The 72,089-nt window shown below is 34.6% G+C and overlaps 6 protein-coding genes and 1 pseudogene across 7 annotated transcripts; 5 read left to right on the forward strand and 2 right to left on the reverse strand.

Moving 5' to 3' along the window:
- Positions 1-16,902: 16,902 nt before the first annotated feature.
- LOC124819942 (uncharacterized) lies at positions 16,903-18,039 on the forward strand. The gene has a single exon (XM_047291553.2). It carries the CDS (start codon positions 16,934-16,936, stop codon positions 17,816-17,818), a length of 885 nt encoding a protein of 294 aa, XP_047147509.2. The 5' UTR covers positions 16,903-16,933; the 3' UTR covers positions 17,819-18,039.
- Positions 18,040-21,760: 3,721 nt separating this feature from the next.
- LOC124819943 (cytochrome P450 82A3-like) lies at positions 21,761-27,025 on the forward strand. 2 transcript variants are annotated; one of them, XM_088114155.1, is made up of 3 exons: positions 21,761-22,400; positions 22,555-22,886; positions 26,396-27,025. In XM_088114155.1, exons 1-3 carry the CDS (start codon positions 21,770-21,772, stop codon positions 27,023-27,025), a joined length of 1,593 nt encoding a protein of 530 aa, XP_087970281.1. In that variant the 5' UTR covers positions 21,761-21,769. The 2 variants fall into 2 exon arrangements, with proteins under 2 accessions (XP_087970281.1, XP_087970280.1); XM_088114154.1 differs by having other exon boundaries at positions 21,770-22,400; positions 22,567-22,886.
- A 1,552-nt stretch (positions 27,026-28,577) lies between these two features.
- On the forward strand, positions 28,578-30,590 carry LOC148200007 (cytochrome P450 82A3-like). The gene is made up of 2 exons (XM_088111499.1): positions 28,578-29,561; positions 29,709-30,590. Exons 1-2 carry the CDS (start codon positions 28,584-28,586, stop codon positions 30,336-30,338), a joined length of 1,608 nt encoding a protein of 535 aa, XP_087967625.1. The 5' UTR covers positions 28,578-28,583; the 3' UTR covers positions 30,339-30,590.
- A 13,759-nt stretch (positions 30,591-44,349) lies between these two features.
- Positions 44,350-45,446, forward strand: LOC124822693 (metalloendoproteinase 1-like). The gene has a single exon (XM_088114043.1). The coding sequence runs from the start codon at positions 44,416-44,418 to the stop codon at positions 45,298-45,300; it is 885 nt and encodes a 294-aa protein (XP_087970169.1). The 5' UTR covers positions 44,350-44,415; the 3' UTR covers positions 45,301-45,446.
- A 10,852-nt stretch (positions 45,447-56,298) lies between these two features.
- LOC124821920 (cytochrome P450 82A3-like) lies at positions 56,299-58,501 on the forward strand. Its single transcript, XM_088114651.1, has 2 exons — positions 56,299-57,308; positions 57,456-58,501. The coding sequence occupies exons 1-2, from the start codon at positions 56,331-56,333 to the stop codon at positions 58,083-58,085; spliced, it is 1,608 nt and encodes a 535-aa protein (XP_087970777.1). The 5' UTR covers positions 56,299-56,330; the 3' UTR covers positions 58,086-58,501.
- Positions 58,502-60,304: 1,803 nt separating this feature from the next.
- LOC148200008 (uncharacterized) lies at positions 60,305-64,998 on the reverse strand. The gene is made up of 5 exons (XM_088112103.1): positions 64,167-64,998; positions 61,853-63,837; positions 61,541-61,764; positions 61,188-61,445; positions 60,305-61,098 (listed from the first exon to the last, which is right to left on the reverse strand). The coding sequence occupies exons 2-5, from the start codon at positions 62,483-62,485 to the stop codon at positions 60,519-60,521; spliced, it is 1,695 nt and encodes a 564-aa protein (XP_087968229.1). The 5' UTR covers positions 62,486-63,837; positions 64,167-64,998; the 3' UTR covers positions 60,305-60,518.
- On the reverse strand, positions 64,866-66,176 carry LOC148200009 (transcription factor bHLH117-like; annotated as a pseudogene).
- Positions 66,177-72,089: the final 5,913 nt, after the last annotated feature.

Consider the following 72,089-nt stretch of genomic DNA (forward strand, 5'->3'; position numbering starts at 1 on the left):
TTGGTTAGAAAGCTGTGAGGGAACGAGCGAAAACCCTAGCAATTGGAAGTGCACTACTGAACCAGGTAAGGGAAGCTTTAGTAATTTAATTTAATACTTGTTTGATGAGTATGAAAACAATGAAGTGTACTGGATGTCTGAACTGCATGAAATATTGGATGTTAAGTATGCATGAACGAGAAATTTGTTGTACTGGATGTATATGAGTGATGTTGTTGGATCTGTATGTTGATGATGAAATGTTTGAATTGGAAAATGGATAATTTCAGTATGGTTTGGGATGATAATATGAATTCTGTAATGTATGAGATTTATGGGGAAGATGAATTATAAGCTATGAATCGTATGAAAAATGTGAAGTGATTGTGTATGGAAAAATCTGGAAAAATCTCAAAGTCTTTGCTTGGTAATACACGCTCGTCATCGAACGGTATTATACCGTTCGGTTTCCCTGGAAAATAACTTAGAATAAGAATTCTTTCATTTGGAAAGGATCCTGATTAAGAACGAGCGTCCTTTGTGTGAAATGTTAGGTTTGAGCGTTCGGCTCAGCCTAGCGTGTCCAACGATTGAAATAATGGAAGTGTATTAGTAACGCTCGGTTTTTCATTCCAGCGTTCGTCATAGGTAGCGCTTAGTCTTATACTGAGCGTTCGCCCAAATGAGCTCTCGGTATTAGATTGAGCGTTCGTCCTAAATAGCGTTCGGTTTGATACCGAACGTTCGTTTTAAATGAGCGTCCGTTCTATTTTAGCGCTCGGTCAACTACCTAGCGTCCGTCCTGAATAGCGTTCGGTCTGATGCCGAACGTTCGTTCTAAATTAGCGTTCGTTCTGAGTAAGTGTTCGGTTTTGTAACTGAACGCTCGTCCTTATTATTAATTTCTGAGCGAACGTAAATAGCGTTCGTCCCAAATTATAAATTGACGTTCGGTCATTGATTGGCAGTGTTGTCTTCTAAATTAAATCATACTCTCTTGTTCATCTAAATAAATTTGTAATGTCTTTATCCTTTTGATTCAACCTAGTGTCTTTATACTTAGAATTTTTCTAAGTATTATTCAGATCTTTTAGAATCAAATTCATTCAACTTATTTAAAAACTCATAACGTCCGTTAGAGGACAAGGGTTCGTTTCTTTTGTTCAGAAACGTGTAGTCAATGTACTGGAATACGTTCGTCCTTATTTATTAAAGGATGAACGCTCGTTAATTTATGAGAGTGGAACACAGAATGAAAATGTGAAAAAAATAGATATGGTTAATGTGTGCGAACGTTATTTGGAGTGAATTACTGAAAGTGGAATTTGAATGAGTGTTCCAAGGAGGAACGTCTCTATGATCTGAATGTGATAAGTTGTGTAGTATGACCATGGTAAAATCGTTGATGGCTGTTCATCCTGATATTCCGTGAGTGCTCGTCCTCATGTAGAGGGGAGTAGGTCATGCGTGGGAATGGCAGGAGACTCTAGTCCTATTGAGTACTTTGGACTGATAGGGTTAACCTCGGGTGGCAGCTGATGGATAGTTCCAGTTACTACATCACCCGGGTGCACGAACGCCTGCGGTTACATGGATTCATACAGTCAGGACGGTCATTATTTATGAGAGTTGGATAATTTATTCTATGCTGATTCATTGATGTATGCCTTGTATGTTAATTTCTTTTGTTAAATTGTATGTAAGCTGTATGAATTAAATTACCTAAGCTTACCCTTGCAATTTTTCCTTGTGTTGTCTATTGTTGATGTACGTCCGTCTTGTCAATGCAATGATCATCCGTGTGGATGTGAGCAGATGGAGAGGCGCCACTTGAAGAGATGCTAGAAGAAGAAAATTTGGAGGACGCCAACCTGGTCGAGGTAGAGGTTAAAGCCGAGCAGTAGAGCGCTCGCTTCTTGGCAGTAGTTAGTTTTTTGGATTGTACTTTTGGGACGTTCGGTTACTTGGTTTTGAAAAACCGTTCGTCCAGAACTTGACATTGTGTAGTTAGATTCCGAACCCTGTATATATCTTGTACGTTCGGCGTTTTTGAGTTGTTATAAAGTTAAGACTGCACTGCTAATTCTGTAAATGTGATTTGTTCTAATTAATGGTAATTACTATTTATTGGGATGTTACATTTAGTAAATTATGAAATATATTAAAAAATAAAATAAAATAATGAAAATCACTTCCAACTTGAAATAAATTAATGAATCTTCAAAATCGTTAGATGCTAAGTTAATACTACTCCCACAATTTGCTAATTTTTAAAATATAAAACCAAAATGAAGCAACTAAAACTTTGAAAATATAATTATTCAATGGGTTAAATATGTTTTTAGTCCCTAAACTATTGGCCGTTTCTGGTTTTCGTCCCTCTTCCAAAGTAAGGTACAATTTGGTCCTCATTCTTTAGAAAAACGTTCGTTTTAGTCCTCAAAATTTTGTTTTTAGTCCTCGTTTTAGTCCTCAAAACGTTTGTTTTTTCGACTAAAACGAACGTTTTTTAAAGATTGAGGACCAAATTGTACCTTACTTTGGAAGAGGGACGAAAACCAAAAACGGTCAATAGTTTAGGGGCTAAAAACATATTTAACCCTTATTCAATATTTAAATAAATAAAATAAAGTCGAACAATTAAAACTTCAAATATTGCTTGCACACTAAGCGAGTGAAATAAAAATTACAAAAGTAATTAATTTCATCAATTTCTTAAACTATGTCTTATTTTTAGATTTACAAAAAGTCATTCCTCCTCCAATTGTATACTTTCTTTTCCTTAAATTTAAACACTTCAAATGGACAGTTCTTTTTCCAGTTTTAAATTTTAAATAGAAATGAGAAAACCTGAAAAACTAAAGATACTAATTTCCATGAAAATATATTGGCAGTTTCTTCTGACACCTCTACAACTTTTCCTGCACTCCCAAAAATGTCTTTCCCATTTTACCCTTTTGGAATATCTGAAAGTCAAAAACAACTTCTGAATTGTGTAAATATGAAAGTGTAACATCCTATAAAATACAGTAATAAATCATATAAAATAGAATATTCACATATATTAATATATCAATTCAGTCTTACATTTAAAGAGGCAAAGTACCCTCTTAGTCGAAAGGCCTTACATAAGCAAATACAATTAAAGGTGTTCAATCTAAGACTTCCTGTCCAAACGGTTTACAAAATATAAATATCGAACGGCAAAAAATAAGCAGAAAGGGAAGGGGGTCGTCCTAATACAGCAAACTAATATAACTAAATTAATCAACCAACCGAACGCATTACTGTTCGGCCTTCACTTCCACATCCACGAGGTTTGCTTCCTCCAAAATTTCTTCTTCCAGCGTTTCCTCAAGCAGCGCCTCTCCATCTGCTCACATCCACACGGATGATCATTGGAAAGACAGGACGGACGTACAAAGTGTAACATCCCATAATCTCACACTAGAAAATGCATAATTTATATATTGTAGCATTACATTTACGGTAGCATTCCGTAATCTCACACTTGAAAATTTATAGTTAATACATATTTATACATATGTTTTAAACTCAGATTTCAACTACAAATTCATAAATAAAACTCAAATTCTTCTAATTTATTCTTCTATTTCTTTCTTCATCGGCACTGGATCAGACGACATTCCTTCATCTGCTCCCGTATAACGAATTATATGATCATCGGACATACCCAAACACAAAAAAAACACAAACAAGTAGGGTGAGCTAACATGCAACAAATCATTTATAACATGCATAATTACTTTGATATAAACATCCTATAATAATTATGTCTGACACCCTTATACCACAATTCCTATTAGACACTCGTCCCACGATACCCAATAAACACCACAATACCCAATAGACACTCATCTCACATTATCCAATAGACACTCATCCGGATGATACGTTGATGAGCGGTCACGGGAGGTTATGCACTTGGAATGACTTCTACTTCTTCTTACAAATACACTTCCAAAATACTTCATACCATTCACAAGGTTAGTCCCCTCACTATGTCCAAAACCGGCACATAGACCAGGACCTCCTGCTCCTCTCACCACATAATTCATCCCTCTCTACTTGAGACTAGATGATTATTAGAGTATCAGGATAACCTCCAACTACGGGACCCTCAACATCAACATATACACAAATATCATAATATTATTGAATCTCTCCATGAGACTCATACCATACTCATATTCCTCAACTCACATTATACCCTTATAAAATCTCCCCATAATACTCATATCATGTTCAGATGCATAAATTCAAATGCAATATAATAAAATACAATTATTACAATTATAATTCATAGTTCCATATCTACCATAATAACATGAATTCATCAAACATTTCCATTCCAACAAGATATATTGCACAATAATTTAACAATACAAAATCTGTTCAATAGGATTTAAGTTAAAAACTTGTCGAGTAGACTTCCAGGAAAGAGAGGTGCGTCACAATGGACAACTTAAGTACCAAATCTTTCCTTAGCCAAAGTGTTCCTCAACTAGTTTTTAACAAATTTCTTATTTACAGATTCAAAACAACAACATATAATATTAACACCGAATTTCAATATAGATAAACATACAGTAAGCATTAACAGTATTCATACAGAATTTCAAGATATGAATAGTAATAAAACAATACTAAGTCATAATATAAAAACATAGAAATACTAAATCATAATATAAAAACATAGAAAAGTTAGCTCTCCTACCTCTATTCCAGACTTCTCTTGCTCTGAATTTATTTCTCCGAAACCCTTCAGAACCTCTACTCTTCTTGCAACTAAAATTTTCTCCCTAACTCTTTCTTCTCTATTTCTCAAGCTCTCACTTGATTCCTCTTTTCTTGGTGCAAAATACCCTTCCCTCCTATGGCTATTTATAGGTAAAAAAATTTACTATTCATTAATTTTTTTAATATTATTTATTATATTAATATTATTTAAAAATAATATTTTAATCATCCACTTGATTAAATCTGATCCTAATTTCTTCCATGCTAAGGAATTCTTATTCTAATTCCTTCCATGCTAAGAATTTTTTTTTTACTATTCACTATTCACTTTTTACTATTCACTATTCACTTTTTACTATTCAATTTTCTTAAAAATCCTAAATAAGTTATCAAAAATTTGAACCTCTCCTTCTAGAATTACTATAATTTTATATTCAAAATTTACATTTTTTTCTATCCATTAAAATTATTATTATTAATAAAATGCTAAAATTTACTATTACAAATATTTTTCATGGATCTTACACAAAGACGAGAGACAACACAATGAAAAACGAAGGGTAAGCTTATTGAATTTAATTCAAGTAATAACATGCATTTCATAACACATCAAACATATCAAATATTTCACAACACATGATTCAATCAATTCTTTAACTCAATCAATTCCTGATACTAGACTGACTGTCCGGACTGTATGAATTCTGTGTAGCTACGACGTTCGTGCACCCAGGTGGTGTAGTAACTGGCATTATCATCAGCTACCACCCGAGGTCAGTCCCTTCCATCCAAAGTACCTGACTAGGACCTCCTGTCGTTCCCACACATGACATACTCCCCTCTACGTGAGGACGAGCACTCACGGAACATCAGGATGAATCGTCAGCTAAGCTTTGTCCACATTCATACCTTACAATTCCAACTTCCATCAAAGAGTCGTTCCTCCTTGGAACGCTCGTTCAAAATCCACAATCGTCAATTCATCTTACATACTGTTCATTCTTTACAATTTTCCACTTAATTATCATTTTCATCTACCGTTCCAATTACGTAAAAGGACGAGCGTTCAGCCCTCTTCATAACGAGGACGAACGTTAAAACACGAGACCAAGAAGTCCTCGTTTCAAACAGAATAAAACCGACACATATTTTTATGACGAACGTCATTACCACTTGAATCAGTTGAATGAACTGACTCTAGGAAGATCCGATCAATAATAAGAATAAGTTAAGTATAAAGGCTCTAAGCCGAATCCAAATGGATATAAACACCACATTACGAATAAAGAGCTATACCGAGATCAATTCAATTAGAGAGAACGTCTGTCAGTCAATGACCGAACGCGGTAATACGTATTTACTGAAATTTTGGACGAACGCTATTTCTACCTGTTTGGTAATTAAAGACAAAGACGAGCGTTCGGTATAAGACCGAACGCCACTCATAACGTACGCTTTGGGTCGAGACCCATCGCTGATTTCAATTAATAATAGAAATTGGAATTTATATAAGACGAGATGGTAAAGTTACGTTTCTGAGACTGACTAAGTGTCCGAATGTATATTTTCAAGCTTCTCAATTCCTCGCACAACACTCAGGATATCTACGTTTGGCCGAATGCTCAAACGTAGCACTAATACAAGAGGGCGTTCGTCCTCAGCCAGAATTCTTTCCAAATGAAAGAATTCACTTTCAAAGAAATTCACTAACAACACCGAACGGTCAAGGACCATTCAATGACGAACGTACGATATCATAGGAAAGTTCATATTAAAGATTCAATTCCATTTACTCATTTTACATCATATACATTTCATACTTCCAAATAATCATATCATAGTATATCTCATATTCAATACACTTCAGTTCATACTCATGATCATATATCAAAAATCCAATAACATAAATCATACTTCATGCAACACCAAAAACGTCCATACAGCACAAATAAAACATACGAATTAAATTGAATAAGCTTCCCTTACCTGGATTAGTGGTGAACGTTCTAAGAGTGTAAATTTTGGGTGTCTGTCTACAGTTTCCTACCCAACGATTTCTTAATTCCTCCAACTAAGTCTAACCAAAAATATACAGAAGAATTTAGATGATATCCCTGCATGCACCCAAAACTGGGTTTTGCATGTAACCCAAGAACGAACGACCAGAAACGAGAACTTACCGGTATCAGAATATGGATCTGTTCGGTCCAAATTGAAGCTTATGACGCCGGGAGTATTTCTATGGTTTCTGAATGATGAACGGAGAAGAGAAAGGATGAATTTCAGTAGAGAGAAGGAAGAGATTTCTAGAGAGAAGGAGGAGAAAAATGGAGGTCTGAGTTTAGGAAGGAGAAGGTGCGTGCAGGAGAGTGAGCAGCGTTTTCAGAAAATCATTTTTTGTTTATCCTACTTCTAAACGGTTGTGCACTCTCCTGTTGACACCTGCACTCCACTAACTGACTTCCAAAGTTTCTACTGTGACACTTGGCGTTAATGCATGGAATGTTGAATACATTTTTAATGCATCTGAGCAAGTGACGTGGGTGCATTTATGAGAGTAAACAGGTGACTTTGGGGTGCATTTATGAGACATGACAGAAAGTAAAAAACAACTAAACATTAACATATTTTAGGTTTAAACACCTTTTTCATTTCTGCAAAGGTTTTTTCTTTTAATCCGTAAACTTGTTTAAGATCTTTATAATATCCAGATCTTCCATTTTTGGTCCTTTTGTTCTAAGAACACTAGGATAGGGGTTAGATAAGCATTTTGTAGAAGAGACCAATGATAGAGACAAAGAAAAAGATCTGAACATTTTAAGGATTCATAAAAAAAAATTACACGAACTAAGAAATAAAGTTTGCATGTGTCAGTTGTGAGGGCACCAGACAAGCGGGTGTTGGATAAACCGTGCGCCATTCACGATTTGTTTTGGATGTGATTTGAATTGGATCACAAACTCTATAATGTTTTTTTCAACTTTTGAAATTAAATTTTATCTGCATAAATATACAATATAATAAATTATTAATTTTTTTTGTTTAAACTCTAATAGTGATAACTAGACCTAAACAAAGATAAATAAATTTAATAAAATACATAATAACGGTTAGATTTGAGAAATGAATGGTAATTTTGTTGGAATTAAGATCCAATTTAATAATGAAATTTAATATTTATTGGCATATTTTAAATTCAAATTTTATTTTTCATATAGGATCTTTTTTTATTAAAATTTAATAATTAATTATTATAAAAGTAATTGATTTTAATTTTTTAAAGGTTTGATATATTTATTTCATTTATTTAAACTAAAATAAAAATTTAAAAGAAATATTGACTAACCCGAAAAATCTGTCTAAATTAACTCATTATTCAAATAACTTTTTTTTAAAGTTTTTTTTAAGCTTTCCAATTTTCATGTTTATTTAACTACAATTAAATAATTAAGGTGGTTTTTAAATTCATTTTTATGGTTTCTCTAAAAATTCAAAACCATTACTCAACACGTCTTGAAAATGTCCTCTAATGAATTGGTTGAAAGAGATAATTTCGACGGCAACGAACAATTAAAAAACATTGATGGCTGATGCAGCTCCTCATCCTATTTTAAACAAATATAATTAAAATATTAATATATTGGAGTATTATTTTTAATCGACATCATATTTTAAACAAATACTATTAAAATATTAATATATTGAAGTATTATTTTTTAATTTGCATAAAAATATTTCATTACACTACCAAATATTATTTTCCTTTTAAATCCTCCACATATATTTAAAACTCAGTGACTATATTATAATTACTATAGGTTATCTTTTTCATTTTTATAAAACCTCCAACTTAAACTAAAAACTCATGTTCTAACATGTAATTTTCCTGAATGATTTTTTTTTCTAAACAAAAATCTATTAAGATAACATGGTACAAGTGGTACTCAATTTATAAACAAAGTCTTACAAATATCAATTTAAAAGTATTAAATTTGAAAAATTAGAGAATCAATACTCTAATTAGATTTTTTTTCCAGAAAAATATCCTAACAAATAATTAAAAATTAAATTGGAATACCAACAAAAAATCACTTAAATTAATTTCTTTAAAAAATTAATTCATTGTAAGAAATTAAATAACAAATAATTTAGAAATAAATATAATTAATTATTATATTGACTAGTTTAAACACTATTTTAGAAAATAAAATTTATCAATATCTAACATAATCTCTATTATTAATAAAATTTATAATTGATTTATAAATTATAGTGTTAATTAATCTCTAATATCATTACCAAAATTTTAGCTACTTATATTTTAATATAAATAGAAACAAATTTACAAGTAGAATTTTTGTTTTCCTAGCATTTCTCTTAATTATAGAACTTGCACTTGATTTGCAGGCATTATCTTGGATGCCACTTATACAAGCACAACCACTCTTACATGAGTAATATGTTTCTTATTGGAAAATCCTCTTATATTAGAAAAGGTAAAAGAAGATATCAACACTCAAACTGGGAAAGAGAGATTCATAAATGAGTCAGATGTGAACAAATTAGTGTACCTTCAAGCAGTAGTGAAAGAGACACTGAGATTGTATCTACAAAGACCTCTCTCAACACCTCATGAATTCACAAAAAGATTACATGTTAGGTGGCTATTATATAAAAAAGAGAACTCGATTAATCACAAATTTGTCGAAGATCCAAATTGATCCTAATATTTGATTGGATCCATTGAAGTTCAAACCAAAAATGTTCATTTACTCAGAGATATGTTGATGTTAAGGGTCAAAATTTTGAGTTATTACTGTTTGAAAGTGGCAAAAGAATATATCCAGGAATATCCTTTGGCCTTAACATGATTTATTTAACTATAGCTAATTTTTTGCACTCTTTTGAAATATTTAATAAACCTAATGAAGCTATTGATATGAGAGAAGCCCTTGGAATGACCAACAAAAAAACTATTCTAGTTGATATTCTTGTTAAACCATGTTTGTCTTCAGAGGATTATTGAAAGTATTGCATTTTTAACAATGGTTCTTTTTATAATTATTATCATTTCCACTTTTAAAGACGATTATTTAAGTAACCGTTGTTTAAAAGTTTACTAAAATTGCAAATTTGTCACCATGAGTTTTTTTTTTTACTACAGGGACTTGTTAAACATCACTAATTGATCACCTGTGTTGATAGAGGAACATTAGACTCCACTCATATTAGTTTTTGATAATGAGTGGTTAATAATGAATAGAAAATGTTTTAATTATTCTTGCACAACATAATTGGTGATAAATGTTTAAAACATTAAACATGTTTATGCTAGATGTATAGATCATGTATAGATGAGTGAAATAGGCTTAAACAAGTCATGAATATACAATTCTGGTAGTATTAATCGATTACATAAGTAATCTAATCCATTAAAAGAAGCAAGAACACATACGAAGCAAAAACAGGACAAAATTGTATGTTATAATTGATTACATAAGTAGCATAATCGATTAAAACAAAAAGTTAGGCATAATCTATTATACAGATAATCTAATATGTTAGACTATGTGAAATGACGTGAAACAAGGCATAATGATACTTTAATCGATTACATAAATGACATAGTCGATTAAAACAGAAACATTAGTCTAATCCATTATGCCAATAACCTAATCTGTTAGTTTAGTTGATAGAAGCAGTATAAGGCATAACTGTCAAATTAATCAATTATATAAGTGATCTAATAGATTAAAACAGAAAAAGAATCATAATCGATCACGTTATTAATCTAATCGATTAAACTGAGACATAATCTGATTTTCTATATAAATCAGATTGGAGTCGTGACTCTTTAACGTTTTGATTGACATATACTAACATTCTCTTTGAGTTGAGTACAAGCATTCTTAAGAAGAGTTCTTGAGGTTTTGAAGTTACATGGGTGAAGAAGGAATCAAGAAACCCATCAAGACTCACTCGAGCTTTACTTGTTCTGATATTTCTGCACTACTTGATTGTAATCTCATTAGGTTCTTATACTTTGTGTATGATTTAATACCTGTGTTGGGTAGGCCAGGTGTGTGAGTGAGTTTATCCTCTATTGTATTGATTGTGTTAAGATTTGAGTGTGGTAAGGATAACATTGAGTGTATCATTGTATTCTTGGACTCAAATCTTGATTAGTGGATTCTCCCCCTCCCCTCAATTAAGGTTGTTGAGGAAAGATTGGATGTAGGCTTGTGAGAGTTGAACAAGTATAAATCTTTGTGTTTTTAGTCTTTCTTTATATTTCTTTACTTGATTGATTCAAACACCTTTTATCACTCATTTCAAGATTCAAGATTCTTTAAAGATTTAAAAAAATTTTGAAATTCAATTCACCCCTTCTTGGCTTGAGATATAGGGACTACTTTTCTAACAAGGTGGAAAACTCTTTTTTTGCATTATTGGGCCGACCTAAAAGGTCAATTTAAATCAAGTATGACACGATTGGTTGTCATTCATTGGTCAGTTAAAATAAAACCAATAAGTTCTTAATTTTACAAAGAAAAATAAATATAGTTATAAATTATTACATAGCTAGAGACGAATACTAAAGGAGAAACGTACCAAAAGAAGACGCTAGAGAAAGTGAAGCACTAGATAGAAAACTAAAGCGATTGTGCGAGGAGATGACACCAAATTTAAAATTGATAAAACAAGATAAGTAATTAAAACAAAATAAGTGAAAAAGTTTGATAAGAAAGTATTCAAAATAGACTTAACGAACTTTTTCAGTCTTTACGTTTCATACACTCTAGCTCAAGACTGGGATCTATGTACCATCTGGATTGTTTGGGATTTGACCCAACACTCCAAGATAGATGATCGACGAAAGCCTAATCAAATTATATGAGTTTAATTGGACTTAACTCTTATAATTTTTTTTATTTAATTAACAGATCTTAAATGAAAGAAATATTTTAGCAAAAGATAACTGAATTTACTTTTTTATTATATATATTTGTATTTTGTAATTGAAATATTCATTATTAATAATTACTTTATTTATAAATAGAGAGATACCCAAAGCTAAAAGGAGAGAAATTTTCTGACTTGAAGTATTATTAATTATGTGTGTCACTTACACTCTTTAAGTTTCTCTACGGTATAGATTAACACTTATTCAAAATTTTCCCATTACACATTCTCGTTTTGGTTATAATTAGCGTAAGAAAAGTTAAGAATAGCATCTAAAGCCTCAGTGCTAGAGGAGAGATATAATAATACACATTTTAATTTGGTCCCTAAAATGCACAAAATGAAAATCAACTTTTTTATTCTTTGCTATATAATAATATTATCTTTTTATATTTATTACTTACTTTTTATGAAATATTTTATATATTATTAATATTGTTCTTGTTGTATTAAATTGATAGTTTGATAATTATAGTTGTCCTTTTGAAGGACTTGATTTTTATTCTGATAATTTCTTTAGTCCCCGAGAACACAAGTAACTTGAGGATGACAGGACTTGCTTTTATATGTGGTAATAAAATTTAAAATATTTATTTTGTAGTTTTATATTATATATTTGATAATTAATCTTATAAGAAATATGCAGCTACCAACATTCTATAAATATATTAAGATTAATTTATTCTATTATATTAGGTATATATATACATGGTGGTAGAGTGGACCAGACATGTGAAGTGACCAATTTCATGGGGTAAATTGATGTTTTTAATTTCTTAGACTATTTTGATTTTGATTTTTTTTCTTGTTTTAATCCATCAATTTCACATGTTAAACGAGTAATGAGTCAAAGTAATACATCGGTTTCTTTTTTTTAATTAAAAACTAATTTAAAAGATTTAATTTTATATTATATTATTTAAAAGATACAAATGTATAATAATATTATAATAATTATTAAGAAAATTTTAACATAGAAATATAGTCATAATAATTTTAATTTATTTTTAATAGATATTAATTAACGAAGTAAAGACTTATGAACTATTTATATAATTAATATATTTTTTAAATAAAACAAACCTGATTACAAGCCAATGATATAATTTTTATGATTATAAAAATAATAAAATTACAAAGTTATATATTTTAATGTAATAAAACTGTAAATACAAGTACGTGTGTTTTTTCTATAGTTACAATAAACAAGAACTTTTCTAATATATATATATATATATATATATATATATATATATATATATATATATATATATATATATATATATATATATATTGTGTGTGTGTGTGTGAAGTGATGAGTAAGAAAGGTCTTCATTTTCCTCTTTCTCGTATTAAAATAATCATTAAATATATATTAATGAAGGAAAAAGAAAAGAAAATTTTTGTCAAAAGGATATTAATTATTTCCTAAAATAATTAAGTGTACTTAAGTAAATAATTTGAAAATTTTATTTAAAGTACAAGGAAATTTAATATTAAAAATAAATTGACTTCTAAGATCTTATTAAATATTACTATCAATTTTGATATGTTAAGTATGTTGACATTTCAAAATTCATCAGTAATATGTGATCGTATAAAAATTTATTAAAAGAAAATAAAATGAAGTAATACAAAATATATACTGCAGAAATCTCATGATAAAGATTAGACTAAATTACTTAATTGTTAAAAATATTTAAAAAAAAATAACGAATACCATATATATATATATATATATATATATATATATATATATATTGAATATTATAATACCTATATTCACGTCATTTACAAATAAATAATTAAATATTTTTACTGGTTATTGTTGATTCTATTTAATATTTATTATGAATTTGACTTAAAATTTTTTTGATGTTGCGGATTATTGAGATGTCGCTTCTCTCTCTATATATATATATATATCATAATATTAAAAAAGAATTTGTTAGAACTTTGTTATAATATTCACTCAATTTTACCGTCTAAATTGAAACAATACTTAATTTTGTTTCTTGATATATAGAAATTTTTGCTCAACTCTCTTGATTGATAAAGGTGATAAATTATTTTATATACACAATTTTTTTGTAATTGTAGTGATGTTAATTCAATCAAAATTGCCAATTTCAAATTAAACAACAAGCATTTATATATATATATAGGAAAATGTTTGTTCGACAACAATATTTTGCCAACTTTTTGACAACGCCACGTGACATTGTTTCATTGATTGGTTTTAAAAGGCTTTTTTAAAAGGTGGAATTTGTTCAGAAGGGCAATTTTGGAATGAATTTGGATAGAAACTCCTTTTAGCAGTTTATTTTTTCAGATTCACTTGCAGTTTGGTTTTCTCAACTCTCTCTCCACCATTGAAGCTTCCATCTCTCTCCACCATTGAAGCATCCATCTCTCTCCACCGTTTGGGTTCTCTTCGTTCCTCGCTTTTCTTCACCACCATTGAAATGTTGTTTCTCTCTCCCTTTTGAGTTTGAGTTCGACTTTTCTTACTTCGTTTCTTGGGTCATTTGGTCACTGTCGAGGATTTTGTCTCTCTCTCAATTTCCCCATTTTTTGATGCTGTGACTGTGGGCTCGTTGGCGGTATATATCCCTCATTTTGGAATTTTGTTGATTTTGGCGTGCATTGTCGTTGGCGACATTTTCGTGGTTATGTAAGTCTTTGGCTTTTGTCTCCCATTGTGGTTGGCGGTATTTCTCCCAAGGTTTGGGTTTTCTCACACACACCGTAGAGGTTGGTATCACCAAGGTTTGGGCTTTTTCGCACACACCATTGATTCATTACCAAACTTCACATTAGAAGTTGTAGAAACCATCAACCATGACCAACAAGGGTCCTTCATTCATAAAATCTTAAAAACACTCATAACAAACAAAAAACAATCATGGGGAGCGCGGTTGTCACACCTGGGTAGCACAGATCAGCTTTCAGTACAAAACTGCAAATTTAACCTGGTAATCGATTACAACCTTTCTTTAAGCGATTACAAGTGCATGTCTCCAGTGTGTATGGTGCAGGACCTAACCTGCGTTGCTAAGACCACCCAGGATGGGTCTTCCCTACACAGAAGACTTACTAAACTTCACACTACAAGTTGTGAAAACCATCAACCATGACCAACAAGGGTCCTCCATTGCCAATATCTTAAAAAGACACTCACAACAAACAAAAAACAATCATGGGGAGCGCAATTGTCACATTTGGGTAGCGCAGATCAACTTTCAGTACAAAATTACAATTTTAACCTGGTAATCGATTACAACTTCTCTGTAAGCGATTATAAGTGCATATGTCCAGTGTGTATGGTGTAGGAACATGTTAGCTCATTGAATTGTTGAGAAAAAAGGAAAAATTCAACAAAAATAGAGAATGGGGAGCAGTGTTCATATAGCTGGGGAGTACAGTTGAAGTTTCTGTACAAATTACCCTTTTTCCTCTGGTAATCGATTATAGGGGTCTTGTAATCGATTACCAGAGGAAAAAGGGTAATGTGTACAAAAACTTCAACTGTACTCCCCAGCTAGATGAACACTGCTCCCCAACTCTGTTTTTTTGAACTTTGCTACTTGTTTTGTTCTTAACTTTCTCCACCGAACTCCAAATGACTTGATTCTTGTTTTGTTGGAATCTAGACTCAAAGAGCTTTCCAACAAAACAAGAATCAACTCATTTGGAGTTCGATGGAGAATGTTATGAGGAAAACAACCAGCAAAGGTCAGAGGTGGTAGAAATATATAAAACGTTAACTTTAAGGAATTAACTGCACCTACTCAGATGTCCAAAAATTATAAATTAGTAGTCATTGGAAAGATATTTGAGTCTACTTTCTAATAAAAAAAGAATCACATCATTTGGAGGTCTGTGGAAAAAGTTATGAGCAAAACAACCAGCAAAGGTCAGAGGTGGTAGAAATATATAAAACGTTAACTTTAAGGAATTAACTGCACCTATTCAGGTGTCCAAAAATTATAAATTAGTAGTCATTGGAAAGATATTTGAGTCTACTTTCTAATAAAAAAAGAATCACATCATTTGGAGGTCTGTGGAAAAAGTTATGATTAAAATAGTCAGCAAAGGTCAAAGTTGACAGCATGGGTTATGCACCTCACCTCAATTGGAGAAAACCACGAATCAAGGTAGTTTAAGTTCATGACAGTTTTTGCACAACTCGTAGAGGAAGAAGTTATTAACTTCTGCAATCAATTTGATCGACAACCATCTTCTTAAATTACATTTCATTGTATACTGTTATGTATCTTTTCATTTCAAAACTTGTTGTTTCGTGAAATGTCATTACGTTTTTTTATTAATGTATGTGCTTTTTAATATTGTTATAATTTTTCATTACTCAATACCCTTCATTATTTCGTTTATATTTGTTTAATATTGAAGTATTCCAACTTGAAGTGTTCCATTAATGATCCATCCATAAAACCTTCAAAAGACAGTCATAACGAATCCAAAATATTACTGGGGAGTGCTTAAGCCACGTCTGGGTAGCACTCTTCAACTTTCGGTACAAAAGGAGATTTTTCTACTGGTAAGCGATTACCAGCTCCCTGTAATCGATTACAACAACATCAGTTCTTTGTCAATGGTGCAGGAACTCACCTCTCAACCCAGAAACACCTTAACTTGGTCTTTCAATGATGACGAACAAACAACTGCAAAAATGGAGGAAGGAGAACACTGCTATGAAGAGAGAAGTTGAAATGAAATTCAAATCCCTAAAATGGAGAGAGAAGACAGTGAAAAGGAGAGAAGATAGAGTTCGAAAACGAAGAGGGCAGTTTCGGAATCCAAACTTCAACCCATTCTAAATCAGATTTTAAATTAAAAAAAACATTCAAATTCGACCAATTAAAACTTGACACGTGGCGTTGTCAAATCTTTGTCAAATTGGCGTTGTTGGAATATCGCGATCCATATATATATATATATAATTGTCTTAAATCAACCCTCTAGATGTAGCCAATAAATTTTTAGGTGTTACCCAAGGTAATAAAAGATTACAAGACTTTTGAATTTACAGAGTAGTTAAAGTACATTGAATTTTACATAAAAAAAGTCTTCTCTAATATGCATCTGACCACACGAATTAGAATATCCCAACTCCCCTTCCTTCTATAAATTTCCATGCATCCATGCACCAAAATACACATCAAACATTTACAAAACCAGAAACCCTAGTTCCTTTTTTTATCCAACCATGTCTCTTGCTCTAAAACCTTTACTCTTGTTCCTCGTACTCTGTGCGTTGAATCCTTTTCCCTCTGTCGAGTCTGCAATTCCATTTATAACAACTCTCCAAAACCTGAGGGGCATTAGTAGGGGACAAAACGCGGATGGCGTAGGTGCACTAAGAATCTACCTCAAAGATTTAGGCTACCAAGTAAACGAAAAATCTCCTTCCGACAACAACTTCGACGCAAACGATGAATCTGCTCTGAAACAGTACCAAGCTTTCCATGGCTTGCACACCAGTGGTGTGGTGGATGATCAAACCATCGAAACCATGAGCCTCCCACGTTGTGGATTGCCTGATATCACAGCCACTCCTAACCCTAACCCTAATGGTTTGTCGTCGTCGTCGCCCCCCCAAAACTACACTTACTTCCCGGGAAGTCCAAAATGGAGCAAGTTTACCTTAACCTATCGAGTGACTCAAATGCCTTCATTTGTTTCCGTCAGCCTGAATGACTTTAAACAAGCATTGGGTAATGCCTGTAACACCTGGGGACAGAACAACAGTTTCACGTTCACTGAAACCACTGGTCAATCTGACATAGTCGCTGGCTTCCACCGTGGCATCCACTTTGATTTGTACCCATTTGATGGGCGAGGTGGGGTTCTGGCACACGCTTTTGCTCCCCAAGATGGAAGAATGCACTTGGATGCAGATGAAAGGTGGAGCACTACAGGGATATCACCAACCATTGATGTTGAAACTGTTTGTTTGCATGAACTTGGTCACAATCTGGGGCTTGGACACAGTAACGATCCTAACGCGGTTATGGCACCCACATATGCAGGGGTACGACGGACTCTAAGACAAGATGATAAGGATGGTTTAAACAATCTATATGGGTTTTAAGAACTAGAACTTGAGAAATAATCTTCAGGTGTAGCATGTGTTTGGCCTAGGTGTGTCAGTAATTAATTTCATATATGCTGAAACCAGTTGCATGTACTCCTATTAAGCAACAATTAAATAAGCCACCAACTACGCTTGTGATCAAAATTTCCTTGTTATAATAATATTTACCAAGTATTATGTAATTGGTTAAATCATAATATAACGGTTGAAATTTTAAATATGAGGCTGATTCTTATATTTAACGTAAATTAAAGAATAAAATTCATGGTTTTACGATTTTGAATTAAAAAGGAATATCTTGGATGGATGGTGTTTGATAAAACATATATAAAAGTAACTTTGTTTAACTGTATAACACAAATTCTATGTAAAGAGGAAATAGGAAATGAAAATCTCAAACCTAACTGTCTTCCTTGATTTGCTTGCAAAAGCTCAATGCAGTAATTAATTTTCCTTTTTTAATATCACTCTGGACCAAATAAAATTTCATGTCAAAATTTAAAACTTTTAACTAAATAATTAGGTCAAACTTGTTGGAATCTATAACTACTGTACTTGGAATCTATAACTAGCTACACCAAATATAACAAAATTGACGCGCTGAATATACGTCCATAACAAGAAGAAATTAGCTTTCTGATGAAGAAGTAAGTTGAATTCCAATCTTATTAAAATTTTTAATAAGTTTACCAAAATATCAAATTAACTTTTACGTATATTATTATAGATGAAATTGTGGTGTTATTTGAATAAATTTAGCCAACTCTAATATAATTTAAAAAGTTAAAAAATTAAAATTATTTTTAAATTGTTTAGATATTTTTAAAGTAAGTTTAGTATAAGTAATAAATGGATATTTATGTTAGTATCAAATTATTTAATTAACGATAACAGAATCTATTTAATAATAAATATTAATTTTCCTTTCTTTAATATCGATCCCTGGACAAAATAAAGTTTGCTGGCAAAATTTTAAATCTTTTAATTAAGTAATTAGTTCAATCCTGTACTTGGAATCTATGACTAGCTATACCAAACATAACGGTTTTTTTATGGGATGGGGCAGATGTTTGAAAATATTAAACAAATGTGCAGTATTGTAACCATTTCATTTAAAGTTGTCTACCATCAAAACGAAGATGACGTGCTATTTGAACACGACTTTGTTTTTTTTCTTTTTAAATAGAATAGAAGTCATAGGTAAATTCTCCAGGTTTAACTTGTGTTTTTGGATTTTTCCTTCCATCTTGTCCTTCTTTATTGTCTGTGTTCATGCATTTTATTCTCAGCCGACTTAACTATTTTCGTATATCTGACCTTAAAATAAGCATAGAACAACTCTTTCTCTTTCTCTGTTTGTCTGTTTTGAATTGTTCAGTTGTTCTAGACGTCTTATCCTTCCAAGTGTGCCAGTTTTGCTGAACAAACACCAAAAGTGACATTCTTATTACAGTAGTGCAAGTGTCATGGATTAAACCTCTCTTATATGACAATAATTTCCAATGAATTACTATTTTTTTTACCCCTTTATATTTTTCATTTTGTTATTTTTAAAATGTAACATCATCATTTATTAAATTCAATCAAACGGTTGGAAGTTCCACGTCGACTAAAAATAATGTCGATTTATAATATATAAATGAGTGCAATTTTACCTTACAAACTGGTTTTGTAGGGTTGAGTTTTATATTCGAAATGTATATACCTCGGCGTGAGAGGTTGTATTGGAAGTCTCACATCGACTAAAGATAATTAGAAGTCCTACATCTATTAGGGATAAGACCGATTTAGTAATATATAAGTGGACAAGCCAAATTTGTAAAATTGAGTTAGACTTAAAATCCACTTTTTAACACATACTTAAAATAAAAACACGAAATGAATCTTAACACGAAATGAATCTTAAAAAGTAAAAGAATATTTGGTATCCCTTAATTTAGATACTCTTGATTAAGTTAGAAATACATATAAGCAACATATAAACACATATAAACATATGTATCATTCCTCCATCAACCCTAGCAAAATGGATTTGTTCCTTGTGAGTAACCTAAACACCACTGCACTTGCTTTCTTTTCTCTAACATTACTATTAGCTTTCTCTCTGTTTCGCTTTCGTCCCTCCAAAGCGAAATTTATTTTTCATTATTTGCTATGACGTACGTTGGAGTTTATGAATAAGATTGTTAAAATAGAGTTATGGGTAAATCCCGAGGACAGCTAGTTCAAGTTTTGTATCTAAAGGTTGTAAGTCATTTATAGTTCTAATTCATTTTCTATGTTATTGAATGATCTAAATTATTGACTATTTAGTTTGTCATTTTAGTGTAACAACCAGGTAGATTCATGGGAAGGTGGATTCTATGTCATGTCTTGGATTAAGACCATCATTCGAGCTGCTGTTACAGATGACTGGAATGAGGTAATGATGCATACCTTCAATAGATTACAAATAAAATTCATCTTTAAACATATATGAAACCATAATGAATCTTTCTTCATTTTACAGCGCTTCAAGAGTATGTCTCCTATATCAGAGGACACAATTAAGCAGATAAGGCAAGAGTGAACAGCTTATCTTCTTCAAAGATAGAGCTAGAAACACTTATATTTGTTGTTGAACATTATTAGGTTTAGTTTAACTTTCTTTAGTTGAAATGCATATATAATATATATTATAATATACTGTTCTGAGACAATTTTCTGTTTTTCAGGTGTGGTTTTATTATAAAAATAAATTAATTCTTTTTAAAAAAAAACCCAGTAGACGTCTGTTAATGACATGTCCGACGTCTATAGACGTTAGTCAGTGCACCAACAGATGCCCAATGAATTACAGTGGACAAAATGTTCTAGTGCTATAGACGTCCAATTATCGCCACATCCAACGTCTACGTAGACGTCTGGTATAACCACGTCCGACGTCTACACAGACGTCTGGTGTAGCCACGTTCGACGTCTATGTAGACGTCCGGTGTATCCCGTTCGACGTCTACATTAATATCACTCACAAAGAAGTCGGATCAGGATCAGACATTAAAAGCCCAAAATAACAGACGTCTAAAGTCCTTTCTGCACTGCGTGCTAACACGACTTTGTTGTTTTTTTTCTCTTAAATAGAATAGAAGTGATCCAAGTTTATCATCCCCATAGGTAAAATCTCTAGGTTTAACTTGTGTTTGGACTTTTCCTTCCATCTTGTCCTTCTTTATTGTATGTGGTCATGCATATTATTCTCAAACTATTTTCGTATATCTGACCTTAAAATAAGCATAGAACAACTCTTTCTCTTTCTCTATTTGTCTGTTTTGAATTGTTCAGTTGTGCTAGACGTCTTATCCTTCCAAGTGAGCCAGTTTTGCTGAACAAACACCAAAAGTGACATTCTTATTACAGGAGTGCAAGTGTCATGGATTAAACCTCTCTTATATGACAATAATTTCCAATGAATTACTATTTCTTTTGCCCCTTTATATTTTTCATTTTGTTATTTTTAAAATGTAAAATCATCATTTATTAAATTCAATCAAACGGTTGGAAGTCTCACGTCGACTAGGGATAATGTCGATTTATAATATATAAATGAGTGCAATTTTACCTTACAAGTTGGTTTTGTAGAATTAAATCTCACGCTCGAAATGTATATACCTCGACGTAAGAGCTTGTATTAGAAATCCCACATCGACTAGGAATAATTGAAAGTCTCACATCTATTAAGGATAAGACCGATTTAATAATATATAAGTGGACACAAACCTCACCTTACAAATGTAGAGTTGAATTAGGCTTAAAGTTCTAACACGGTTAAAATCATGAAATCAATCTTAAAAGGTAAAACAAGTTTTGGTATCCCTTAATTTAGATACTCTTGATTAAGTTAGAAGTACATATAAACAACATATAAACACATATAAACATATGTATCATTCCTCCATCAACCGTAGCAAAATGGATTTGTTCCTTGTGAGTAACCTAAACACCACTGCATTTGCTCTCTTTTCTCTAACATTACTATTAGCTTTCTCTCTGTTTCGCTTTCGTCCCTCCAAAGCTGGTAGTAATCTGCCAGAACCTCCAATGGCCTCTGGTGCATGGCCCATACTCGGCCATCTCATGCTTCTCGGGGGCTCACCAACACCCCACAAGACGTTGGCAGCCATGGCTGACAAATATGGACCCCTCTTCACCATCAAGCTCGGTTCTAGACGCGCTTTGGTTCTCAGCAACTGGAAAATGGCGAAAGAATGTTACACCACAAACGACGTCGTCGTCTCCTCTCGCTCCAAGCTCGTGGCCATCGAACACGTTGCGTACAACCAAGCAAGTTTTGGGTTCGCACCCTATGGTCCTTACTGGCGTGAGATACGGAAGATTGTGACCGTGTTCCTCTCCGACCGCAAAACGGAGCTTCTAACCCGCGTTAGGGTTTCTGAGATTCGAAGTTCTGTTAAAGAGCTGTTTCATGTTTGGTCGGAGAAGAAGGGGAGTGATGAGTGTGTGGTGGTGGAGATGAAGCAGTGGTTCACAGAGTTGGTGTTCAATATAGTTTTCCAAACCATGGCTGGGAAGCGATTATTTGGTAAAATCTTTCTGTCTAAAAACAAGCATTAGAAGCACTCTTTTCTGATCTTGCATCTCAGAAAACCTTATAAAGTGTGATTAAAAGAAGGTTGTTTCCATTTTTGTTGTTTGAATTTAAAGATATATTGAAGAGAGATTTGTTTTGGCAATAGGTAAAACCGCAGTGGTTAGCGAGAAAGATGCAGAAAAGTGTGTGAAGGCTTTGAGGGAGTTCATGCAGATGTTGGGAGTGTGCACGGTGGCTGATGCTGTTCCTGTTCTGAGGTGGATGAATTTGGGAGTGAAAGCCATGAAAGAAACTGCCAAAGAATTGGATGTGATCTTAGATGAGTGGTTGGTGGAGCACAGCAAGAAGAGGGCTTTATTTGGTGAAAAGGGTGTTGAAAGTGACGACCAAGACTTCATGGATACGATGCTTTCAGTTCTTGAAGGTGCCACCATCGATGGCTTCGATGCTGCTACTATAAACAAAGCCACAACACTGGTATGTGTGTTGCATATAACAATTGTTCAGGGATTGTATATGCTTAAATTTTGTCCTCTTATTGCTTCTTTAATCTGTTTCTGGTTCATTTAAAGAAAAATTATACTTTACGCGCGCCTTATAAAACAAAAGGAAAATGTTTGTTCGACAACAATATTTTGCCAACTTTTTGACAACGCCACGTGGCATTGTTTCATTGATTGGTTTTAAAAGGCTTTTTTAAAAGGTGGAATTTGTTCAGAAGGGCAATTTTGGAATGAATTTGGATAGAAACTCCTTTTAGCAGTTTATTTTTTCAGATTCACTTGCAGTTTGGTTTTCTCAACTCTCTCTCCACCATTGAAGCTTCCATCTCTCTCCACCATTGAAGCATCCATCTCTCTCCACCGTTTGGGTTCTCTTCGTTCCTCGCTTTTCTTCACCACCATTGAAATGTTGTTTCTCTCTCCCTTTTGAGTTTGAGTTCGACTTTTCTTACTTCGTTTCTTGGGTCATTTGGTCACTGTCGAGGATTTTGTCTCTCTCTCAATTTCCCCATTTTTTGATGCTGTGACTGTGGGCTCGTTGGCGGTATATATCCCTCATTTTGGAATTTTGTTGATTTTGGCGTGCATTGTCGTTGGCGACATTTTCGTGGTTATGTAAGTCTTTGGCTTTTGTCTCCCATTGTGGTTGGCGGTATTTCTCCCAAGGTTTGGGTTTTCTCACACACACCGTAGAGGTTGGTATCACCAAGGTTTGGGCTTTTTCGCACACACCATTGATTCATTACCAAACTTCACATTAGAAGTTGTAGAAACCATCAACCATGACCAACAAGGGTCCTTCATTCATAAAATCTTAAAAACACTCATAACAAACAAAAAACAATCATGGGGAGCGCGGTTGTCACACCTGGGTAGCACAGATCAGCTTTCAGTACAAAACTGCAAATTTAACCTGGTAATCGATTACAACCTTTCTTTAAGCGATTACAAGTGCATGTCTCCAGTGTGTATGGTGCAGGACCTAACCTGCTTTGCTAAGACCACCCAGGATGGGTCTTCCCTACACAGAAGACTTACTAAACTTCACACTACAAGTTGTGAAAACCATCAACCATGACCAACAAGGGTCCTCCATTGACAATATCTTAAAAAGACACTCACAACAAACAAAAAACAATCATGGGGAGCGCAATTGTCACATTTGGGTAGCGCAGATCAACTTTCAGTACAAAATTACAATTTTAACCTGGTAATCGATTACAACTTCTCTGTAAGCGATTATAAGTGCATATGTCCAGTGTGTATGGTGTAGGAACATGTTAGCTCATTGAATTGTTGAGAAAAAAGGAAAAATTCAACAAAAATAGAGAATGGGGAGCAGTGTTCATATAGCTGGGGAGTACAGTTGAAGTTTCTGTACAAATTACCCTTTTTCCTCTGGTAATCGATTATAGGGGTCTTGTAATCGATTACCAGAGGAAAAAGGGTAATGTGTACAAAAACTTCAACTGTACTCCCCAGCTAGATGAACACTGCTCCCCAACTCTGTTTTTTTGAACTTTGCTACTTGTTTTGTTCTTAACTTTCTCCACCGAACTCCAAATGACTTGATTCTTGTTTTGTTGGAATCTAGACTCAAAGAGCTTTCCAACAAAACAAGAATCAACTCATTTGGAGTTCGATGGAGAATGTTATGAGGAAAACAACCAGCAAAGGTCAGAGGTGGTAGAAATATATAAAACGTTAACTTTAAGGAATTAACTGCACCTACTCAGATGTCCAAAAATTATAAATTAGTAGTCATTGGAAAGATATTTTAGTCTACTTTCTAATAAAAAAAGAATCACATCATTTGGAGGTCTGTGGAAAAAGTTATGAGCAAAACAACCAGCAAAGGTCAGAGGTGGTAGAAATATATAAAACGTTAACTTTAAGGAATTAACTGCACCTATTCAGGTGTCCAAAAATTATAAATTAGTAGTCATTGGAAAGATATTTGAGTCTACTTTCTAATAAAAAAAGAATCACATCATTTGGAGGTCTGTGGAAAAAGTTATGATTAAAATAGTCAGCAAAGGTCAAAGTTGACAGCATGGGTTATGCACCTCACCTCAATTGGAGAAAACCACGAACCAAGGTAGTTCAAGTTCATGACAGTTTTTGCACAACTCGTAGAGGAAGAAGTTATTAACTTCTGCAATCAATTTGATCGACAACCATCTTCTTAAATTACATTTCATTGTATACTGTTATGTATCTTTTCATTTCAAAACTTGTTGTTTCGTGAAATGTCATTACGTTTTTTTATTAATGTATGTGCTTTTTAATATTGTTATAATTTTTCATTACTCAATACCCTTCATTATTTCGTTTATATTTGTTTAATATTGAAGTATTCCAACTTGAAGTGTTCCATTAATGATCCATCCATAAAACCTTCAAAAGACAGTCATAACGAATCCAAAATATTACTGGGGAGTGCTTAAGCCACGTCTGGGTAGCACTCTTCAACTTTCGGTACAAAAGGAGATTTTTCTACTGGTAAGCGATTACCAGCTCCCTGTAATCGATTACAACAACATCAGTTCTTTGTCAATGGTGCAGGAACTCACCTCTCAACCCAGAAACACCTTAACTTGGTCTTTCAATGATGACGAACAAACAACTGCAAAAATGGAGGAGGGAGAACACTGCTATGAAGAGAGAAGTTGAAATGAAATTCAAATCCCTAAAATGGAGAGAGAAGACAGTGAAAAGGAGAGAAGATAGAGTTCGAAAACGAAGAGGGCAGTTTCGGAATCCAAACTTCAACCCATTCTAAATCAGATTTTAAATTAAAAAAAACATTCAAATTCGACCAATTAAAACTTGACACGTGGCGTTGTCAAATCTTTGTCAAATTGGCGTTGTTGGAATATCGCGATCCAAAACAAAATTCTTTATAATCTATTCTAACAATATAATAATATTATTAAAATGTATAAACAAATATAATTAAAACATTAATATATTAAAGTATCAACTGTATATTATTTTTCTTTCAAATCCTCCGTATAGGTTTATATCTATGGGTATCATTTTCATTTTTATAAAAACTCCAACTTTAACTGAAATCTCACTAGTTTCTTACATGTAAAAGTCAGTAACTATATGATAATTACTCTAGGTTTATCTATGGGTATCTTTTTCATTTTTATAAAAACTCCAACTTTAACTGAAAGCTCATTAGTTTCTTACATGTAATTTTACTGAATGATTTCTTTTACTAAACAAAAATCTATTAAGATAACATGGTACCAGTGGTATTCAAATTTATAAACCAAGTCTTACAAAATGTCAATTATAATTTAAAAGTGCTAAATTGACAAATTAGAGAATCAATACTCCAATTAAAAACTAATTTATATTATTACCAAAATTTTAGCTACTTATATTATTAATATTAATAGAAACTAATTTATAAGTAAAATTTTTGTTTGCCTAACATCTTTCTTAAATATAGAATTTGCATTTGATCTGCAGGCACTGATTTTGGGTGCCACGGATACAAGCACTGTCACTCTTACATGGGTGATATGTTTCTTGTTGAAAAATCCTCTTATATTAGAAAAGGTAAAAGAAGAGATTAGCACTCACATTGGGAAAGAGAGATTCATAAGTGAGTCAGATGTGAATAAGTTAGTATACCTTCAAGCAGTAGTGAAAGAGACACTGAGATTGTATCCACCAGGACCTCTTTCAGCACCTCGTGAATTCACAGAAGATTGCATGTTAGGTGGATATCACATAAAAAAGGGAACTCGATTAATCACAAACTTGTGGAAGATCCAAACTGATCCTAATATTTGGTTGGATCCATTGAAATTCAAACCAGAAAGGTTTATTACTACTCACAGAGATGTTGATGTTAAAGGTCAAAATTTTGAGTTGCTACCGTTTGGAAGTGGCAGAAGAATATGTCCAGGAATATCCTTTGGTCTTAACATGATTCATTTAACTCTAGCTAATTTTTTACATTCTTTTGAAATATTTAGTAAACCTAATGAAACTATTGATATGAGAGAAGCCCTTGGAATGACCAATGAAAAAGCCACTCCACTTGAGATTTTTGTTAAACCAAGTTTGTCCTCAAACTATTATGAATCCATGTGATGTGGTAGCAGTGCTATTATCTGTTCTAATAAATTAGTTAAAACTACACTCTGTAATCTTAAATTTGTCATGCAACATTGTTACAGATCATGGAATTTCTATCCGCGGAAGTGAGTGAAAGATAAAGATTTTCTGTTTCGTGTGCATCTGGTTTTGTTATATGATTAATTACTTCCTTGTATGAATCATATTATCTCCTATTTTCCTTGTGAATTTAAAGAGAATTTAACACAACCAACATCCATACGAATATAAATTTGTTTACATTATTTCAACAGTAGTTTTGACTTTGAGCAACTTTGCTAAATTCTCAAACGCTATTTTTGAACAAGAGTTTGAACAATTAAAAAAGAGAGGTTAAATAAAAATTTTGAATTTTATTTTTAATTTATACATATCAAAAAACGGCGATGCTTATCAATTTTTACTATTCCATTTTTTTCCGTATATATATCCCAATTACAATTCAGTACTAAGATATTAATATAATTAAATTGCCATATTATTAATGTCCCTGTTAATATTTGGGCACAATTTGTGTCAATATATCATAGTGATTATTTTTATAAATAACTTAAACTATTTTATATAATTATTTTGATTATTTAAATGAAATTTAGTAGAGTTTAGGTTGAACGAATATAATTTTTGTTCTCTCATTATTATCACGTTTTTATCTTCTATTTTTCAATCACGTTCTTCGGTCAATGTAATATTTATAAGTATATACTTTTTCATAATGTTTCTAAAATACGTAATTAACAAACTTTTTAATATATTTCAAATTGTATTTTTCAAAAAGTATAGAAAATTTATTTTTCATCTTTCTACTAATTTTAATTATAACAATTTTCTACTCTTTCCTTTTCCTTTTCTTTCTTTCTTTCTGTTTGATTATAATTAGTTATATTCAATGTGAAAGATGCATGAATGCGTTGGTCTTGTTATTGGTCACATGAGTCAATGTCTCACTGCTACACTTTTATCCTTCCTGGTCAACTATCCTTGGTCACCAAGGTTGTCCAATTATTCGCTTCAGCCACCTTAAAATAAACTAGTAGGTGGGTTTGGTCAATGTAAAACTTTCGGAGTTTCCTAAAATAAGTTTTATGTACAGTAAAAATAAATGTTATAAGAATAGAAATACTGAATTTTAATTTTATAGGAACAAAAACAAAAAATATTACAGTAATATAAAAAGTTATTTATAAATTAAAAAAATGTATTTTTTTAAAAAAAAATCAATATTTGAAGTATTCATAATAACCCTTGTTTCGTCTCCACGTTTTGTCTCCATTATGCAGAACTATCGATTAATATATTATAATACTTGCAGATCACGTAACAAAAAGTTGCTATAGTAGAATATCTTATATTTCATACACAACATTACAAAAATTTTGACTATTCCACGCAAGCTTCCATTCATTATTATAAACAAAAAATGACGCCATATTGGTCCAACCATGTGGACGTGCACAAAGCTTAGACACATGCTTTCCTTATAAAAGCAGAAAGAAAAACAGTTCCAAGACATTCCACCTTATAACAAGCAAAAATGGACTTTCTCCTAAATTGCTTAACCTTAAACACCACCACTCTTATTGCATCGTTTCTTTCTCTAATCTTGTTATTTTTCTATCTATATCGTAGAATTTGTTCTGAGAAACGAGCTCCAATAGTGAAAGGTGCATGGCCAATACTTGGTCATCTTTCACTGTTAAATGGTTCAAAAACACCCCATAGAACTTTGGCTGCTTTGGCTGACAAGTATGGACCCTTGTTCACCATCAAACTCGGTCTGAAAGATGCTTTGGTGCTCAGCAACTGGGAAATGTCCAAGGAACTCTTCACCACAAACGACCTTGCCGTTTCATCACGCCCTAAACTCGTTGCTGTGGAAGTCATGTCCTACAACCAAGCCTTCGTAGGGTTGGCTCCATACGGACCTTACTGGCGAGAGCTTCGAAAGATTGTGACTGTTGAGTTTCTCTCCAACCGCAGAATAGAGCAACTCAGCCACATTCGTATCTCAGAGATTCAAACCTCATTCAAAGAGCTATACGATTTATGCTATACTAGTGTAAACAACAAGAAGGAGAATGAATCTAGTTATGGTGCTGCTACTTTGGTGGACATGAAAGAGTGGTTTGAACATTTGACTTTCAATATAATAGTGAGGATGGTGGTGGGGAAGAGGTACTTTGGTGTGGCGCATGTGGAGGGCAAGGAGAAGGCAGAAAGGTTTATGAAGAATTTAGATGAGTTCATGAATTTGATGGGCACTTTCACTGTGGCTGATGGAGTTCCTTGCTTGAGGTGGTTGGATTTTGGGGGCCATGAGAAGGCCATGAAAGCAACGGCTGAGGAAATGGACAAGGTGTTGAGTGAGTGGTTGGAGGAGCACCGTGAGAAGAAGGGTTTGGGTGAAAAGGTTAAGGGCGATCAAGACTTCATGGATGTGATGATTTCAGCACTTAATGGGGCTCCGATTCATGGGTTTGATGCTGATACCATTTGCAAAGCCACTACCCTGGTAAGTATAGTAATGAGCCATTTACTAAAATGCTATGAACATGGACATGGAAGCAAAATTGTATTCTGTCAAAGATTGAATAGTATTTCCAGTTTATTTCCTGTTTTTGTTCGAAGAATTTTTGATGAAGCTTGAACATTTTTGCAGGAATTGATTTTGGGTGGAACTGATTCAACTGCTGTTACTCTTACATGGGCACTTAGTCTGCTAGTACGAAATCCTCTTGCAATGGAAAAGGCTAAAGAAGAAATAGACATGCAAATTGGGAAAGATGGATACATAAGAGAATCAGACATAAGCAAACTTGTGTATCTTCAAGCCATAGTGAAAGAGACATTAAGATTGTATCCACCAGCACCTCTTTCATCACCTCGTGTATTCATAGAAAACTGCATCTTAGGTGGCTACCACATAAAAAAGGGAACTCGACTAATGCATAACCTGTGGAAGATCCACAGAGACCCTAGTGTTTGGTCAGATCCTTTAGAATTCAAACCAGAAAGGTTCCTCACCACTCACCAACATGTGGATCTGAAAGGTCGACATTTTGAGTTGTTACCCTTTGGAAGTGGGAGAAGAATGTGTGCTGGAATGTCCCTTGGCTTAAACGTGCTTCATTTCACATTGGCTAATATGTTGCATTCCTTTGACATCTCAAATCCTTCGACTGAACCTGTTGATATGACTGAGTTATTTGGATTTGTCAATACCAGAGCTACTCCACTGGAGGTTTTGGTTAAGCCACGCCTACCTCCAAACTATTATGAATCTTTGTAATTCTTATGTTAGTAGTGTGCATGTTCTAAATTATGTTAGTAGTGATGTGATTGTGCTTAGTTATTTTATGTTGAGTGATAGTTTATGGTCTATTTTAAGTTTATTAAATCGAGTTTTCCTTTGAAAGTGTTATGTAAGAATGTGATAGTTTTGTTCCTAGCTAGATGAATGTGGCATTCGTTTAGTTGCCATCAAACAATGTAACCCTTTGATTTCATTTTATTGTTTCCTTGCAATAGTGTTTCATACTCAGTTTTGGCTGCCTGCTTCCTTTTTTTGTCATTGCTTCATCATATATAAAAGTAGACAATACTCAACTTCTTCTGACCATAAAGGAAAATGTTCTTTTAACCATTTTTTGACAATTTTTTTATAATTTATGTAATAATTTGTGATTGATCCGTTTCAAATATACTAATGAATCAATAAAATAGTAATACGTAATCTAAGTTATTAAAAAAAATTATTAACATGATTCGATAATAAAATGGACAGCTACCTCAGTTTGCAGTTGCTACAATAGCCTTTAAAGATATTTGAATTTATTAAAAGTATTTTTACTTTGATTTTTAAAAATAACGTTTGGTAAAATATGAAAAATTAATTTCATCCCTGATATTAAAATGAGAATAGAATATCAATGATAATAAGCTGCATTAAAAATTTTATAATTTAAAAAAAAAATATTGTTAATGAAGAGAAGAAAATTAAGTAAGAAATGATCAGGAATTAAAATGATAGAATTGTTATAAAATATGAATAAAGTGATATTAAACTACATTCGTAAAAATAGTTCATGATCACGATTATTGTAACATCCCAAAAATACAATAAAAACCATATAATAGAATTAATTACATTTAATGGTAAACCAATTCAGTTTTATACTAAACCAACGAAAGATTCTGGTCAAACGGCCTTACATAGCTTGCCAAAAGTAAACTGCACAAGATTCAAGGGAAACATGACCGAACGACTTACAAAAGTCAAATTACCGATCTGTCAAATAACAAAAAAAGAAAGAAAGAGACCGAACGGTCACTTCATGCTAAACTACTAACTACAACCGAACATCCTACTGTTCGACCTTTACTTCCACATCTACGAGGTTCGCGTCTTCAAAATTTTCTTCTTCCAGCGCCTCTTCAAGTAGTGCACTTCCATCTGCTCACATCTACACGGATGATCATTGCAATGACAAGACGGACGTACAAACGAGACAACACAAGGAAAAACACAAGGTAAGCTTATGTAATTTAATTCAAGTAATAACATACATTTTCATATGCAATCACATTCAAATACATTTCAATAAACAAATTCAATCAACCCTGATACTAGACCGACTGTCCGGACTGTATGAATTCTGTGTAGCTACGACGTTCGTGCACCCGGGTGATGTAGTAATTGGAATTCTCATCAGCTGCCACCCGAGGTTAGTCCGTTCTATCCAAAGTACCCCTAAGGACTAGGACCTCCTGCCGTTCCCACACATGACCTACTCCCCTCTACTTGAGGACGAGTACTCACGGAACATCAGGATGAATCGCCAGCTAAGCTTTGTCCACATTCATACTTTACCAATTCCAATATTCACACAAGAGTCGTTCCTCCCCGGAACGCTCGCTCAAATCCATAATTTCATACTCATCTCATAAACTCTTCATCATTTATAACTTTTCACTTAAGTGCCATTTTCATAATCATTTCTGAGAATCATAAAAATACCGAACGTTCAGCCCTCTTCATAACGAGGACGAACGACAGGAACGAGACAAGGAACTCCCTCGTCCTAGAACAGAATACTACCGAAAGGGGTTTACTGAAATCTTTAGAAAGGAATTAGGTACCCTATGCAATATGTGACGAACGTCTTCTACAACCCGAATCAGTTAAATGAACTGACTCTCGTGAACTCCAATCGAAACTCAAAGAATACATAGAACTGGGAACTCTTGATCCGAGACAATAAAGTGGACATATTTGGACGTCAAAGGACCAAACTTAGAATAATTCACATACAAAAATTTCATGTCAGTAAAAGACCGAACGAGGAAAGAAAGGTTCTTCTGAAATTGGACGAACGCTATTTTATCAGGGTAGATCTACTGTAAAAATACGAGCGCTTGGTGTAAGACCGAGCACCACTAAAATTTCAGAATAAAAGATTTATAAATAAGATATCATAGGAATGGTGTTTAGAAACAACTACTGGATACTCAGAGGCAACTACTCTTGACTGATCGTTCAAGCACAGCATTACAATAGGGAGGCGCTCGTCCTCAACTAGAATTCTTTCCAAATGAAAGAATCTCATTTTAACTATGTTCAACAGGAGAACCGAACGGTCAATGACCGTCCAGTAACGAACGTATTTTATCATAGTATAATCTCATATACAGAATCATTTATTTCAAATCAGTTTTCTCAACTTATACCCTCATAATTTCAGAACTTTATAAACTTTCTATCAAGATCAACCTTCATATCTCATACATCACATATCATATAGGTTTCATATATTTCATACATCATAACCTAACTTAGCCATATTTCATTTCATCTCATCAAGTAAACGAACATTCAAGTCATCCAACCATATCAACCATCATGCATCAAAATCATCCAATCAACTAAACGAACGTCAAACAGTTCAACAACATACATCTCAAATTAAATTAAATAAGCTTCCCTTACCTGGATAAGTGATTGAACGATCTAAAAGTGGGTTTTTGGTTCGTCCAACTACAACTTCTACCCTTAACGATCAACAATTCTCCAAACTAAACCGAACAACATAAAGAACCAAAAATAACTTAGACTATATCCCTGTATGCAACCAGAACTTGGTTTGCATGTAACAAAGGAACAAACGACTAAAGGGAGAAAACTTACCAGCTCAGACTTGAAACTTTGTTCGGTTCAAGATGAAGCTTGGGTTGCCGGGAACACTTCTATGATTTCTGAATGATGATCGGAGAAGAGGAAAGGTTAGTTTTCTTAGAGAGAAGATAGGATTTCTAGTGAGAAGGAGGAGAAAATGAAAGATCAGATTTTTGGAAGGCTAAGGGTGCATGCAGAGAGAGTGGGGAGAAGGTTTCAGAAAAATTATTTTTTCTTCCCACGTAAAACGAGCGTCCGCTCTCCTGCTGACACCTGCATTCTACTATCTGATTTCAGATCCTCGTTTCTTGACACCTGGCGTCAGCGTAGAGGGGTTTGGGTGCGTTTTAAATGACTGACAAGGGGTTTCAGTTTGCGTTTCCGAGGTCTGACACAAGGGATTTTGGGTGCATATTTACGAGGTCTTACATTCCCCCTAACTACAAAAATTTTCGTCCTCGAAAATTAAAACTTACCCGAAAATAGGTGAGGGTACACATCCTTCATAGCATCTTCCACTTCCCATGTAGAGTCGCCTGTCTTTTCGTCCCACACCACTTTCACCATTCTAATTGCTTTCCTCTTGTAATACTTGGTGCGACAGTCTTCAACCAGAATCTCTTAACGGAGGACTCTTTTCTTCTTCCTTCTGGTTTAGCTCGCGTAAGGAGTAGGCTTCATTCCCTCTTCCTCTCTCTCTCTTGGTTCTGATTGGGGTTTTACTCCAATTTGGGATTTGAAATTAGGATTTTATTTGATTTCTAATTTTTGGGGTTTCTTTTGTACGTTTTGATTCGCGTTTTGGAGTTCGTTTCTTGACTTCTTCCCTGTTGATTGGTGACGCGATTTTGGGGTTATGATTCGAATGAGTGTTGAGTTTTTTTGGATTTTAGTTCATTGATGTAGATTGGATTTTTGAAGACCCTGGTGGTTATCGCAGTTTGGAGATTTCTGTGATTGCATTCGTTTTCGGAATTTGGGTTTAAGGTTCATGTTTGCGTTCGCTCGAAAATTCTTTATCTCTTTGTTTCATACATTGATAAGTATTTGTGGGTTAATCATGTGACTAAATTGAGACTTCAGTTGGTGTTTCTTCCTCATATCTTTTTTTTCTTTCAAAAGTTGTTATGTATTTGTTTTCTTTAACTTGTTTAAAAACTATATTGTGTCTTTTTAATATGTAGCAAATATATTAAATTGTTCTATTTAACTTGTAATTTAATTTAAACCTTATTTAAAAATTCACAAAATATATTTTTTAAATATTTGTGGGTTGAAAACGGGTATCCGCGGGTTGAAAAAAATCCGTGATTTTTTTTTATGCGGATATCCAACGGGTAGCGGGTTGGTTTGCGGGTATGGTTTTTTGCATGCGGGTCGGGTTGCGGATAGGCACTATCCGTGTCCGACCCGACCCGTTGTCATCCCTAGTTATAGATGTACATATTATGTGAATTTTTAACTTTGTAGATATATTTAAAGATCAATTTAAATTAACTTACTTCATAACCTGACTAAACTTAGCATACCTGCTTAACTAAGAGTAGGTTATTACCTGACTAAACTTGACATACATCCTTGATTGGGAGTAGTTGATTATCTGATTAAGCTCGACATACCAACTCAATTGGAAGCAAGTTATTACCTAAATAAGCATGAAATGCAATGTGCAGGTTGTTAACTGACTGACATACCAACTCTTTCGGGAGTAGATTATTACTTGACTAAACTCGACATACCAACTTAGTTGGGAGTAGGTTATTACTTGACTAAGCTCAACACATTAACTCAGTTCAGAGCGAGTCTCGACTAAATGCAAGATGAATTCCAAGTTGAGAGTGGGTTATTGCCTCACTCAATTCAAAACTCTAAACATGACTTGGGGGCATGAACACCCTTTTAATCTGACTAACTCAACTTAGTTTGGGGCACTACTATAGAATAAGCTTTCAATGACGGTTCAAATAGGCATGTAGCGATGATCTTTTAGTCTTTGTTTATTCAATCGTCATTTAAAGTTTAAACAAAATGATGACGATTGTGAGAGTCGTCGTCAAAGCGTAAAATAATGACAATAAATGAGACTTGTCGTTCAAAGTAGGGAAAAAAAAAATAAATAAAAAACAACAACGATTATTATAAACAACCATCGTGGTAACTATGTGTGCATTTTTTTTTTAAATTTTAAATTTATTTTTGAAACCTATAAATCATGCATAAATTTTTTAGAATTCATTTTACAACTATTTAGGACAACAAATCAACATATTCTAAACAAAGCTTAAAAAAAATAATTCTAAATTGTTATAAATGTTAACAAAATGCTTAGCCCATGCTTTTTTAACATAATGTATTGTATATAATGTCAGGGTTATGTAATGGTTCCAAGTTCAAATAAACATAATAAAACTAGGAAAACTTGTGAGACTAATATACCATGGTTGTAGTTACACCTCTAAAACAAAATGAGTGACAACACAAGAACTGGGCCAATAAATGTTGTCATTGCTTCAAACATTACCACTCCATACACATACAAGTGTTGCAAGAAAAGGATAAAGTGTTTGAAATATTATTCCAATTTTATGAAGAAAGCAACAAAATTCATGTTTGGAATAACTTTTGTATAAAAAACATGGGAGGGATTAACAAACATTTTCCAATACTTTCAATTTTTCATAACATATTCTAAATAACTAAATATAATATAAATTGCAATGTATTTTAAATTACTATATTTAACCTATTTAACTTACAAATAATATTTAAGTAGAATAAAGAAAATAATATAGTTAGAAAAGGCTAACGTGGATTGCGATGATAGCTGCAATGTGGAAGAGAAGAGGGAATTTGTGGAGCACGTGGAAAAATATCTCTTGTAGATAATGTGTGCGTTTCAAAGGGTCACTAGTGCAGGGAGAACTTGCGAGGAGGATTTTGCAACGAGTGTAGAGAGCTTTATGGAGGAGCCTTATAGTGCAATGTGGAGAGAGTTATGAAGGAATCTCACAACAGGGGTTTTATAGAATGATGAGGTGGATGTTGACTCCTGATAGCTAGACTACTGTATTATGCAGAGGAATTAATAGGAAGCAGAAAAGGGAGAGATACGAGTATCTGTATTTCTCATTAACCAAAAAAGATAGTACAAGGCAACGTATATAACAACAAATGAATGAATGAACATCTAACTGTAACAACAAAACAGTTAAGACAGTTATGAGTTTTGTTTTATATTCTCAACACACCCCTCTAAAACTAAAATCTTTATAGATTTAACTCCATGACAATCTCTTAGCTTCTTGAATCTGCTAGGCCTTAGAGCTTTGGTGAATATGTCTGCTATCAGTCTTCCTTTGCCAACTTGTTCTCTCAGATAATGAAACTTGGTCTCTATATGTTTACTCCTGCCATGTGAAACAGGATTTCTAGATAGGCTGATGGTTGATCTGTTATCTATCAATAGTTGTATTGGCTTACAGCATTCAATCTTCAACTCATCCAGAATTGTCTCTAGCCAAGCACATTGATATGTGGTCTCAGCTGAGGCAATATATTCGGCTTCGCATGATGAGAGTGCTACAACATTCTGCTACTTCGAGCACCAGGAAATCGACGCTCCCATATACTTGAATACATAACTGAATGTGCTCTTTCTATCCATCTAATCTCCACACCAATCCGAATCACTCCAAGCTTTTAACACCCCATTTATACGTCAGTCTTCTTGGGAAAGTAGAGACCAAAGTCAACTGTTCCTTTTAGATAACGCAGTATATGTTTGGCAGTGGAAAAATGAGATTTAAACAAGGTAGCATCAACCTTCTTGTCGTCTGCTTGGATAAACATCTTAGTATTTTCTATCACTGGTACATTCGCGTTATTGCATCCTTCCATGCCAAGTCTCTTCAATACTTCACTAATATATCTTCTTTGATGCACAAACATTCCATCAGAGGTTCGCAAAAATTCTAGCCCAAGAAAATACCCCAGACTGCCGAGATCAGTCATTTCAAAATCTTCTTTCATTCTCATCTTAAATTTTTCGAATGCTTCTGTTGTGCTTCCTGTTACAAGTAGGTCGTCAACAAACAAACAGACCAATAGAACACCCTGTTGTTCAGCTTGTTTCACATAGATCCCAAACTCAACCGTGCACTTCTGGAATCCAAGTTTAATGAGCCAAGAGTTGATGTGAGTGTTCCAAGCTCGGGGTGCCTGTCTCAGCCCATACAAAGCTTTGTTTAGCTTATATACTTTCCACTCCTCACCTTTCTTCTCAAATCCTGGTGGTTGTCTCACGTATACTTCTTCTTCTAAAGGGCCATTCAAGAAAGCTGATTTCACGTCCATTTGACATATCTCCCATCCTTTTAAATTTGCAATAGCAACAACAAGTCTCACTGTCTCTAGCCTTGCAACTGGTGCAAACACATTAGTGAAGTCAACTTCAGGCTTTTGCAGGAAGCCCTTTGCAACCAATCTAGCTTTCAACTTAGCTATGCTACGATCTGGCTTATACTTCCTTTTGAACACCCACTTGACCTCAATTGCTTGTTTGTGTCGAGGCAGTTCCATCATTTCCCACGTTTTGTTCTTCTCTATTGCTCTCAATTCCTCCATCATGGCTTCTTTCCATTCTTCCATATCGATAGCTTGCTTCCACGTGAGTGTCTCAACATCTGCCAAGAATGCAGAGTGAACAAGATCACCTGATTCTGCAATCTCATTATCCATGAACACCTCATGATCTGCAAGCCTTGTTAAAGGAAATCGAGCTCTTTGAGATCTCCTGTTGTTTACTTCTACACCAACTACTACTTCTTCAATCTCATCAGGTTTTTTCTCCTCCAGCCAACTAGACACGACACCATTGGAACTCGAACTTGTTTCTGCTTCCAGCCAATTAAATGTGGCTAATTCGTCTACCAAAACATCTCTGTAAATCACAATTTCATTCTTCTTTGGACTATATAATCTGTATGCGCCTGTAGGATGATAGTCTACCAGTATAAAGACTTCACTCTTATCTCCTAACTTCTTTCTCTTCTCATCTGGAACGTGCTTGTAACATACGTATCCAAATATCCTCAGATGATCTGCCGATGGCTTGACTCCAGACCATGCCTCTTCTGGAGTACAGTTTGCCAAAGCCTTCGTTGGACTCCTGTTTAGCAACTAAGCTGCCGTGGAGACAGCCTCTCCCCATAGGTTGTGTGGCAAGTTTTTCCCCTTAATCAAACATCTGGTCATTTCAAGAAGTGTTCTATTTCTCCTCTCGGCCAAGCCGTTATGTTGAGGTGTGTAAGAAGCTACGACTTCATGTACGATTCCCTTTTCATCAAAGAATTTGCTCATCTCCCCAGAATTGAATACTCCACCTCCATCAGTTCTGAAAATCTTCAACTGCAGAGCCGATTGCCTCTCCACCATGGCACAAAATTTTACAAAGCATGAGAAAACTTCTTTTTTTTTTTCTTTCAAATAAACCCATATCTTCCTAGTCCATTCATCAACAAAAGTTAGGAAATATTTATTACCTCCAAGTGTTGATACTTCGAAGGGGCCACACACATATAAGTGGACTACACCGAGTGGATGCTTAACCCTTTTAGGCGCAAACTTCTTGAATTTTCTTCTGGCTTGTTTACCCATAGCACATCCTTCACAGATCTTCTTTGAAGTGTTTATCAGGGACACACCTCTTATTAGTTCTTTGTTGTTTAACAAACTCAGACTTTTGAAGTTCAAGTGTCCGATCTATAATATATAATTGTTGCATTCAGATTCACCTTGAATGTCCTATTCTTGGCAAGCGGAGCCTTGATCACAAGTCGCTACTTCTTATCAAACACTTCTTAACAGGTTACTCTTCATCGTTGGGACGTACAACACGTCGTCCATGTATGCAACTCCACCGTTCTTGCAGGTGATCAGCACTCTACCAACTCCTTCTGTCGTCACAGTGCTATCATCCGCGAATCTCACAGTGCTCTTCTTTCTTGGATCAAGATTTACCAACCACTCTCTTCTTCCGGTCATGTGATTAGAGCAACCAGTGTCTAAATACAAGCACGAATCGTTCTCAGCGTGATTGTATTCGCTTGACAGCATCACACATTCAATTTCCATAACCTTCGCTGCATGACTCACCTCCTTTGAGTGCAACACGTGTTCGCTGCAACCCATACACCTTTATGCATGACGTGCCGCTTCTGGTTGCAACACGTGTTCTACCTTATAACAACACCTGTCTCGCACTATCCTTCTGCACATGTCCTTTTCTTCATTTTGGTCTGAAACTCTCATCAACATTACATGATATGATTCCGAATCACAAGCATCTTGTGCCAAATTTTCGGCATTCTGAAATTCTTTGCAGATTCGTTGTGCCAGCACTTTGAGGAGTAGTGCCCAAATTTGTTACAGGTATAACACTGTATATTTCTTTTGTCGAACCCTTTTCTTTCTCTTCCTCTAGAATGTCTACCACTTCTGTTGCTTCCTTCCTTCTGGTCACCTCCATTGTCTTCGACGTTTTGATCTGAGGGTTTTGTGTTTCTGCCTTCGTTACGTCCACTACGTGATCTCCCTCTGCCTCTTCCACGATTCTTGAAATTTTGATTACTTCTTGCTTGCAACACCTGATTCGTTCCTTGCGTCACAGTCTTTTCTGCGTTCCTTCTCTCAATCAATCTTTGTTCATGTGCTTCAAGGGAATTTTGCAGCTCTTCCACCTTCATCATATCAAGGTCCTTGCGTTCTTCTATCGCAACCACAATGTGATCGTACTGCGGTGTCAAAGTTCGGAGTATTTTTTCAACGATCTTTTTATTCTTCATAATTTTATCACATGCTCTCATGGCATTAACCACAACTTGAATTCTACTAATATACTCCACCACCGTCTCTTGCTCCCCCATGTAGAGAAGCTCGTACTGCCGCTGTAGAGACTACAAGCGAATCTTTTTCACCTTGCCTGAGTTTTCATACCCATCCTGTAGAATATCCCAGACTTCTTTGGCCGTGGTGGCTTTCGATACCTTCTGAAAAATTGTGGAAGAAATACATTGATGAAGTAGCATCCTTGCCTTGCAATCAAGTCGTCTATTTTCTTTGTACAACTTCTTCGCTTCTTCTGTGTCACCTTTCAGAGGTTCTTGAAGTCCTTTCTTTACCACTTCGTCGACTTCTTGAAACCCAAGGATAACTTTCATCTTTACGCACTAGTCATCATAATCCTTGCCATCAAATATCGGGAGATTGCTATGAATTAATCCGACCATCACACCTCTTCTTTTCTTCTTGGACCAAACCTTCAGCTCTGGATACCACTGTTGACTCCTGATAGCTAGACTATTGTATTATGCAGAGGAATTAATAGGAAGCAGAAAAGGGAGAGAAATGAGTATATGTATTTCTCATTAACGAAAAAAGATAGTACAAAGGCAACATATATAACAACAAATGAATGAATGAACATCTAACTGTAACACCAAAATAGTTAAGACAATTATGAGTTTTGTTTTATATTCTCAACAGTGGAGACTTAAGACATACATGCGAAGATGGGAAATGCTTCACTTTTATCAAAGGTTCACATAGAGTGGTTCACAAGTGGTTCAAAGCTTCATGATTGATGATTTATAACTGAAGGTAGCGACGCTTGTGAAAATACATGAGGAAGAGAAAATGGAAGTGCAAGGGCAAAAAGAAATGCTCAAATGAAATCCACAAGGAGAAAGAAGCTCTTGCTTTTTTTTTTAATTATTGAAAGTAATGCACTTTTAACTATGTTTCTTTCTATAATTATCATCATTTCAAATTTTAAAGATAATTATTTAGTCAACCGTTGTTAAAAAGTTCACTGAAATTGCAAATTTGCCACCACAAGTTTTATTTTACTACAGTGGCTTGTTAAACGTCACCAATCGATGATGTGAAAAAACTCTGTTTAGTCAGGCTGGCCTAAAAAGTCAGTTTAAAGCAAATCTGATACAATTGAGGTCGTTCATTATTAAGCAAAACTAAAATCAAGAAGATGTTTATTTTACAAGAAAAATAAATCAGGTCATAAATTATTACGTAGTTAGAGACAAAGGGAAGAGACATACCAAAAGATTATACTAGAGGAAGTGAAGCACTGTACTGGAAATTGAAGTGGTTTCATGTGCACAGATGACACCAACTTTAAAATTGATAAGACAAGAGAACTAATTAAAACAAACAAGTGAGCAAGTTTGGCAAAAGGAGGTATCCAAAATGGACTTAATGGACTTTTTCAGCCTTTAAGTCTTATACACTTCTGCTCAAGACCGGGGGACTATGTACCATATGATTCGTTTAGGATCTTACCCATGTTATATAATAATAATAATTTTAAAAGAAACGTTAGGTTTAAACGTTGGCCAATAGTTTTTATTTTCTCATTAATGTTTATAAGTGCACATTTTTATTTTCTCGTTAAAATTCATAAGTGTCAACAATCAATTTTTATTATTGGTTATTGTGAGAATAATTTTTGACTAAGATTCTGCTATATAAATAGAGCATTTCCTACATTCTAAAATACACCAATCAAGCTTTATCTTCTTCTTTCAAATGAAAACTATATTTCTCAAACTATCTTCTTAGTTTTTTTTCCTTTCTTTTTCTTATCCTCTTTATTACCTGAATTTATTCTTTTACTTTCTTTAGAGTTCTTTTTTTTCAGCTTTTTTACAACAATCCCATACTCCAAGACGATGAAAAGTCCATAGACCAATTCAAATTATATGGACTCAATTCTTATAATTTAAGAATAAATTAGGAAAAGATAAATGAGTTTATTTTCTATTATTATGTTTGTATTTTATAATTGAAATATTATCTTTTTATTTTAAAAAGAAATGATTTATAATTACTTTATTTATAAACCGAGAGACATACCCAAAGCTAAAAGAACATAAATTTCTGACTTGAAGTATTATTAATTTTAAACCGGATTATTTACTTTTTGTATTTGTTCTCTAATTTGAATTAAAGCACCCAGAGATTTTTTTTTATCGGAACATGAATCTTAATAAACAATCCCATCGCCAATTTTTCAACTAATCGATTTTCAAAACCAATTATCTTAATTATGTGTGCCACTTGCACTCTTTAAGTTTCTCTACCGTATAGATAAAAACTTATTCAAAGTTTTCCCATTACACATTATAGTTTTGGTTATAATTAGTGTAAGAAAAGTTAACAATAGCAGCTAAAGCCTCCGTGGTAGTGGAGAGATATAATAATACACGTTTTAATTTGGTCCTGAAATGCACAAAATGAAAATTAACTTTTTTATTCTTTGCTACATAATAATATTATTTTTTATATTTATTACTTACTTTTTATGAATATTTTATATATTATTAATATTGTGTTTGTTGATTTAAATTGATAGTTTGATAATTATATTATGTCCTTTTGCAGGACTTTATTTTTATTCTGATAATTTCTTTAGGTCCCTAAGAACACAAGTAACTTGAGGATGACGGGACTTGCTTTTATATGTGATAATAAAATTTAAAATATTTATTTTGTATTTTTATATTATATATTTGATAATCTTAAAAGAAATATGCACTTACCAACATTCTATAAATATATTAAAATTAATATCATTGTATTATATTAGATATATACATGGTGGTAGAGTGGACCATACATGTCAAGTGGCCAATTTCATGGGGTAAATTAATGTTTTTAATTTCTTAGACTATTTTGATTTTGATTTTTCTTTAATCCATCAATTTCACACGTTAAACGAGTAATGAGTCAAACTAATACACCGGTTTGTTTTTTTAATTAAAAACTAATTTAAAAGATTTAATTTTATATTATATTATTTAAAAGATAAAAATATATAATAACATTATAACTTAAGTTATAATAATCATTAAGAAAATTTTAGCATATAAATGTAGTAATAATTATTTTAATATATTTAATAGATATTAATTAATGAAGTAAAGACTTATGAACAATTTATATAATCAATATATTTTAAATAAAACAAACGTGATTACGAGTCAAACCAATGATATATTTTAATGTAAAATAAATGTAAATGCAAGTACATGTGTTTTTGCTATAATTACAATAAACAAGAACTTTTCTGAAACAGGTAACCTTTTCTTTGTGTGTGATAAGTAAGAAAGTTCTTCATTTTCCTCTTTCTCGTATTAACAATCATTAAATATATATTAATGAAGAGAAAAAGAAAATAAATTTTTGTCCAAAAGATATTAATGATTTCCTAAAATAATTTAGTGTAAATAATTTGAAAATTTTATTTAAAATACAAGGAAACGTTAAGATTAAAAAGAAATTGACTTCTAAATAAACTCATATTAAATATTATTATCAATTTTGATATATTAAGTATACTGACATTCTAAAATTCATCATTCATTATGGTCGCACATGAAAATTTATTAAAAGAAAATAAAATAAAATAATTGAAACATATACGACAAGAATCCCATGATAAAGATTAGACTTCACCTAATTAATAGTTTATGCTTTTATTTAATAATTAATATTTTTTATCAAGATATATATATATATATATATATATATATATATATATATATATATATATATATATATATATATATATATATATATAGTAATTTTTGCTCAACTCTCTTGATTGATAAAGGTGATAAATTATTTTATGTACAGAAATTTTTATTAATTGTAGTGATGTTAATTCAATCAAAATTACCAATTTCAAATTAAACAACAACCATTTTTTAATTCGTAAAACTAGTAAATAGATGTTTATAAAATTCTGAAGTTTATAAATTTGCATTGTTATATATATATATATATATATATATATATATATATATATATATATATATATATATATATATATATATATATATATATATAATTGTCTTAAATCAACCCTCTAGATGTAGCCAATAATTTTTTTTAGGTGTTACGCAAGGTATTTAAAGATTATAAGACTTTTGAATTTACAGAGTGATTAGGGTACATTGAATTTTTCACAAAAAAAAAGTCTTCTCTAATATGCATCTGACCACACCAATTAGAATATCCCAACTCCCCTTCCTTTTATAAATTTTCATGCATCCATGCACCAAAATACACATCAAACATTTACAAAACCAGAAACCTTAGTTCCTCTTTTTATCCAACCATGTCTCTTGCTCTAAAACCTTTACTCTTGTTCCTCGTACTCTGTGCGTTGAATCCTTTTCCCTCTGTCGAGTCTGCAATTACATTTATAAGAACTCTCCAAAACCTGAGGGGCATTCGTAGGGGACAAAACGCGGATGGCGTAGGCAACCTCAGAAGCCACCTCAAAAATTTAGGCTACCAAGTAGACGACAAATCATCTTCCGACAACAACTTCGATGCAAACGATGAATCTGCTCTGAAACAGTACCAAGCTTTCCATGGCTTGCACACCAGTGGTGTGGTGGATGATCAAACCATCGAAACCATGAGCCTCCCACGTTGTGGATTGCCTGATATCACAGCCACTCCTAACCCTAACCCTAATGGTTTGTCGTCGTCGCCGCCCCCCCAAAACTACAGTTACTTCCCAGGAAATCCAAAATGGAGCAAGTTTAACTTAAAATATCGAGTGACTGCAAACCCTTCAAATGTTGCCGTCAGCCTGAATGTCTTCAGACAAGCATTGAGCAATGCCTTTAACACCTGGAGACAGAACAACAGTTTCACGTTCAATGAAACCACTGGTCTATCTGACATAGTCGCTGGCTTCCAGCGTCTCTCCCACGGGGATGGCAACCCATTTGATGGGCGAGGTGGGGTTCTGGCACACGCTTTTGCTCCCCAAGATGGAAGAATGCACTTGGATGCAGATGAAAGGTGGAGCACTACAGGGATATCACCAACCATTGATCTTGAAACTGTTTGTTTGCATGAACTTGGTCACAATCTGGGTCTTGGACACAGTAACGATCCTAACGCGGTTATGGCACCCACATATGCAGGGGTACGACGGACTCTAAGACAAGATGATAAGGATGGTTTAAACAATCTATATGGGTTTTAAGAACTAGAACTTGAGAAATAATCTTCAGGTGTAGCATGTGTTTGGCCTAGGTGTGTCAGTAATTAATTTCATATATGCTGAAACCAGTTGCATGTACTACTATTAAGCAACAATTAAATAAGCCACCGACTACACTTGTGATCAAACTTGCCTTGTTATAATAATATTTACCAAGTAAGTAATTGGTTATCATAATATAACGGTTGAAAATTTAAATATGAGTACATTTAACGTAAATTAAAGAATAAAATTCATGGTTTTACGATTTTTAATTACAAATAATATCAATTTTTTTATTATATAAATTAGATTGATGTCATGTATGGTGTTTGATAAAATATATATATAAAAGTAACTTTGTTTAACTGTGGAACACAAATTTTATGTAAAGGGGAAATAAGAAATGAAAAATGAGAAATGATATTTGATCCACATAAATTTTTTATATTTATTTGATATTATTATTTTTTACTTTTTTTAAAAATATATATAAAAATTCATTCTTTTATAATATTTTATGCTTATGTATTAAATAAATGTAAATGAACGTAATCATACCATGAAAATCTCGAACCTAAACTGTCCTCTTTGATTGGCTTGCAAAAGCTTAATGCAGTAATTAATTTTCCTTTTTCAATATCCTCTGGACCAAATGAAATATCCTGTCATAATTTCAAAACTTTTAACTAAATAAACTTGTACTTGGAATCTATAACTAGCTATACCAAATATAACAAAATTGACGCGCTGAATACGTCCATAAAAAAGAAGAAATTACCTTACGAGGAAGTAAGTTGAATTCCAATCTTATTAATTAAAGTTTTTAGTAAGTGTAATTGATTGTCATACGGTCACATAGGTTTCTATCGGATAAGATCACCAAAGGAGGTGACTAGTCTAAATAGGTTGCGGTGAATATCACAATGCGTCATCCAACTAACTAAGATAATTGAACAATATTTGATAATTAATTGTATGCTCATGAAGAAAAAATGTCAGACGGACGGTCTCTAAGAATAAAGATTCCTAACCATCATTTCTAATCAAAATTTCAAAATTATTGGTAATAATTATTTAGTAGACAATGAATCATAATTGGATCATTATTAGGATTTGGTTAATCATAAGTTCATCTCGTATAAATAAATGATTACATTTGAATTTAAAATTTTTCTATCACTCTTAATCAAATTAGTTATTGACTTGAGTGTTAGAGTATTTTTGATAGATATATCCGAACGGTTTGAATTACAGACAAGAAAGAACTTTCACTAAAAACATTCAAAAATACATAAATCAATTCAAAGTAAAATGTAAAAGAGTTTGTGGAGATCACACCTGAGATAGTAAGTTTATCAAAATGTCAAATGAAGTTTTACCTATATTATTCTAGATGAAATTGTGGTGTTATTTGAATAAATTTAGCCAACTGTAATATAATTTAAAAAGTAAAAAAAATAAAATTATTTTTAAAATGTTTAGATATTTATAAAGTAAGTTTAATTTAAGTAACCTTAATTATTTTTAGCTCAATGTAATAAATGGATATTTATTTCGCATCAGATTATTTAATTAACGATAACAGAAACTACTTAATAATAAATATCAATTTTCCTTTTCTTAATATCGATCCCTGGACCAAATAAAGTTTCCATGGCAAAATTTTAAAAATTTTAATTAAGTAATTGGTTGAATCTTGTACTTGGAATCTATGACTAGTTATACCAAATATGTCGATAATAAAATGTTGTAATTAAAAATCAAATTAAAAGTTATAGTATCAGCTTTCAAAAGTCGACTTTAATAAATTGAGGTTTATGATTTTAGAGTCGGCTTGACATGTGAGACAGATAAATACTATTAAGGGTAAAGAGAAGAAAATTTCAATCTAGAATATCCAAAATTTCTTAACATAAAATTTAATAATGATATGACGACCCCTGGTTCACTGATCAAGCAGGTTGATAGATTATGACGTAATGTGTCTACTGTTATATTTCTATAATTAATTACTAATAAACGTCATTTATGTATGGTTTAATGTCACCGTAGGTCCCTATTTTGGTCATGAATTTCAAATAGGTCCTCTTTCTTTTGGGCGTATCAATGGAGTCCTTGTTTTTGTAAAATTGAATCGGTCTGCCGTTAAATTGGACAAACGGCCGTGACAGTATTTGTTACGTGGCACGGTCAGTGCAGTTACTAATCAGACGTGGCATTTAAAACGATTTTTGTATTAAATAATTGGTATGCACAGATGTATATTCACTTTTGGGTAAGGGCATACTAGGAAAATTGAAAAACTTAAAGGGCAACCCCCTTTAATTGAGAAATGCAACTGAGATTGGAAAACAAATTGGGGGTTCTTACTATTAGGGTTCGCGTGAGGGAAAAAATCCCATTCTTTCTTCGATTCGAAGCGCCGGTGTTCGTGGGTGAAGATTATGTAGTTGGAAGTGGGAGGGTGCACGTTCTTTCTTCGATTCGAAGTGATGGATAATGAAGTGCAGAAGTCTGGAAGACCTAAAAGGAAAAGAAGACTGGAGTAGTGGGAGATCAGAAAGGATGATTCATGAGTGACTAAGGGTGGTTTGCGGAAGAGATGCGGGCTATGTAGGGAGGTTGGGCACAACAGGATGATTCTCTCTCCCTTCTTGTTGGTGTTGGTCAGATACAACTCATATGGACGTACGTAACTTCAACCCATAGGGACGTACGTAACTTCAAACACAAACACAACACACATTCTCTCCCTTCTTGTTGGTGTTGGTCAGATACAACTCATATGGATGTACGTAACTTCAACCCATAAGGACGTACGTAACTTCAAACACAAACATAACACACATTCTCTCTCCCTTCTTGTTGGTGTTGGTCAGATACAACTCATAGGGACGTACGTAACTTCAACCCATAGGGACGTACGTCCCTATGAGTTGTATCTGACCAACACCAATAAGAACGGAGAGAGAATGTGTGTTGTGTTTGTGTTTGAATTTACGTACGTCCCTATGGGTTGAAGTTACGTACGTCCCTATGATAAAACCTACAAAAATTTAGAAAGTCAAAGTTAAAGTTAAAGTTACGTACGTCCCTATGGGTTGAAGTTAAAGTTACGTACGTTCTTTTAACGCCTTTTAATGTTACTAAAGTGATAAACATTGTGAGTTCGTCATCTACATCACCGGACCTGCAAAGCAAAATCCAGAGAAGAACAGAAATGTCAGTCTCTCGCCGAACCTCCGCCGTGGCGCAACCATCTCCCTCACGTCTTCATCGTCAACCTGCAAGCAGAAAACCACAAGAGGCGCACCACCAGAAACCAACCCAGAATCTTCTCCACCATCACCAAGCATTATCGTCGCCGCTGTTGAAGCTACCATCGCACTGCCACTTTCTCCTTCGTCTCCATCAACCTGTGAATAAAAAACACACAGAATCCAATTCGCGGTGCAGGCAGGAAAGCCTTCTTCCAACTTCCAAAGCTAATTTGTTCCTCACACGAACCCTACCCCTAATTTTTTCCCCAATCTCAATTATATTTGTCAATTAAAGGGGTCTGCACTTAAAGTTTTTTATTATTCCCACCTTACCCTTTTAAAAAGCTGATTACACCACTATGCATTCATAATTTTTAATACAAAATTAGTTTATAATGCCACGTCTCATTAATGTGAACTCTGACCATGCCACGTAACCAACATTTAAACGGCCGTTTGCCCAATTTGACGGCAGACCTTTAATTGCTCAAATTTTACATAAAAAAGGACCCAATTGAGACGAAAAAAGAAAACGGACCTATTTAAAATTCCTAACCAAAATAGGGACCTACCGAGACATTAAACCTTTGTGTATAATACATAATCGACTTGTCCTTTGCTATATAATACATCGACATGTCTTGTGCTACGAATCACACATCTCATTTTCAGAATTTAAACGTTCTGAAATGTAGACAAATTTCAATTTATTAAATTTTAGTCTACTGTGAGGGTCGTTTTATGTGATATTGTTAGAATAAATGACTTTGTTCAAAATTATCTTATAAAATGGTTTTATATCAAGTTGATCAAGTTGACGTAAGACTATTAACTACTTTTTGATACTAAAGTATATACATTTTATGCAAAAGATTAAACATTAATAATGTGCGGTAGCTTGATAATGAATAAAATAATATATTTAATCACTTTGATATTATATTAAAAAGAAAATATTAAATTTAATTTAATTTCACAAACTTAATTTATAAATATATTTTAGAATATCAATTAACATATTTTAGAGTGGGTTCACACGTAAGCCAATCAACAAAGATATGATTATATAAAATAAATCAAACGCATAAATATCGTAGAAAGAAATTAAAAACATCATTATCCATTTTGTTTTAAGTCAGAATGTTTACTTCCGTACACACGACAATGCTATATTAATCTTTGTTGCATAATTGAGTTATCAAAGGTTCAACTATTTTACGAGGATAGGGTCTGTATTTTGATGTACTAGCTTCAAATTTAATTGAGACTTGTGAATACTTTTTGTTTCTGGTGATGGGAACGGGGAAAACTCCTGCTACCTCTGTCCAAAAACACTTCTTCTCAGCCGATCGGTCCTTTGTCCTTCGCCTTTCTTCTGCTCGTTCTCAGTATAAGTGGGGTGACCTGCAAGAAACACTCCGACGCTCAAGTCAGAATTGGTCTTTGCAAGTCTATGTAATTATCAAAAAACAGAGAGTTTACCTTCTCCTTCATGATTTCAGAGAATATTACCCATTAATTTACCTCTTAATGACTTTCAATGCTAATCTTAAATATTCGACAACGACCGTTACCTCATTAATTACACATTCATGAGCATTCAACCGCTGTCTCCAAACAGTTTTAGAGGCCCGCCCGATCGGACATATTAGACTTAAGGAACCCGATCGAACATATTAAACTTGAAAGACCCGATCGGACACGTCTGAACACTCCCGGTCGGTTACTCCGCCGGTAGTAACACTTTTCATCAAAATTTATGATATTTGCATAAGTATTGATGGTTGATGATTAAATTTTGCTGAAAATTTTAATTAGTTATTTCTAGTGAAAAATTTTCTTTCAAATACCAAAAGTGAACAAATACCAAAAGTGACATTCTTATTACGGTACTAGTGCAAGTATCATGGATTAAACCTCTCTTATATGACAATAATTTCGAATGAATTACTATTTTTTTTTTTATTTTTCCCCTTTATATTTTTTATTTTGTTATTTTTAAAAAGTAATGCACCATCAGTTATTAAATTGATTCAAACTTAAAATAAGAAATACGAAATGAATCTTAAAAGGTAAAAGGCGCTTTTGGTATCCCTTAAGTTTATTTATCTTCATACACTCACGTATATTCACACGTACGGGTAAAATAGTTATAAAAAGTAAATTTTATATTTGTAAAAGAAAAGAAAAAGAAAAAAAATTATGTGTGAGAAGTATTATTACTTTTTTTTTAAAATAATGATAGAGTGATACATATTTATAGTCATAAAAAAATAAATTTTAATAATTAAAAAATTATAAAAAATAAAAATAAAATGAATATAAAAAGTTATGTATCAAATTATCATGATTTTTATATCTTTAATGTAAGAGAATATGTCATATGTAATAATTTTAAATGATGTCATTCAACTAATAGGTAGTCACCTAGTCCTTGTCGAGAGTGATTTCACATTCGACATCCTTAGCCACCTTTCCAATCTCTTCTTGACATCCATTGGTCAAGCTGGGTTTAGGCCTGCACCGATCACACATTGTCTTTTCTTGGTAAATTTCAACTGCAACTGTCTCTAATGCAATAGTGTTATTCCTACCTCTTCGACATAAATGGAGGCTCACCACGAAAACAACAACTACACTTCTATGACGTGGGCCTCATGGTTTCAACATATTTTGTACTATACAAGGAGATCTCCTCCTACATTGAGGTGCCACGCTGATCATCGACGGGTTTGAGACTCTCTACCATGTGTTCTACCTACTCTAAGATATCACTAAGAGTGTGATTTTGTTTGACACTGAATAACAAGTTGAAGGAAAATTGAGACTTTTGTTTTCCGTTGTTTCTATTAAGGTGCCTCTCTTATGAATTCCAGTAATATTTTAATTCAATTTTAGTTTTGTCCTTTTACTTAAAAATTGACAGTAGTGGCTTTTTGTTCTTTAATCGTTCTATTGGGTGATTAAGAAAGTGATGGATGATGTTTCTTCATCGTCCTTTAAAAGTGTATTTTGTGTAAAACATTAATGTAACAAAAGGTATTTCTTTTATGTAATAAAAAAACAAAGAATGTTATTTTAATAATGATTACAACTATAGGATGAGAAAACAAAATGACTTGATTAATTGTATGCAAAACCTGGGAAGGAAGAACAAGAGTAGAATCGAATCAGCAAAGAGAAGGTGAAAGAATGTAGAGTCCATAGAGAATAAGAGAGGAAGAGTATTAGAAAAGAATTTACCAAACACATAATTCCCTTATAGCACATAGTCCTTCAGTATCACATTCTCCTTCTTTTTCCTCACGCTTTTTCTTCGATACTCATTTTGTTGATTTCTCTCCACATGTCTCTTTACTATAACTAAATTTCTTTTCTTATCCAGCTTATAGTCATTTGACGCACATGTTACATATGCCCTTGCGTTTTCCATTCATGAGATATACTAAATGTTCATGGCTTCAAAGCCCTTGATAAACTCTATAGCTTTGTGAAAGTACTAAAGGAGTTGATCGTTCTTAATTTTAAATGTTCTCTTTGATCTACAGGACCACAAATTGGGAGTCTGTTCCGTAATCTACTATGTTCGCTCCCACGACTATAGCTAAGATAAGACTTGCAATTAAGGCCCATACTTCGTCTAGTTATTAGAAATTTTGATTTTGAACACTAATGAGTGTTTTATTACTATACTATTCGACCCTTCAAGTATAATACCAACTTCTTCACCTTTCTTATCGGATGATCCATCAACGTACAACTTCAATATTTGGTTTGGACGGTCACCCTGACTTTGGACCTTAGTAGCGAACTCTACCAAGTGTTGTCCACAGACTAAGCTGCACAGTTTGTATTAGAGGTCGAATTCTAATAACCCAACTAACCAACTTACCATCCGACTAGCCAAATTGAGTTTCCTCAAAATTTTGGCGATAGATGATCGGTGAAAATGACCACCTGATGACTTTATAAGTATGGCATCAGCCAATGGGCTACCATAAGTAGTGCTAGTGCCACCTTCTCGATCTATTGGTAGCGCATCTCAACATCCTACAAAACCCTACTGATATAATAAATCTGTTTATACTTAGGGGTCTTTTGTATCAAGGTCGCGCTTATCACTTCATTAGTAACGACCAGGTAGAGTTGCAACTCATTTCCTGCGACTGGTCACACTGCTTGTTCCACTTGACAAGAGAGCTCTTCTTTATCATCTTTTAGATGAGTCTTATTTTCTCGGCCAACTTGGGGATAAATAGAGAGAGGTCAGGCATCCCACCAACCTTTATAAGATGCCCGTGCACTTATCTGAGTTTGCCTCAATGACTCGTGTGGTTAGCATGAAACCCAAAAAATTTGCCTGCTGCAACATTGAAAGTACATTGAAAGGGTTTCAATCGCATAATGTATCGCATGATTTGACGAAATACCTTCTCTAGATCTTTGACATGCTCTTCTATTGATTGGGATCATACTAACATATTATCAACGTAGACCTCTATACAATGACCTATCTTATGGTGAAGTAGTTTGTCCATGAGGCGTTAGTACGTTGTCCCGACATTTTTCAGACCGAATGACATAACCTCATAGCAATAATTTGCTCGTTCAGTGATGAAAGTTGTTTTATCCTTATCGAAAGGATACATGGGTATCTGATTGTACCTAAAGTAAGCATCCAAAAAGCTAAGGATCTAATGGCCTAATGCACCATCAACCAGCCCATTAATGCTCACGAAAGGATAAATGCCCTTTGAGTAGGCTTTGTCAAGGTTTTGAACTTAGTGCACATCCTTCATTGACCACTCAACTTTTTTACCTTCATCACATTCGCCAGCCATGTGATGTATGTAACTTCTCGAATGAAGTTGACCTCTTCCAACTTCTTTACCTCGACCTCAATGACCTTTCTCCTTGCCTCGTACAAACGACGCTTCTTTTGGGCGACTGATTGAGACTCCTTGAAAAAGGTTAACTTATGAGAGATCAAGCTTGGTGAATGCTCGACATGTCAACAGTTGTCCACGCGAACAAGTCACTATTAACCTTCAATACTCTCGCTACAACTTACTCTTGCTTTAAACTCATGTTGTTGCCAATATTGGTTGTTTGTCCATCTTATTTTCCCATGTTCAACAACTTAATTTCTTCCTTTGACTTCATTTTGTCTTTTGTATTAGATTGAGGATCCAAGTCGGCTATAACCACTTCAGATCATCTGACCTTTCATGATGGGACATATGGCGTCACCTTAAGTCCAACGACATTCTCACATGACTTTTGATCTGCATCCACCATGCAAATTAATCCCCTGTTAGAAGGGAATTTCATCACCAAGTGAGGTGTGGAGACTATGGCACCAAAAGCATTAAGGCATGGTCATCCGATCAACATGTTGTAATGAGTGTTGGCCTCCACCAGCAGATACCTCACTTGGATCTCTTGGTTATCCCAACTGGTTCTGAATCTCGTCCTAAGGTTATGGTAAGAGTGGTTGTGGATCCTTTCGCCCGAGAACACGACAATTTGGTCATTGTACAAGACAATGAGGTCTTCAAACATGGTCATCTTCAAAACAGTCTTCGATTACAAGATGTTGACTGAGATTCCCTCGTTAATTAACATTTTTCGCACCTATAGTAAGGATAACAACAAGTTGGGTCGGGCATGGATAGTGTGTATTCGCTACCCAACCCACAACAAAAAAAATATATTCGTTACCCATTTAAAAAATACCCGTGGGTACTTTAAAATTCACAGTTACCGATGAATACCTACAAATATTGAAAAAAAAGATATTTTATAAATTTTTAAAGTAAAATTTATATAAAATTGAAAAAAATATATAAACTACAATATAAATTAAATTAATTAAAATTTAAATTAACCTAATAAAATATAAATTAATTTTAATTTTAATTAAATTTAACTAAATAAAATAAAAATTAAATTTTTATTTTTATTTTTATTTTTATATTTACAGTCAATTAATTTATAAGCGGGTATTAAAATACTCACTATATACTTATGGGTAATAAATTCATGTGGGTATTCACTATCCGTCGAAGATTTTATCCACGGATACTCATGTGCACAAGTATTTTTTCCTTCCCTACCCCATGTCGGGCTATCTCAACGGTGATAACCATGGAGTCATCCTGATCAGGATCAGAGCCTTGAAATCCTCATCCGTGAAGGTGATGGGCGACATAGTCATCAACTTTCGATCAACGATGTTGATGATCCGCCTCCCGCGACCCTTTTGATATTGTGTTTATGTGACCTCGAAGTGGGCAGTCCCTGCTTGTGCCTGATCTCTTTACAATGCTTTACATTTGTGAGGCATCTTCCTGCTTAAATTTGACATACTGTTTTAGGTGACTTGTTGGGATGACATTTAAGCATCACAAAAAAGATGAAAAAGAAGTAGCGTGTGGTTCAACCAAACCTAGTCACCACTACAACACTATCACAAACCACCATAGGTACTCTATGCCATTGCGAGCAAACAAGAATCCACAATAGGAGTCACCATGAACAAATAAAAGAATTGAAATTCTAAAAGAAAGAAAAGAAAAGAAAAGAGGAAAAAGACGAATCAGGTTACCGTATTTAATGAAATTTACTAATAGATTTTTCCTTCATAATTATCAACATATATAAATTTTTATAATAAATATTAATGATTTCATTTTTATTAATAAATTAGAGTACATCAAAATTCTATTGAGAAACATTGTTATCGATGAATTGTTTGAAACTTTTAACTAATTTTGATCATCAATGATGTCTATTTGTTTTTAGAGCAGTATGAATCATATTATATGATAAATTTGAAGAGATTTTACCCTAACCATGCCAAAATAAATTTGTTTACACTATTTCAACAAGAGTAGTTTTGACTTGGAGCAATTTGTTAAATTCTCAAATGAACTTTTAAACAAGATTTAGACTTAAAAGAAAAAAGAGGTTAAGTAACAAATAAATTATTTTGAATTTTCTTTCTAATTAATACTTATCCAAAACTGGTGATGCTTACACATTTTGACCATTTCATTTTTTTTCCTACATATATATCTCAATTACAATTCAGTACTAAGATATATAACGTAAAAAAAAATCAAATTAACTTTTAAATACTAATGTAATTAAATTGCTATATTATAAGAGTCCCTTGTTAATATTTAGGCACAATTTACGTCAATATATCATAGTGGTTTTTTTATAAATAACTTAGAATATTTTATAATTATTTTGATTATTTGAATGAAATTTAGTAGAGTTTAGGTTGAACGAATATAATTTTTGTTCTCTCATTATTACATTATGTTTTTATTTCCTATTTTTCAATCAAGTTAGTCGGTCATTGTAATATTTATAAAAATATGGTTTTTCATAATGTTTCTAAAATACGTAATTATCAAACTTTTTAACATATTTCAAATTGTATTTTTCAAATTGTCTTTCTATCATAATGAATTATAACAATTTTCTCTCTTTCCTTTTTCTTTTCTTTCTTTCTATCTATTTGATTATAATTAGTTATAATCAATGTGAAAGATGCATGAATGCGTTGGTCTTGTTATTGGTCATATGAGTCAATGTCACTGCTACAATCTTATCCTATTCCTGGTCAACTTTCCTTGGTCACCAAGGTTATTCAATTATTGGTCCAACCATGTGGCCGTGCACAAAGCTTAGACACATGCTTTCCTTATAAAAGCAGAAAGAAAAACAGTTCCAAGACATTCCACCTTATAACAAGCAAAAATGGACTTTCTCCTAAATTGCTTAACCTTAAACACCACCACTCTTATTGCATCGTTTCTTTCTCTAATCTTGTTATTTTTCTATCTATATCGTAGAATTTCTTCTGAGAAACGAGCTCCAATAGTGAAAGGTGCATGGCCAATACTTGGTCATCTTTCACTGTTAAATGGTTCAAAAACACCCCATAGAACTTTGGCTGCTTTGGCTGACAAGTATGGACCCTTGTTCACCATCAAACTCGGTCTGAAAGATGCTTTGGTGCTCAGCAACTGGGAAATGTCCAAGGAACTCTTCACCACAAACGACCTTGCCGTTTCATCACGCCCTAAACTCGTTGCTGTGGAAGTCATGTCCTACAACCAAGCCTTCGTAGGGTTGGCTCCATACGGACCTTACTGGCGAGAGCTTCGAAAGATTGTGACTGTTGAGTTTCTCTCCAACCGCAGAATAGAGCAACTCAGCCACATTCGTATCTCAGAGATTCAAACCTCATTCAAAGAGCTATACGATTTATGCTATACTAGTGTAAACAACAAGAAGGAGAATGAATCTAGTTATGGTGCTGCTACTTTGGTGGACATGAAAGAGTGGTTTGAACATTTGACTTTCAATATAATAGTGAGGATGGTGGTGGGGAAGAGGTACTTTGGTGTGGCGCATGTGGAGGGCAAGGAGAAGGCAGAAAGGTTTATGAAGAATTTAGATGAGTTCATGAATTTGATGGGCACTTTCACTGTGGCTGATGGGGTTCCTTGCTTGAGGTGGTTGGATTTGGGGGGCCATGAGAAGGCCATGAAAGCAACGGCTGAGGAAATGGACAAGGTGTTGAGTGAGTGGTTGGAGGAGCACCGTGAGAAGAAGGGTTTGGGTGAAAAGGTTAAGGGCGATCAAGACTTCATGGATGTGATGATTTCAGCACTTAATGGGGCTCCGATTCATGGGTTTGATGCTGATACCATTTGCAAAGCCACTACCCTGGTAAGTATAGTAATGAGCCATTTACTAAAATGCTATGAACATGGACATGGAAGCAAAATTGTATTCTGTCAAAGATTGAATAGTATTTCCAGTTTATTTCCTGTTTTTGTTCGAAGAATTTTTGATGAAGCTTGAACATATTTGCAGGAATTGATTTTGGGTGGAACTGATTCAACTGCTGTTACTCTTACATGGGCACTCAGTCTGCTAGTACGAAATCCTCTTGCAATGGAAAAGGCTAAAGAAGAAATAGACATGCAAATTGGGAAAGATGGATACATAAGAGAATCAGACATAAGCAAACTTGTGTATCTTCAAGCCATAGTGAAAGAGACATTAAGATTGTATCCACCAGCACCTCTTTCATCACCTCGTGTATTCATAGAAAACTGCATCTTAGGTGGCTACCACATAAAAAAGGGAACTCGACTAATGCATAACCTGTGGAAGATCCACAGAGACCCTAGTGTTTGGTCAGATCCTTTAGAATTCAAACCAGAAAGGTTCCTCACCACTCACCAACATGTGGATCTCAGGGGTCGACATTTTGAGTTGTTACCCTTTGGAAGTGGGAGAAGAATGTGTGCTGGAATGTCCCTTGGCTTAAACGTGCTTCATTTCACTTTGGCTAATATGTTGCATTCCTTTGACATCTCAAATCCTTCGACCGACCCTGTTGATATGACTGAGTTCTTTGGATTTACCAACACCAGAGCTACTCCACTGGAGGTTTTGGTTAAACCACGTCTATCTCCAAACCGTTATCAAGCTTTGTAATCCTTATGTTCTGTATTGTCCCTGGTTTATGGTTGTGGTTGCAGTTACAATTTCGTCACAAAAGTTGACATTACAAGAAATTGTGGAAAAATGAAACCATGTGATTGTAATGAGTTAAAAAACCTTAATTCTCCGGCTGAAGTTGGTGTTGATAGCTGAATTTTGAATTATGCTTTTGTCATTACGTCGTCAATCGATTCATGGTTTGTGATCATTTGAATGTATTATGTGAACTGGTGATAGTTTTGTTCTTCGGTAGATGTCTGTCACACAGAGTTAGTTGTCATGAAAAAATGTAATTTTGTAATGAATTATACAAATCACTGTATCGGTTTGTGATTCCTAGGAGAATATATTATCATAGAAGAATAAATGAAATGGTGCGCATTCCAAATTTCTGAGGGTGCTTTGATTTATTCTATGAATGAATTGGTTAACTGCTTAACCGTGACTGATGAAGCTGTGTATTAGAAGGCAAAGGCAAATTACAGGGTATTCTATGAATGAATTGTTTTAATGTTTATGCACTGCTTTAATGTCTATGTACCGTTTGAATAATGGCCTCATTGAGAATTAAGTTTGTAATATACTCACAGAATGTACCTTTTTCTTCATTCCCCATGCTAATCCTACATCCATCGTTTTTCTCTGGGGATGAAATTGTGAATTCTCAATATTTAGATTATTTCTTAATTTGCATATTCTTTTATTAGTTAATTTTCATATTTCTTTTTTGGTTTAATGTTTCAATAGCTATCTGTTTTCCTCATAATCTTAAGGTTTAATACCCAATTTTGTCCCCAGTTTGGTTCGGAAATCTCAATTTAGTCCCTCTATATAAAAGTAATTGTAATGGATCCTTACTTGTAATTATGTGAGTCAAATTAGTCCCTTCCGTTAAATATAGGCAAACGGAGTTAATGGGCTGATGATGTGGCAGTAGTCACTGATTAGGTGTCAACACGTAATTGAGATTGTGCTTACGTGGTGTTAGGGCACCTGATTTTAAAGTTAGGGCACCTAATTGGAAATTGGGGATAAAGTTAGGGCAACTGGAGTTGGAGTTCTTCACGTGCATTGAATAGAAAGAAAGTTAGGGCAGCTGGAGTTGGAGTTCTTCACGTACATTGCCAACACGGAGCAGTTGTGGGTGTTGTTGTTCATCATCTTGTCATTTGTGTTGTTCTTCTTTACGGGTTGTGCTTAAGTCAGTGGTTAGTGGTGGTTCGCGGTTGACGAGTTCTTCTTCCTTCTCAGTGGTTGTCTCACTTTGGGGTTCGCAATGTCTTCGAATCACGGTTGTTCATCTTGCTCATGGGGGAGCTCTCGTGGTGGTTCATCCAGAGGATTGGTTGGAAGCCAAATATACCATTGTGGGGAGGCTGCTGTGTTGAGAGTGGCAAAAACAGTTAAGAACGAGGGGAAACAATTCTGGGGCTGCCCTAACTACAAGGTTTGTAGTTTAATGTTTGTGATAAATTATTTTTAGTTATTAATGAAAATTTTGTGGTTGGATACTTTGAACAGCGGACAAGAAATGAAGAACTTCAAGGATGCAATTTCTTTAAATGGCTTAATGAAGATTACGTAGATGATGCTGCTAGTACTATTGGAAGGCAAAGGAGGAAGATTAATAGCCTGGAGAAATGTGTTAGGGAATGTCAGAAAAGGGAGAAGATGTTAATAACAATGATATGTTTTCTGGGATTCATTAACATTATTGTTGTATGTATTTTGTTTAAAAGTCCATGATGTGTTCTATTAGATAGTTTATGTGAAGAGCACTTTGGGCAAATTGTAATATGATGTTATGAAATGAAGGTGAAATTTGAATTCAAGCATCTGAAATTATGGTTTCAATTTACATTTTGTTTGATATATACAACATAAAATGAGGAAGTGGTGTGTAACTGGCAATAAAATGAGGAAGTGGTGTGTAACTGGCAATTAAATGAGGAAGTGGCTTCTGTAATCCAAAAAGAGAGTTCTGTATAAGAAGGGACTTTCAGTGATTGGAAGAAGTATATGTGCATTGTTTTAATCCAAAAAAAGAGTTGTGTAACAGAAGCTGTGATCAAACACCAAAACAGAAGCTGTGATCAAAACAGAAGCTGTGATCAAAAAAGGAGTTGTCCAACAAATCCACTCATAATGACATCATAATCAAAACAGAAGCTGTGATCAAAATATAATGAGAAATTGGAATTGTGAAATGCACATCCAAACAAAATCTGTCATTGAAATTGATATGCCAAAGGTCCAAACACCATTCATAATTACATCATAAAGAAAACAAAATCTGTCATTGGAATTACAAAGTGGACTTCAAATGCACGTCTGACAGTTAACAAAATACATGTCTGTGATTACAAAATAGCCATCACTTAACCTAAACATACTTAACCTAAACATACTGTCAGTCCTAAATCACTTTTAAACTTGTGTTGTAGATGGCTGAGTTTGTTCCAAAACGCATTGAGTAAGCTGACTTGGTCCAGTAATTGGCTGACTTTGTTCAGCTTGGGTTTCAGGTTGCTCAGTTGATTGATATTGAGTTTGGTTTGCTGGAGGAGCTTGTGGACAACTATTTCTTTTATGACCAAGCTGTCTACATATGGAACATCTCTTACGAGTTCCATTTTGCTTGAGTTGTGTGTCATCCTTCTTTAGCTCCCAAGCCTCTAGCCTTCTCTTCTTTTTTGGTCTACCAGGCAACACTCTTTTAGTTGGAGGCAAAACATCAGGCTGAGAAGTCTTTTCCCATAGTTGAGGACCATTGACAGGGTAGATGATTGGAATGTATGTTTCTTGGTAGGTTGACTTTGTAAACCAATGTGGGACGTAGTCTTCTCCATTGATGTTGATAAATGTCATGGCAGCTAGTGCATGACAGCATGGGATAGCTGTTAAAGTCCACTTTCTGCAACTGCATTCTAGTTTATCTATGTCAACCACATACTTGTCACTCATCATTGAAATGTGTTTGACCTCAAAAAATTTTTGTCCTGACCAACTGCAAATTTTTAAAAAACAAATCACGGTTTATAGTACAAAATTGAATACATAAAGAAGTCAAATGGTAATGTAGTGATGTCAACATACCTAGGGATCCAGTATTTAGTCAAGTGCAATTCCTTGTCAAATCTTTTCTTAATCTTTGGACAAAGAGTACCTTCATATGTACTTATTTTGTTTCTATTTGTTGCCCATCTCTTCATGAGGTACAGACGAATGTCTTCCATCATTGTGATGATGGGCTTACCTCTTGCATGTAATATTACACTATTAAATGCTTCGGACATATTATTCACTAAGGTGTCACAAACAACATTACTTGTAAACCTTGACCGTGACCAAAATCTACTTACACAAATAACAAGTGCAAAATATCAGCTATGAAAACAAAGAACAATTAGTACGAACAATGAATTTTAAAGGCATGTGGATTGACATACCTTGGTGGAATGGCTAATAAGTATTTAAAGGCGTCTGGATTCACCTCTTTAACTTCTCTCATCACTGCTTCCCATGTTTGAGGGTGTGTTGATGCTGCTGCTTTCCATAGTAGACGTTTTAGAATCTGGCCAGGAAACCTCTTCCTGAAATTAGCATAGATGTGTTGAACACAAAACCTTTGCTCCACACCAGGGAGAAGTTCTTGTAATGCTGGTAAAAGTCCCTATTGACATGAAGGTATACAAGTTAAAATAAAAGACATGAAGGCTTAAAAGATAAAAAAAAAATGCCAATGGTAGTAAGTTACTCACTTTTTGTTGATCTGACATAAATGTGATGGTTGAAGAAATCTCCACACCACCAAGATCATTAATGAGGAAATGTAGAAACCAACTCCAACTGTCCTTATTCTCCACCTCCACAACAGCATATGCCAAAGGACACATTTGGTCATTCCCATCTCTTGCTACTGCAGTTAACAACTCACCTCCAAATTTCCCTTTTAAGAAACAACCATCCAAACCTATAATCTTCCTACATGACACAAAGTTGTCCTTACAGGCCTTCAAACACACATATAGTCTCTTGAAAATTGGAGTGTCCTCATTAGGTTCAACATGAACTTTGATAGTTGAACCAGGATTTGACCGAAGCAACTCATTGGCATAGTCATACACTCTTCTATATTGTTCTTTAAAATCACCTTCTATTTGTTTAAAAGCCATTGCTTTTGCCCTACAGGTTGTGGACCGAGAAACACCAATGTTCCACTTCTTAGAAACTTTGTTATGGAGGTTATACAGATTAATATTTGGATTGTCTTTCATAGTCTTCTCTAACCTCCCACTCAACCATTTTGAAGTCATTAAACGGATGTTAAATTCTCTACTGCAAGTGTGGTTGTCTACTATTTTCCTTAGCTGCCTTATATGCACAATATGCATTCCAAGGACATTTCCCTTTTGACCCACAACATCTGACACGCACTATTCTTTTGTCATTTTTATAAACTTTTAATTTTCTACCATTCTCTACTCCATACGATCTTATAGTTTCTGCAAAATCTTTTTTGTCACTGAAGTACGTGCCCACTTCCCATTTATATTGTTCCATAGTTTTGGGCATTGAAAAAACACCAAAATCCCCATAGTCATCCCTGTCATCATCTGTGTTATCACTTTCCACAACACTGTTCAAACTGTCGGATTCCCAATCACTATCAGATAAACCCCTAGGTCCACCAAATTCAACTTCATTAGTAGCTTCAAATATATCGAATCCCACTTCATCTCCATGGTCACTCAATACATCCTCTTCGGACCCATTCCAACTTCTAACATCATACTCATCAGCTTCTACTCCATTACCCTCTACCTCACCCTCTACTTCTGCCTGCCCCTCCACATCAGACTGCACGTCTACATTCACACCATTTCCCTCAGCATTTGAATCACTTTGTACCTCAAGATGTGCCTCCACACCAACATCCTGTACCTCAACCTGTGCCTCCACACCAACATCCTCCACTGGCTCTGATTGTAATTCTACGACATCCTCTACATCACCCACTACATCAACCTCAACTTCAATCATTTATGGGGCTACTTCTGATTCAGGTTCTACCTCAGGTTGTACATCAATCACTGCCTCTGTCTGAACTTCTACCATAGCCTCTACATCAGGTTCTACCTCAGGTTGTACATCAACCTCAACTTCTATCATTTGTGGATCAACTTCTGATTCAGGTTCTACCTCAGGTGCTACTGTCTGAACCTCTGCTTCACCCACTGCCTCAACATCTGCTTCACCAATCTCTATCTCAACTTCCTTTTCAACACTCTCTCTCTCCCAACTTCTCCTTCACCACTAGGTCTATCAACTTCCAAATCAGCACTCTCTCTCTCAACTTCTCCTTCACCACTAGGTCTATCAATTTGGTGTTCAGAAAAGTATTCCAACTGCAGAAGATACTCAGGTTCACACACCCTATGTATAACATAAAGATGAGCTTCACCATTCAACATAGCAATATTGATCAGATGACAAGCACCCTTGTCATCTAATAAAGGTTCCAAACAATCTTCTAATACAGGACCACGACCCAATGAATACCATAAGTCCTTTACATTCCTATAACCCATCTCCTTTAGAATGCTTAATATTTCAAAATAACTCCATCGATCAGGGTCTATTTTTAAAGTTGTGGTTTGACCATAGTGATATCCAAATGTCCCATTATTCTCCAATTTCCCTCCATGGTGAAACACGACTTCAATGCCTGAGTTGACCATATTATCTAATATAAAAATTGTTCACAGTTAATCTATGCTTAACCCTTAACCCAAATGATATCTAACCAAAAAACAAAGCATAAACATACCACTGTACAGACCATAAACAACTCAAACAAAGCAAAACCACATTTATCACAGTAAATAAAGAAAATGCCACAACACAGTACCACACACTATCAAGGGGGACCACAACGACAATGTCGCAACAGAAACAAAGCAAATGCACTGACATTGGGGCACACAACACAGACAAACCATACAAAAATCAAAAGTTTTGGGGGGACCACACCGAAAGCAACCAAACACAGAACAAAACCTACCATAAACGCACCTTCGAAAGTCGCTTTTCGTTATTTACCCCACCAACACGATCTCCACGAATGGTCGTCCACTAACAAATGCTTTGTCTTAAACTTAATGGTTCCCGCGATCACTGCCTCTGTCTTCTTTCGCACACACCAAAATGCCCTAATCTGCAACGAATTACCCCAAAATCATTTTATCCCCAATTTCCAATTAGGTGCCCTAACTTTAAAATCAGGTGCCCTAACACCACGTAAGCACAATCTCAATTACGTGTTGACACCTAATCAGTGACTACTGCCACATCATCAGCCCATTAACTCCGTTTGCCTATATTTAACGGAAGGAACTAATTTGACTCACATAATTACAAGTAAGGATCCATTACAATTACTTTTATATAGAGGGACTAAATTGAGATTTCCGAACCAAACTGGGGACAAAATTGGGTATTAAACCTAATCTTAAATAGAATCCTTTCTTTTTTTTCGAGAGTCTTTACTTTTGTAAATTTGAATTAAATAGGACCTTTATGTTAAATTGATGAGACGGCGTTAAGTATTGTATCATGCTGAGAGTGTTATTTTTAACAAACGTGTCATTACGAACGTGGGTGAATTATATTATTTTAAATTTTAAATTAAAAAATTAAGTTAAAAACTTCAATTAGGGCAAAGTTGGCAATAGATTTGGGGGAAACGTGCAGAAATGAAGGCAGAATCTAAGCTTAATTGAAAATAGATTTGGGGGAAACGTGGTTACGGTGGTGGTGCCTCCTATTTGATAATTCTTTTGAGGAGAGAAAATTGTTCGAAAGAGAAGACACAAAAAACCTTGAGAATATAGCATGGTTTGTGCCACGGGTGAGTTAACCAGGACCTACAGTAGCTGGGAGCGATTCAGTTTCTCCAGATCCACGAATACTGCTGAGTTTTGGCGGAAGGAAGGCGAGGAAGAAGATGAATGGGAGGGCATCGACTGTAGTAAGCGGAACTGCGCCTGAAGAAACCTCACGTACATGTACGCTTCCTCCAGGAGCGTGCCTTGGTTCATTTTCTTGTCCCACGACATCAGTTTCTGCAGGCACCGGGTTTTCTCGCTCATCTTCTGTCTGCGTTGTCGAGCCAGGTTGCTCTGCGGGATCACCGGGGACTCCAAACGCTGTCGTTTCTGCTGGGGCTGCTCCGGGGAGCGGAGCTGCGGGAGGCAGAGAAAGGCGGGTGGGATGGTATTGGGGGAAGAATTTGAAAGGTTGAGAGGGTTCGGTTTTAGGGACAAGGGTTTTTGGAGGCTCTGCGGTTTGCGGAATTAGGGTTGGGTCGTCGGTCCGCGAAAAAGGGAAGGGTTGAGAGGGGAGTGGCTGTAGACTAGTGCCGGAAAACATGGGGTCCAAGGGGGAGACGTCGCCGGAATACATTATCATTGCAGAGAGAACGAGGTTCTGTAATTGAATTGCCAACTTTGCCTGAATTTCCCCTATTTTAATTTAATTTTTTAATTCAAAATTTAAAATAATAAAATTTGACACGTATGTTAAAAACAACACTGTCAGCATACCAGTGGATTACCGCGGATGGATTTCCAAAAGCAAGGTCGTTCGTTTTGGTGGATTTGCGCGGATTTGGTAAGACGGATATCCGCTGATTTGCGGGATTCCACTGTTCAGCTCATCTCGCAAATGTGAGATGATTTGCGATGATTTACGAGGGAAAGACGTATATACCCATCTTTGCTTCCATACATCAGCCAAAAATAACGAAGTTATTCGATTCTGCACATTAATAACCGGTTACAGCAGAGTGTAACCGGTTACAGAGAAGAATGAACTTTTGCTTGCACACGCGTAACCGATTACTCAAACGCGTAACCTGTTACGCGAACGCGTAACCGGTTACGCAATATATATTTTTCAGTTGTTTTTATAATTATTTTAATATTATAATTTAAAAAGATGTACATTTTAATAAAATTAGGTATATTATATTTTCTAATTTATTAAAGGTTTAATCATTCACTAAGTCCCTATTTTCGCATGGAATCTCAATTTCGTCCCTTTCTTTCTGAAAATATCAATTGGGTCCCAATTTTATGAAAATTGCAACAAATCGATCCTTTCCGTTAATTTGGCTGGACGGCGTTAAAAAAATTGATGAGTGAATGCTCAGATGACGAACGAGCGCTCGTCCACCAGCGAACGAACGCTCGTCCAGCAGCGAACGAACGCTCGTCCACCAGAGAACGAACGCTCGTCGACCTCTTACTGCTGGACAACCGTTCGTTCCACACTGGATGACCGTTCGTTCGGTGGTCGACGAGCGTTCGTTCGCTGCTGGACGAGCGTTCGTTCGCTGGTGGACGAGCGCTCGTTCGTCATCTCAGCATTCACTCATCAATTTTTTTAACGCCGTCCAGCCAAATTAACGGAAAGGATCGATTTGTTGCAATTTTCATAAAATTGGGACCCAATTGATATTTTCAGAAAGAAAGGGACGAAATTGAGATTCCATGCGAAAATAGGGACTTAGTGAATGATTAAACCTTTATTAAAAATAAGTTGATTATTTAATTTTTATAATTTTTAAACATTAATTTTATAAATTATTCATAATTTTTTTCTCTATAAACATTTTTACAATAAATATAACATTTTATATTACTTTTATAACTAGGGGCATTTTGGTAATCTTTAATTTCTACCAATTAAACTAATTTTTAAAATCTATCACATCAATCAAATCCTACACTAATTCTCACAAACTTTACTTCCAAATCCACTCTCAATTACCCACAAATCCACTCAAAAGAACAACTAAAAAATTACCCTCAAATCCACTCAAATCCATTCAAATCATCTACCCCAAATCTACCCAAAAGAACACAGCCTACGTTGTCTCATCAATTTAACGGAAAGGTCTATTTAATTCAATTTTACAAAAATAAAGACTTAATTGAAACGTAAAAAAAGAAGATTCTATTTGAGATTGAAAACAAGGACCTATTGAAACATTAAATCTTTTTTTTTTCATGGAAGGTTATTCCCCGTCTAGCTCATAACAATGACAATCAAATTTTGGTTTCATCGTATCATTAATTTCTTAATTTTGCATATTCGTCGATTTGAAAGATTATTTTGCAATTGATAACATATATGGAAGGATATGACCATGAAAGTTTGGTTTCACAATATGATACTTGTCAGAACCAGTAAAATCAAAAGTCAGAAACCAGTAAAATCCAAGCACGTGTCGTTAGTGGAATTCACGTGTCAAGAGGGAGGCTCGACACTCAGATGACGAACGCCAGGTGTCAAGCGAAGGAGACCCGGAAATCAGTTAGTGGAAAACAGGTGTCGACTGAAGAGGGGACGTTCGTTCTCGACTGTGGAGCAAAACTTGAATCTTCAGAAAAATCTACTCCACTCTCTGCATGCACCCTCTTTCCATATTTCTGAAGAATCCCCTTTTCTCCTCCTTCTCTCTACCTCCTCTTCATCTTCTCTCTTAGAAAACACTCACTTTCTCTCCTCCGATCAATATTCCGGCACCGTAGAAGCACTTCCGGCGTCCAGAGCTTCCAGATAAACCGTTCGGTTTGTGAAGCTGGGCTGGTAAGTCTTTCTCTTCGCCTTGTCGTTCGTTTTCCTAAACATGCAAACCCAGTTCTGGGTTCGTATGTTGATAACCATTCTTAAAATGAGTAGTTCTGATAGTGTCGGGTTGTCACTTGGTGTAGTTGAATTTGTCGAGCGTTGACGGTAGAAGAACCTGTAGTGGTCAAATTGTCTTTCTGTGTCTGAGAACGTTCAGTCACGCTCAGAGGTAAGGGAAGCTTATTTAATTTAATTGATATTTGTATGTTGTCTTACTGCATGAACGTTCGTTATTTGACTGAATGGTATTGATGCATGATGGTTAATATGAGTGGATTGAATGAACGTTCGTTTATTTAATGAGTGGAAATGAAATATGGTTGATTTATGTTATAATGTATGAATTACATGAATCTTATATGACATGGATTGTTGGAGTGTGAAAGTTGATTATGATATAAATGTATAAAGTTAAGAAACTATATGTTAAGAAATGAGTTTGAAAATAAATAAGTCTGGTATGAAATTTCTCATATAAAAGTGTACGTTCGTTACTTAACGGTCATTGACAGTTCGATTTCCCTGGTGAACCTAGTTGAAACGGGATTCTTTCATTTGGAGACAATCCTAGTTGAGGACGAGCGTCCTCGTGTGGTAATACTATTCTTGAGCGTTCGGCCAAACATAGTTGTGTCTGAGTCTACTGTGATAAACTCAATGTATATATATATATATATATATATACATATATATATATATATATATATATATATATATGTATATATATATATATATGTATATATATATATATATGTATATATATATATATATATATATATGTATATATATATATATATATAGGTTTAATCCTATACTACATCCCTATTTATGTACGAATGTCTCAATTGGGTCCTCGTTTTTTAAAGTGTATCAAAATGGTCCTTAATTTTGAAAATTGATATCAATTGAGTCCTTTCCGTTAAGTTGGCTCGACGGCGTTAAAAAAATTGATGAGTGGATGCTGAGATGACGAACGAACGCTCGTCCACCAGCGAACGAACGCTCGTCCATCAGCGAACGAACGCTCGTCGACCACCGAACGAACGGTATTCCAGTGTGGAACGAACGGTCGTCCAGCAGTAAGAGGTCAACGAGCGTTCGTTCTCTGGTGGACGAGCGTTCGTTCGCTGGTGGACGAGCGTTCGTTCGTCATCTCAGCATCCACTCATCAATTTTTTTAACGCCGTCCAGCCAACTTAACGGAAAGGACTCAATTGATATCAATTTTCAAAATTAAGGACCATTTTGATACACTTTAAAAAACGAGGACCCAATTGAGACATTCGTACATAAATAGAGATGTAGTATAGGATTAAACCTATATATATATATATATATATATATATATATATATATGTAATTGTATATTACTGTTTTTTGTAAACACCACTTCAATAACATCTTACTATAACTATCAAGCCTTTTGTTAGAAGTTATTAGTGCTCGGTCTTACACCAAGCGCTCGTACTGAGTAGTGCTCGGTCTTACACCTAGCGCTCGTACTGAGTAGTGCTCGGTCTTACACCTAGCGCTCGTACTGAGTAGTGTTCGGTCTTACACCAAGCGCTCGTGCTCGTTTCCTTATATAATCTATCTTGATGAAAAAATAACGTTCGTTTAACTTCAATAGAATTTTATTCTCTACCGTGCTCGGTCATTTACTGGCATTCGGATTTCTTGATGTAAAATCAAATAAGTTAAATATTCATAAGCATTCGGTTTTTATTGGAATATCTTGAAGTATCTGTATCGATTGGTTTCAGCATAGAGTCGTAGCCTTTGGCGAAGTCTTTTCAGCGTTCGGTCAAAGTTATCAAGAGTCAGTTCATATAATTGATTTACTTTGTAATGAACGTCTGGTTCATTCGTTCCTTGCTATATCTATTTGTCGCAACCGGAATCGCGACGGGACGACGATCCGAAAAAAAAACGAAGCTTGGTTTTGAAAAAAAGATTGGAGTCGGCACCATAGTTTATTCTGGAAAACTACGGAAAAACCATAAAATGATAAGGCATGGTCTACGAAACTGAGATTCTAAGTTCGGGAGTCGGTTACGTGTAGGGAAGGTATTAGCACCCTACATCGCCTGCCCTAAGGCAGTACCTTTAACTAAATACGCGACTATGATGTGGTTTTCAAAATGTTTAACTATCCCCTAAAATAAAAACTTTAAAGAAACAAAATATATTTTTTAGTTTTTTGTGCCCGACAAGGATTGACCTTGCTCCTACGTATTCTCATTCAGAATGAGAAATTAGGGTTACGTAGTTTGTTTGGAAATTTGTTTGGAATAAATTGTTTGGAAATACTTGCAAATTTGATTGAAGATGATTTTGGATTTTTGGGGAAATGAACCTGACAAGGTCTAGCCTTGCTCCTACGTATCTCCACTTTTGATGAAGAATCAAGGATCACGTAGTTCTGGCTAGCAAGACTGTTTGTTGTTTAAAAGTGTTGATGTTTTTGGTTTTTGAAGATTTTATATTTTTTTGGTATTTTTGATGTAATATTTAGATTTTTTGCGTAATGAGCGCTAGGCTGATGCGTACGATCGCACGAGCACTCACACGGCTTTTTCACTGTTTTTTATTGTTTTGCGTAATGAGCACTAGGCTGATGCGTACGATCGCACGAGCACTCACACGGCTTTTTTTTATGTTTATTTTATATTTTGGGTAATGAGTACTAGGCTGATGCGTACGATCGCACGAGTACTCATACCGATATTTATATTATTACATGTTTTTTTTTTAGTTTTATATTTTTTATTATATTTTCTTATTTTTATATAAAACGAAACGATCAAATCCAACATATATAAATAAATCAAAGGGGTGAGGGTTACTATACAAAGGGGTTACAGTAAAAGTAAATAGCCAAACAAATAAAAATAAAGAAACAAAAGCACAGTAATAAATAAAAATAAACGCAAGATAAACAAACCGACGAGGTGTAGAATAAACTTGAAGCTCCTTAATTTGGGTCAACATCCTTTTTCTTCATCTTTGTATCTGCTCAGGTGTAAGAATGAAATTTGGGGGTGTATCCCGAAATAGTATGTCCAAGTCCAATTCTTCTTCCCCTTTTTTTTATTTTGCCGGCAGAAAAACTTAAGCCCAGATGAAAGGGGGTGCAGGGATATGATCCAGGGGTGCGGAAAAAATATTTTTTTTAGTTTTTGTTTTATGGTTTAGCCCAATTTGTCTTCTTTTCTTTTATTAGCAGAATGGTTTAAGCCCAAATGCAAGGGGGTGCAATTGAAGTCTTGGGATGGCATTTGGTATTTGTTGACCCAGGCCCAATACCCTTTCTATCTTCAATCCAGAAACCACTAGGGGTTTCCCAACTTCATTTCATTTTTCAAACTCAGACCCCTTTCCTCCTTCCACATGGGCGCGTCCTGGAAGCCACCACCATTTGTCACGGTGCCAGATTCGCTATCGGTGCACGCGACCCCCGCTGGCAAACGTCTCAGCTCCACCACCAAACAACCTAGGATACAACCACTGCCAGCGTCGATGCTCACTGCCGAAGTGATTACTAGCCGCCGTATCGGGTCCTCCTCCCTACTTCTCCCCTTTCGCGCGCGAGGGAGATGATTATCTCCTTCCCTTCTCGGCAGCCAGCGGCCAGCAACAGGGGCGGTTAAAAGTGACGGTGATTGGTCCTTGGAGATTGGGTGACGAGAGAGTGGTTAGTTTATGGGTGATGGTGTGAGGGGAGCGTGGTTGGGATGGTTACGGATGAGAGGAGCAGAGGGCTGGAATCAGTGCCCCTGGGCCGCGCTCATGAGGTGTAAGGATGAAGGTGATGAAGATTGATGGATGTTGGCCGTGTATAAGGTGGCTGTGGCAGTGGGTGAATATGGATGTTGGAGGTAGCCGTGGGTGTTAGGTGTTGGAGGGAGTGAAGAAGTTGGAGATTAATGAAGAATGGTCAGAGGTGTAACGATGATTTGGTGAGGTGGTATAAGGATGAAGATGTTGATGTTGGCCGTGTCAAGATGGCTGTGGTAGTGGGTGAATATGGAGGATGGGTGTTTGGCCGTGAGGTCCTGTGGGGAAGATGAGATAGATGTTGGCTGGGAGGTAAGGATGAAGATGATGATAAAGGGGTCAGAGGTGCCATGAAGGGATCTGTTGGAGGTGTAAGGATGAAGAATGAAGAAGAAAGATGAAGATGATAGGTGCTGCTGTTGGAGGTGATCACGGGTGATCCAGATGGTGAAGAGTAAGTTGAAGATTTGTTTGTTTCAGAGATGAATGATGGATCTCCCCCGATGAAGGTGGTGTTGGATGGTT

Source organism: Vigna umbellata, chromosome 4, assembly GCF_029865625.1.
Source record: "Vigna umbellata cultivar VRB3 chromosome 4, Vumbellata_1.0, whole genome shotgun sequence".
NCBI lineage: Eukaryota > Viridiplantae > Streptophyta > Magnoliopsida > Fabales > Fabaceae > Vigna > Vigna umbellata.

What these genes read in the sequence shown, in the direction of transcription:
- LOC124819943 (XM_088114155.1), top strand. Translation starts at nt 21,770, where the DNA reads ATGGATTTGTTCCTTGTGAGTAACCTAAACACCACTGCATTTGCTCTC. An exon ending in GGCTGGGAAGCGATTATTTG is followed by an intron (nt 22,401 to 22,554) that starts GTAAAATCTTTC and finishes TTTTGGCAATAG; the next exon opens with GTAAAACCGCAGTGGTTAGC. An exon ending in TAAACAAAGCCACAACACTG is followed by an intron (nt 22,887 to 26,395) that starts GTATGTGTGTTG and finishes TTTGATCTGCAG; the next exon opens with GCACTGATTTTGGGTGCCAC.
- LOC124822693 (XM_088114043.1), top strand. Translation starts at nt 44,416, where the DNA reads ATGTCTCTTGCTCTAAAACCTTTACTCTTGTTCCTCGTACTCTGTGCG.
- LOC124819942 (XM_047291553.2), top strand. Translation starts at nt 16,934, where the DNA reads ATGTCTCTTGCTCTAAAACCTTTACTCTTGTTCCTCGTACTCTGTGCG.
- LOC124821920 (XM_088114651.1), top strand. Translation starts at nt 56,331, where the DNA reads ATGGACTTTCTCCTAAATTGCTTAACCTTAAACACCACCACTCTTATT. An exon ending in TTTGCAAAGCCACTACCCTG is followed by an intron (nt 57,309 to 57,455) that starts GTAAGTATAGTA and finishes ACATATTTGCAG; the next exon opens with GAATTGATTTTGGGTGGAAC.
- LOC148200007 (XM_088111499.1), top strand. Translation starts at nt 28,584, where the DNA reads ATGGACTTTCTCCTAAATTGCTTAACCTTAAACACCACCACTCTTATT. An exon ending in TTTGCAAAGCCACTACCCTG is followed by an intron (nt 29,562 to 29,708) that starts GTAAGTATAGTA and finishes ACATTTTTGCAG; the next exon opens with GAATTGATTTTGGGTGGAAC.
- LOC148200008 (XM_088112103.1), bottom strand. Translation starts at nt 62,485, where the DNA reads ATGCATATTGTGCATATAAGGCAGCTAAGGAAAATAGTAGACAACCAC. An exon ending in TTATGTCAGATCAACAAAAA is followed by an intron (nt 61,765 to 61,852) that starts GTGAGTAACTTA and finishes TCATGTCAATAG; the next exon opens with GGACTTTTACCAGCATTACA. An exon ending in ACTAAATACTGGATCCCTAG is followed by an intron (nt 61,099 to 61,187) that starts GTATGTTGACAT and finishes AAAAATTTGCAG; the next exon opens with TTGGTCAGGACAAAAATTTT.